Here is a 72,089-nt window from a genome sequence, read left to right on the forward strand (position 1 = left end):
AACTTAACCTTACTTACGCTAAGGAGAACACACACACCCATGCCCGAGGGAGGACTCGAACCTCCGACGGGGGTGCTGCGCGAACCGTGACAATACGCTCGAGACCGCACGGATACCCGCGCGGCGGTCTACGGATTCATGGGGTTCTCTCCACACCCGTACTCGTCCATCCTCTCGATACAGTTTGAAACGAGACTCGTCCGACCAGGCAATATGTTTCCAGTCATCAACAGTCAAACGTCGTTGCTGACGGGCCTAGGCGAGGTGGAAGGCTTTGTATCGTGCTGTCATCAAGGGTACACGAGTAGGCCTTCGGCCCTGAAAGCCCATATTGATGATGCTTCGTTGAATGATTCGCACGTTGACATTTGTTGATGGCCCGGAACTGAAATGAGCAGAAATTGGCGGAAGCATTGCACTTCTGTCGTGCTGAACGATTCTCTTCAGCCGTCGTTGGTTCTTGCAGATACTTTTCCGGCCGCAGCGATGTCGGAGATTTGGTGTTTTATTGGATTCCTGATATTCACGATACACTCGTGGAATGATCTTACGAGACAATCCCCAATTTGTCGCTAGCTCGGAGATGTTGTGTCCCATAGCTCAAGCGCTGACTGTAACATCATCTTCAAAATCTTGTTAGCTTGCCACTGTAGAAGCAGTAAGTGATCGAATAACTGCACCCGACACTTGTTGTCTGATATAGGCGTTGCTGACAGTAGCACCGTGTTGTGCCTGTTTATGTACCTCTGTATTCTAATACGCGTGCCTATACCAGTTTCTTTGGCGCTTCATTGTAGTATGGTGTACTGGTGTGTTAAAGAATGCTGCCAAGAGCAACTGGTGCTGGATCCGGAGATCGCGTACTAGCAGTAAGGACAACTTCGGGCAAGTTTCGGAGTGCCTATGTTGAACAGTTTTCGACGTTCAGGAAGATAAGGGGCTGCCTTCGCAAGTAGTGGTTGGTGTAGTGCTGCTAGTACTCAGGGTAAAATATAGAATTGCATTTTAATCTATTTTATCGGTTGATGATACTGTGGATATAAATCTTAAGAGGACATGACTGCAAGGGAAGCGGCCACGTTATTTTATTACAACTACTATTACTCTTGTTTACGTTTTATAGTGGCCACTTTTGGAGATTCTTGGATCATTATTCTGATGATAAGGACTTGCTCTTTGAAACGTGTAAATATTGCTGATGTTTATATCGCAAATAGGTGGTAGAGCCGACATTTTAACAAAGAAGATGAGGGGTCAGAATGGGAAGCTCCCATCTGATGGAACATTCGTGGTTTTTCCTATTGGTAGAATCTATTCTGGCAAAATTCCTAATGTAATGGAATTTATCTAGTGGATTCCTGCAAATTGGATTTGCAGTTGTAATGTGATCCGTTTACCGAAGCTGTTTGCTATATAACATTATTGAATCACTTCAGTATTTTGTATGTTCACATGAATGCTCTCATGCCTGACCACCCCTCCTACCCACTCTCCCTTTTCTCTCTCTCTCTCTCTTCTCTCTCTCTCTATCTCTGTGTGTGTGTGTGTGTGTGTGTGTGTGTGTGTGTGTCTGAGTGTGTGTGTTTGTATGTAAGTGCGTGTTTGTTTGGGTTTGTAATAAGTTTGCAAAGTATTCAAAAGAGACACATTTAAAAGCTTGTATCCTTCGGTATGAGGATTAGCTACCCTCTGTAATGAAAAGCTGAGTGGATGGGTCAATGACGAATTTGGACGGTTATCATAGGACGTCCGCCCTGAACGCACGCTACGAATAGTAACGTACAAAATGAGAGCAACGAAAGTAAGTTGGTAGAGCCCTTGTTTTCAAAAGGCGAAGTCCCTGTGTTAGAGTTCCAGTCTGTTTTTAATGTGACAGGAAGTTTCATAACAGCTTACACTCAAATTCCTATTTTCTTTCTGGCAGCTGACTCTAACTTCTAATCTTATGAACGAAAATGTAAGAGAGTTTATATTGGTGAAATTATAATACTTCCACTATTTCAGGGAAATTTTATTTCTTTCTGGTTACAGTGCTGTAATGGCTCTGTAGCTGTTTTTAAATTAATCTGCAATTAGCGTATAAAGTTTAGATTTAGTAAATCATCACATCATTAAAATTTACACCATTAAGAGTCGTACCTTGTACGCTGTTAATAGATAACACTTCATTATTGTCCTTTCTGAATCATTACATTGCATGCAGTATTACTTTTCAAGAAAATGCTATTCATTGTTTGCCCATACATAATACTGACGTTAATGCCATTTGTATGATGTATCAGATTATGTTGGATGTCAACAATTTCCCACAAGAACCACAGACAATTTAAAAGAACGTCGTAAGTTCGCAACTGCCAGTTTTGTCAAATAATGAATATACCGTTTCTAGCATGGGTCATGATATGCAGTGTAACTAATTTCGAAAACGTTCTGAATAATGACCACTTGACTGCACTTCTAAGTACTTTATGTAATGACCCGTTTCGTAGCCATATCGTCAGGTTTCATCTGTTAAATAATAAAATGCGTTCGTCACAGTTGCGGTCAAATTATAGTTACAATCAATAGTGTGAAATAGAGCAAATTACATACAGGACAAATCATGAGATTAAACATGCAACATGGACGGGACCAAACATATCTCCCTGCCTATGAATAAATCACGCAGTTAAAAACCGTCAGATAAGCAGAAAGCATGAGTGCGCGCTTCCACAAGGGTGTCTAAATTTTTGTAGCTTTCTGAACCATGAAGAAATAGCTGTCCAAAGTAAGACGATGTGAGACCAATAATGTGGTGGAACACCCAGTCAAAAATTAAAAGCAACTACTATGAATCCGGAACGGGTGACAGCAGGCTGAATATAACCGGTTAACCACAAGAGGGGGGTCACAGTCCGTCAAAACTGCCTAGAAATTAACAAGAAATCTGTGAAGTATCGAGGAAAACACACTTAGTACTAAAAACGTTGAAAAGACGGTAACTGATGGGGCACTTTGTATGACAGTTGATACAGATAAAAAGAAAGAACCACACTTGAGGAACCGGTGACTGATGCTTTCCATATAACTGTGATTTGCTAATAGAATAATTTATCCATGGAATTTCGTCAAAGTCGCAACTTTTATGTCATGATGTAAGTAATTAGCTGATAATCACTGTTCATTGTAACTATAAACTGATCACAATTTTGGCGAAAGATTTTTCCAATTTAACAAATCTGACGCGATGATGTGTCAAAAAGGCTAAGAAACTGGCCGTTAAATAAATTGTTTAAAGATCATCCAAGCTGTTGTTATTCAAGATGTCTACTTATTGCTGCGTTTGTCCTTGTAATTTCGAAAAGTCAAGAATGCTATCTTAGCTACTAGCTGTAGACCCTATGCTAGGTATAACTTCTCATGGTGCGAAAATTTACTACAACTGAAATATGTGTCTTATTTTCATAATCCCCTAAAAACTGCTACAGTGCCGAATTTACAGTAATACGTGATTGTGGGAAACAAGCTCAGCCACGTTTATTTAATGTTACTGATGTCAGCACTTTTGATCAACAGCCCGTCGCCGGACGACAATTAAGACATTCTCGACGGGACCTTCGAATAATACCGAGAGTAGTATTAGTCAAATATTGAGCAGAGGTCTAATGAGTAAACGACAGAAATCAGGCAGATATAAAGATTAAACCACGCTCCATTGGCCTCACGTGGATTGTAATTTAATTTTGTAAGTTATTTGAGCTGAATGTGAAAATAATAAGAATCGGAAGCAACTATTGATGTTAGTTACATCGGGAACTTATGCGGTATGAGCGGCGACGAGTTAAAATGTATACCACATCGGCATTTGAACATGGGCTCTCTTGTTTACGAGGCATCTGCATTAATCACTGTGTTATCCAGACACCGAGCACCTCGCAATTGCGAGGAATATCTGGCTGACCCGCAGTCTCACTTAACGCCACCTGTCCGCAATCCCCCTCCAAGTGTTCCATACTTGCTGCTATAAGATACCCACAGGAGATCGAACGTAAATATACATCCGCACAGACGGTGGTGAATTCATTGCCCATCGAAGCGAATCAATTATATGAATGCGTAGTGTCTGGTCTTTCGGTCTGAGGATTGTTGGACTGTGGATAGTTGGCGCAAGGCGGGAATGTGGGTCAGCCAGAAGGCATATTGGGATACCCTAGCAATTGCAGTAAACACTGTGTCCGGATGGCACAGTGATTAATGCAGCTGAGTAGTAAGCAGGAGATGCCGGGTTCGAATCTCGGTCCGAAAGACATTTTCACTTGTCGCCGCAGACACCGCATAATATCACGATGCAACTGACATCAACAGTTCCCTCCATTTCCTTACCTTTCTTTCCCTTCACCTTCAATTAACATAATAAGTATCACATTGTGGATTCCGAGTGGTGTCTGTTCTCTGGGACTTGTCCGAAAGCACAGACACTACGCATTCATATAATTCATTTTATGCCGTCACTAAATGTCACCGACAGCAGCAAGTTCAAAGGCCCCGCACCTAGAGCCGTGACGGTGCCATCGCTGCAATGCGACAACGCTGACAGCGGGCGCCACACAACAGCGGCACCATCGATGGCTAGCGTGCTTGTGTCTCGATCTGGTTTCCTCTCGCAATGATTGTGTTCGAAGTCTAGCTTCTTCCAGTAGATGTTGCCTTAGTAAATCCGCTGTTAGTAATAAGTCGAAATAATTTTGATAACGTTCAAAGCATCAGGACATTTTGTTGTATTTTACAAATAGGTTCGATACTGATTGCGTGGGGTAATCTTGTTAGTAAATAGTTACTGCATTTTTGGCCAGATAGTGTGTCTCATTATTTAGAGCATTCTTTCACAAAAGAATTCTCACGATTAAACATTTCATTTTCAGTCTGTTTGATTTTAAATTTTTTTTTATTAATTCTATTTAATATACTGGTCTGCCCAGTGTAATTCAGTTTTTCCTCTTGTTTTAACATTATATAGGTATTCGTAGGGTTTGTAACCCGGTCTGAAAATTTTTGTTTTTATTGTAACGCCTTCGAATATGGCCCGATTCAGAGGTTACCAGTCTGTTGTAAAATAAAGTTTCAGTTTGGAAACAGCGCCATTTCTTAAATTGCGTAAATTCTTTATCAAATGGTTTTCGATAGCTTATTAAATGAAATTTTTGCAGAGTATGGATCTCCTGTTGTAACAGCACAATTAAAAATACACACATCAAAACAAGTTTTTCATCTCCCCGGTTTCCAGAACCCCTGAAGATAGACGTTGACTGTGGACATTGTGTCACAGACACAGTCCCTTTGATTGTTCAGAGATGTCACTAAACCCGCCCAAACATGTAAACAACCATTCATGACCAGCGCCTATTAGGCGGAGGGAATTCGACAACCGATCAGTTCCAATCGTTCCACCAGGACGGAGGTATTCGACTCGTATTGTCTGTAGTTCAACCATGCCTAGACGGTCAATACAGGATTTCGATCGCATCCGAATTGTTACTTTGTGCCTGAAGGGCTCTCAACAATGGAAGTGTCCCGGCGTAACCAAAGTGCTGTTGTTCGGACATCGAGGAGATACAGAAAGACTGAACTGTTGATAACATGCCTCGTTTAGGCCGCCCACGAGCTACTACTGCAGTGGATAACCGCTACCTATGGATTATGACTCACAGGAACCCTGATAGCAACGCCACCATGTTGAATAATGCTTTTCGTACAGCCACAGGACGTAGTGTTACAACTAAAACTGTGCGCAATAGGCTGCATCTTGCACAACTTCAATCCCGGCGTCCATGGTGGGGTCCATCGTTACAGCCACGACACCTGCTCCCCGGTACAGATCGGCCCAACAACTAGACAAATGCACCGCTCAGGATTGGCATCATGGTCTCTTCCCCGATGAGTGTCGCATATGCTTTCAACCAGAAAATCGTTGGAGATGTGTTTGGAGGCAACCTGGTCGGGCTGACTCCTTACACACACTATCCAGCGAGTACAGCGAGGTGGAAGTTACCTGCTTTTTAGGATGTCATTACGTGGGGCCGGTGTATGCCGCTGGTGGACATTGAAGGCGCCCTATCTGCCGTACGATACGTGAATGCCCTCCTCCGACCGATAGTGCATATTGCCGAGGTTTTCGTCTTCATGTACGCCAATTCGCGAAGCCATCGTGCACATCTTGTGAATGACTTCCTTGACGATAACAACATCGCTCGACTAGAGTGGCCAGCATGTTCTCAGGACACGAACCCCATCGAACATGTCTGGGATAGATTGAAAAGGACTGTTTCTGGAAGACATGACCAACCAATTAGTCTGAGGGATCTACGCCGAATCTCCGTTGAGGAGTGAGACAATCTGGACCAACAGTGCCTTGATGAACATGTGGATAGTATGCCACGACGAATACAGGTATGCATCGATGCAGGTGGACGAGCTACTGGATCAGCACCTCTGAAGGTCTCGCTGTATGGTGGTACAACATGCAATGTGTGGTTTTCATGAACAGTAAAAAGCGAGGAAATGATGTTTATGTGGATCTCTGTTTCAGTTTTCTGTAGAGGTTTCGGAGCTCTCGGAACCGAGGTGATGCAAAACTTTTTAATGTGTGTAAATGAGCTAAAAGTATACCCAGAATGTTTTAAGATTTTAAAAGTAAAACAAAGTTAAAATTAACTAACAGTGAGGTATTATTGGTGTAACACGGAGAAAACGTATAGCAACGCTACATTTCGCCCAAAAATTACTGGGTCTAGTGAGAACTGACGTCACACATGTCTTGTTAATGCATATTGGTATTAGTGGTTTGTAAGGTGTGCACAACCTAAACTGTGACAAAGTTGTAGAAACTATTATGTTATGGTCGCCATGGCGGTATTTCCGGTAAATATCTTAGCTTTGATTGTCTTGGCGTTGTTTTGCACCACGGTCTCCACGTGGATCTTTCCGAGATTACGAGAATTAAAGTGGTAGCCAGAAAGAGTATCCCGGTAGACGTGGGGCTCTCGACCACAAATCCTGAACACGACGGCAGAGAATACATACCAGGTGTATTAGAAATTTACGAACGCAAGCGTAATGAAAGGTAATGGCATGGTACAATTAGTTACACACTACCAACGTGCAGGCATACTGCTACCAGATATTTATCGTGAAGGAGCTGCAAACAAGGAGAGAACAAACTCACCGGGAGAATCATCCTTTGCACTGTCACATTCCAGAAATCTCAAGGCTGAAGTCCAGAAGAAGTTTTCTGGAGTCCACGTCAGTCTTGCAAGCAATTGCAACTACTGCAAGGAACCAACTGTGGATCCCCGACTTGAGATTGATAAAGTGAAATTGGGCTCTCTCCCTCTCGCCTGGACGTGAGCAGAACTGGATTGATGGAGGTGTGTCTTCGTTCTGGAGCTAGGAGATCTGGGATAATCTCCAGCGGTGACATTTTCTCATGGATACCAACGACTGTGGCCGCATAGAAGCACAGATCACGGACAAACTTACTGGATTGTCAACTGCATCCTCCATCTTGCACAGAATAACATCTGCTTGCGATTCTAAGGGCAGCTGAGGTTGCAGGATGTTGGTCAACATTACGTAGATGGATAACTGTTTCATTTGCTTTTAAGGGTAATTACTATGTAATGCATTTGTTTCTGACTAGATTTAAAAAGTCGTGATCTTCGTAGCGATGCATATCGATGACGGCTGAATGAAGTTGAGTTATACAAACACTGTATTTGTTGATGAACGTCGAGATAAATTGAATGTCACATCCTTTTATCTCTAATTTTAGTTTATTCCCATGAGTTAAAATTTACGATATTTCTGTTTTATACCTTTTAAAATTTCACACTTCCGATGATCTAACTTTTAATACTTTGAGTAACTTAATTTTATTTTATTTTCGACACATACTTCTACTTTTATAATATTGCTATTTGACACCTTTTATAATTTACACGTCCACTGTTCTACAGTCTTAACGATTCAACGATGATTTTTGAGCAGATTTACTCTTTAAAATTCCAGTGTACGACTGTTTTTTATACACTTTGCACAGTGTTTTCCCGAATGTGAATTGTTCTACATTCTCAATATTTTAACAGTTATTTTACTTAATTTTATTTTTTATAATTTTGACGTGACACTACCTTTTTAACACAAGTTACTACAATGTTTTACCGAACGTAAATCCGTAATACTCACAACATCCATCCTATTCCTCTTCCCGGCCTGCTTTCCCCTCTCCCGATCTCCCACGCTCCACTTTTTTTCACATCCCATCACACCTCTTTTGCTCTCTACCCTCCCTTCATCCGTTAGCTAATGATGTATAGTCCCGATATAGACACGATGAGTTGTTCACTCAAACATGCAGGTAAATTCAACAGTTACGACTGTTACTATTAATGATAAGAAAAAAGTAAATCTTCGAGTTCGTATTCAGTGCATTTCGAATTACACCTCCATACATGAAGTATTATAATTAAAAACGTAAACGCATTTAGCTGAAAGTACACAATGAAATTAACTCTTCAATTATTTTGTTTAAACACTGACCTACTGAATTTTTCCTGATAAAGACTACACAAACTTAAGCTATTCATTTATTACCCACAATATACAAGCCCAACGCAGTCTGACTGCTATACATTGACAACAAGACTTCCAGTCATTGACACAAAAGAATGGCCCTGAGCTGCAAGAAATCCTAATAAGAACACAAATCCAAAAAGTATCAAATTAAAGGAATATGAAACTACCTCCAAATCTGTAATTGCCTAAACTCATTTCAATCACGAATCCCAACAGTGAAAACTCCATTCTTTTTCATAAGTCACTTACCTCCCAGAAAATCTTCATAACACGAACTACAGCAACTACCGCAAGTACGGTGCTAACTCCATTCTTTTTCCATAAGTCACTTACTTTACAGAAAATCTGCATAACAAACTACAGCAACTTCCGCAAGTAGCAAGTACAGCCAGCTACATAAAAAGATTTTTACTACTGGAGACTAACTACTAACAGGCATATGGTTAGCGAAAGAAATATTTTGTTTGAAGAGCAAACTATGGGTTTAGAAAATTTTACCTTATTCATGTGACACCCAGTCCCAAAAATTATATAATTGTCAACTGTACCACTGCCCAAACATTATCAACCAAATATACACCATCATTCATTTCGTTCTTTACTTTCTTATAAACACATCGTTTCATCTCGCTTTACAATGCATGTCCTAGTAACAAGAGTCTCCACAAAGAATATAATGTTCACGCACTTCCCTATCCAGTTGCTAACTGCTAGTCCTTCCACCCACATAATCTCTTGCCCAGGACGCAGAGCGCTGTCAGCGCTGTTAACACAGACTATAGCGCTGACAATATACACTCATGCTCATAAATTAAGAATAATTGCAGAATGTGGTGCAAACTGGCGCTAATAGCATAGGCACATAGGGAACACACACGACACAGATCTTCAAGTCCATGGTATTGGTGATAAGTTGAGAAAATCGTCCCGAAACACATGTGCTACAAAACGCCACAGTTTCCTGCGCATGTACCCCGACATCACTATGCGATATGATCACCATGCACACGTACACAGGCCACACAACGGGTTGGCATAGTCTGGATTAGGTGGTCGAGCAGCTGCTGGGGTACAGCCCCCCATTGTTGCACCAGTGCCTGTCGGAGCTCCTGAAGTGTCGTAGGTGTTTGAAGACGTCGACCGACGGCATCCCAGACGTGCTGGATGGGGTTTAGGTCTGGAGAACAGGCAGGCCACTCCATTCGCCTGATATCTTCGGTTTCAAGGTACTCCTCCAAGGTGGCAGCTCGGTGGGGCCGTGCGTTATCATCCATCAGGAGGAATGTGGGACCCACTGCACCCCTGAAAAGGCGGGTGCACTGGCGCAAAATGACGTCCCAATACATCTGACCTGTTACAGTTCCTCTGTTATTGACATGCAGAGGTGTACATGCACCAATCATAATCTCACCCCACACCATCAAACCACAACCTCCATACAGCTCCCTCTGAAGGACATTTAGGGGTTAGTATCTGGTTCATGGTTCACGCCAGATGAAAATCCAGCGAGAATCACTATTAAGACTATGCCTGGACTCTTCTGTGAACATAACCTGGGACCTCTGTTCCAATGACCATGTACTGTGTTCTTGACACCAGGCTTTACGGGCTCTCCTGTGACCGGGGGTCAGCGAAATGCACCTTGCAGGTCTCCGGGCGAATAAAACATGTCTGTTGAGTCGTCTGTAGACTGTGCGTCAGGAGACAACTGTTCTAGTGGATGCGGTAAGGTCCCGAGCAAGGCTACCTGCAGTACTCCGTGGCCATCTGGGGGCACTGATGGTGAGATATCGGACTTCTTGTGGTGTTTTGAACTGTGGCACCTAGACAGGTTTCCTGTCTGCTCGAATCGTTGCCATAATCGTGAGACCACACTTTGTGGCACACGGAGGGTCCATGCTACGACCTGCAGTGTTTGACCAGCCTCCAGTCGCCCTAATATTCTACCCCTCATAACGTCATCAATATGTGTTTTTGAGCCATTTTCAACACATAGTAACCATTAGCTCATTTGAAGACGTTTGCACACTTACTCGCTGGACCGTACTCTGACATGCACCAACTCGCCTCTGTGTATGTGGACTTCTACCAGCGCCACCGTGTGACGACCACAGGTCAAATGCACCGCATGGTCATACCCCGAGGTGATTTGAACCCGGAAACCACCCACCATAGCGTTGTTCAACAATGTATCAGCATTATCCTTAGTTTATAAGCATGAGTGTACAAACAGGCTACTTGCAACTATACTGGAAGCAAAAAGTTTCAGTAAACATAGGACCGCAAACGAACTGTTACCGAGATAACTACGAATCTGTGTTTACCAGTGACTTCTGTGTAAACACCGATGCCATCCGTGGTGTCGTCGTCGCCTACATTTCCAAGTCGTAGAGTTGTAAAGAGAACGGATACAACAATACTGTACACAGTCTGAGTGCCACACATGTAAGATGTTTGCAGAGCTTCGGCTGTGTTGTAGGAGTTTTGTGATAGCATGCAATACCATAGTAACGTGGAGTATGCCGATACGCATTTCATGTAGCGTAGGGCTGACGGCAAGACGTGGGCCACTGCAGGCTTATACCAAGAAGCATACCCTGCTCCTGGCACCCCGAGCATCGAATGTTTTCAAAGGTGCTAACAAGTCCCCGAGAAAATGGGAATTTTTCACGTGCTGCAACAGTGGGTAGGCCGGGGCCATTTACTGTACACCTGGGCTTGAAGAAGTGGTGCTGGAAACAGTCGAACACTTTGCAGAAATTTTGAAAGGAAACTTGCCACACACATTCACGGAGAATAATGCATCGGAATACAGAGCAGTTGTACCACATCCAATGAGTTCAGTGTTTTAGTGAGGCCGGGTTTAGTCCTAGATAACATTCTATTGGTGGATGAAACAACAAGCTGTACGCAACCATACGTTTGACAAAAGAGTTTATTTACAGACGAAGTAGGGTTCACTAGTGAGAGTGTGTTTAATGGTCACATTTCTCACGTTAGACCCATTCAGACTCCAACCCACGTGCTGTGCCTGAACTTCGACAGCAGCGTCGTTTCTCATTGAATGTGTGGTTAGCAGTACTAGGTGATCGTCTTTCTGAGGCATACATGTTACTAAACAAACTGTTTGGACGAAATTACCTTCGGGTTCAGCAGTATCGTTTTTCAGGATCCAGTGAGGATGTGGAACATGTGTGCTGGAGCTGTGCTGAGACTATATCTAAAGCGCCTATGTGGCCAAAGATGGATTGGGCGAGAAGGACCTCTACCATGGCCTCGAAGACAACCTGACCTGTATCCAATGGAGTTCTGTGTTTACGGCTACCTGAAAGGTGTAGTGTACGCCACTCCAGTTATCCCGGTCTATGAATTGGAGCAGAGACTTGTCAGTGCTTCTCAAGAATTTGGAAATGATCCAGGCGTGTTTGATAGGATTTTAAACTCTTTGCGACAACTTCTGTTGGCTTGCATCCGGGTACAAGCACAATGCTTTGAACACATACTTTAATTACGACTACAATCATTTAACAGTTGTCATGTTCATTCTAAACATCTACTTTTCTACCAAAGTAGCTCTAATAACTTTTCTTAAAGTTGCAGGGTATTGTCACCTTTCCCAAACTTCAATGACGTTTACAGAGAATCATGTCAGAGTTGGCTGGTAAACACAAAGTAGCACTCATCTTGCAAATGGTTCGTATTCGGGTACATGTTTACTAAGACTTCTTTGCTTCTAGTGTCGTATACTTTCCACTAAATTAATTTTCACCTCCATTTATGATACCCCTGTAAAACACACTCATTTGAGGCTATTTGAACAAGGGCGATAATAAACTCGTTGTTGTGGGTCCTGTGTCCACGCGCGCAAGCACACACACACGCACACACTATAACTGTTTTGTTTTATTGTTGTTTCTGTGTGTATGTAAACTGGTTTCCTGTTCTGTAACTTTCGATAGTGCCTGTGCTGTAATGTAAACCCAAGGAAAGAAGGTGATGTACTTACATAAGCTGTATCTGATAAAAATAGTCGCCAAATGGATATGAAACTGTATAACTGTATTAACCTTTACCGAAAATAGTAAAACCTAAAACTGCATACCAGGAGTAAGAATCTGTTCTGTGAAATTCTGTATTGTGCTGTGCAGTGAACAGTGATACAGTGCATTTCGTCACAGTCAATAAGTCGCAATTTCCGAGTAAAAATTCGACATAAAATTACAAACCAAACTTCGAAAGAATAACCATCCAAAATGCTTCTGAGAAAATGCACCATAAATCTGTGTAAGAGAACTGGCAAAATAAAATTCTGAACACACACAATTGTAGCACAGCATTGTAAGATGCAAATTGTCTGCATAAAATGAGAGATCAGAACCAAATTTTCCTGATTAGGCCAAGAAATTAATTTTGAAATGCAATCCTTAAATGTCTCCCCCCACCCCCACCCCCACCCCCACCCCCTGAACCATAGACTTTGCCGTTGGTGGGGAGTCTTGCGTGCCTCAGCGATACAAATAGCCGTACAGTAGGTGCAACCACAGCAGAGGGGTATCTGTTGAGAGGCCAGACAAACGTGTAGTTCCTGAAGAGGGGCATCAGCCTTTTCAGTAGTGGCAGGGGTTACAGTCTGGATGATTGACTGATCTGGCCTTGTAACACTAACCAAAACGGTCTTCCTGTGCTGGTACTGCAACAGCTGAAAGCAAGGGGAAACTACAGCCGTAATTTTTCCCGAGGGCATGCCGCTTTACTGTATGGTTAAATGATGATGGCGTCCTCTTGGGTAAAATATTCCGGAGGTAAAGTAGTCCCCCATTCGGATCTCCGGGCGGGGACTACTCAGGAGGACGTCGTTATCAGGAGAAAGAAAACCGGCGTTCTATGGATCGGAGCGTGGAAGGTCAGATCCCTTAATCGGGCAGATAGATTTGAAAACTTGAATAGGGAAGTGGACAGGTTAAAGTTAATATAGTGGGAATTGGTGAAGTTCGGTGGCAGGAGGAACAAAACTTTTGGTCAGTTGAATACAGGGTTACAAAAACAAAATCAAATCGGGGTAATGCCGGAGTAGGTTTAATGATGAATAAAAAAATAGGAGTGCGGGTAAGCTACTACAAACAGCATAGTGAACGCATTATTGTGGCCGAGATAGACACGAAGCCCACGCCTACTGCAGTAGTACAAGTTTATATGCCATCTAGCTCTGCAGATGACGAAGAAATTGAAGAGATGTATGAAGGGACAAAAGAAATTATTCTCATAGTGAAGGGAGACGAAAATTTAATAGTCACGTGTGACTGGAATTCGATAGTAGGAATAGGAAGAGATGGAAAGGTAGTAGATGAATAGGGATTGGGTGTAAGAAATGAAAGAGGAAACCACCTGGTATAATTTTGCACAGAGCATTACTTAATAATAGCTAACACTTGGTTCAAGAATCATAAAAGAAGGTAGTATACATGGAAGAAGCCTGGAGATACTGACAGGTTTCAGATAGATTATATGACGGCAAGACAAAGATATAGCAACCACGTTTTAAATTGTAAGACATTTACAAGGGGCAGATGTGGACTCTGACCACAATCTATTGCTTATGAACTGTTGATTAAAACTGAATAAACTGCAAAGAGGTGGGAATTTGAGGAGATGGGACCTGGATAAACTGATTAAACCAGTGGTTGTACAGAGTTTCAGGAAGAGCATAAGGGAACATTTTACAAGAATGGGGGAAAGAAATACAGTAGAAGAAGAATGGGTAGCTTTGAGGGATGAAGTAGTGAAGGCAGCAGAGGATCAAGTAGGTAAAAAGACAAGGGCTTTTAGAAATACTTGGGTGACAGATGAAATATTGAATTTAATTGATGAAAGGAGACAATATAAAAATGCGGTAAATGAAACAAACTAAAAGGAATACAAACGTCTCAAAAATGTGATCGACAGGAAGTGCAATATGGCTAATGAGGCATGGCTAGAGGACAAAGGTAAGGATGTAGATGGTTATCTCACTAGGGGTAAGATTGGTACTGCCTACAGAAAAATTAAACAGACCTTTGGAGAAAAGAGAACCACTTGTATGAACACCAAGAACTCAGATGGAAACCCAGTTCCAACCAAAGAAGGGAAAGCAAAAAGGTGGAAGGAGTATTTAGAGGGACTATACAAGGGAGAGGTACTTTAGGGCAATATTATGGAAATGGAGGAGGATGTAGATGATGATGAAATGGGAGATATGATACTGCGTGAAGAGTCTGACGGAGCACTGAAAGTCCTACGTCGAAACAAGGCCCTGGGAGTAGACAACATTCCATTAGAACTACTGACAGCCTTCGGAGAGCCACTCCTGACAAAACTCTACCATCTGGTGAGCAAGAGCAAAATGTATGAGACAGGCGAAATACCCTCAGACTTCGAGAAGAATATAATAATTCCAATCCCAAAGAAAACAGGTGTTGACAGATGTGAAAATTACCGAACTGTCAGTTTAATAAGTCACGGCTGCAGAACACTAACTCGAATTCTTTACAGACGAATGGAGAAACTGGTAGAAGCCGACCTCGGGGAAGATCAGTTTGAATTCCGTAGAAATATTGGAACACGTGAGGCAATACTGACCCTACGACTAATCTTAGAAGCTAGAATAAGAGAAGGCAAACCTACGTTTCTAGCATTTGTAGACTTAGAGAAACCTTTTGACAATGTTGACTGGAATACTCTCTTTCAAATTCTGAAGGTGGCAGGGGTAAAATACAGGGAGTTAAAGGCTATTTACAATTTGTACAGAAACCAGATGGCAGTTATAATAGTCGAGGGACATGAAAGGGAAGCAGTGGTTGGGAAGGGGGTGAGACAAGGATGTAGCCTCTCCCCGTTGTTATTCAATCTGTATATTGACCAAGCAATAGTGGAATCAAAAGAAAAATTCAAAGTAGATATTAAAATCTATAGACAAGAAATAAAAACTTTAAGGTTCGCCGATGACAATGTAATTCTGTCAGAGACAGCAAAGGACTTGGAAGAGAATTGAACGGAATGGACAGTGTCTTGAAAGGAGGATATAAGATGAACATCAACAAAATCAAAACGAGGATAATGGAATGTAGTCGAATTAGGTCGGTTGATGCTGAGGGAATTGGATTAGGAAATGAGACACTTAAAGTAGTAAAGGAGTTTCGCTATTTGGGGAGCAAAATAACTGATGATGGCCGAAGTAGAGAGGATATAAAATGTAGACTGGCAATGGCAAGGAAAGCGTTTCTGAAGTAGAGAAATTTGTTACCATCGAGTATAGATTTAAATGTCAGGAAGTCGTTTCTGAGAGTATTTGTATGGAGTGTAGCCATGTATGAATATGAAACACGAACGACAAATAGTTCGGACAAGAAGAGAACTGAAGCTTTCAAAACGTGGTGCTACAGAGGAATGCTGAAGATTAGATGGGTAGATCACATAACTAATGAGGAGGTATTGAATAGGATATGGGAGAAGAGGTGTTTGTGACACATATTGACTAGAAGAAGGGATCGGGTGGTAGGACATGTTCTGAGGGATCAAGGGATCACCAATTTAGTATTCGAGGGCAGCGTGGAGGGTGATAATCATAGAGGGAGACCAAGAGATGAATACACTAAGCAGATTCAGAAGGATGTAGGCTGCATTACGTGTGGGAGATGAAGCAGCTTGTACAGGATAGAGTAGCATGGAGAGTTGCATCAAACCAGTCTCGGGACTGAAGACCATAGCAACAACAATAACAACAACAACAACATCCTTATATGCGATTGATCTTACTGTGTCCTGAATGTAAAGTTAAACTGGCCCTAAAAATTTTTCATGACTTACCTAGAGGCACCGGAAACTTGGTACTGCTCGAAAGAGATGAATATTAGAATACAGCACCGCAACAAACCATCTAAAGGAAAATCTTGCCAAGTTCAATGCAAGGGAAAGCCTCTGTGCTAAGTACATCATGCTTCACCTTGAGTAACTGTGTTCCGCTCTGTGTAATGAGGCGACACACGCTTACAAAATGGTTCTGAGCACTATGGGACGTAACATCGGAGGTCATTAGTCCCCTAGAGCTTAGAACTACTTTAACCTAACTAACCTAAGGACATCACACACATCCATGCCCGAGGCAGGATTCGAACATGTGACCGTAGCGGTCGCGCGATTCCAAATTGAAGCGCCTAGAAACTCTCGGCCACTCCGGCCGATACATACGCTCACACAACAAGATTATCGACATGAGACGGCGTGAGAAATTAAACTGGCTAAATGACTGAAAGAAGACTAGCACGCCAAAACTATATTGTTAAATTCTGATTTATTAAAAATTACAACCACCCTCACAAAAATCACTTCTCCTAAAATATCAAGCTGCCATGGCACCGCTTAGCAGAATGGTAAAGAAGTGGTGAACGTGTAACTCAGAGTTCAAGTTAAGTGAGCAGATAACTTTGCTTAATCACAAACCAATAAAGAAAATTTGTGCTAAAATATGCTTTTTGGAAACTCACGATAAATTACGTATGAGGAAGCAATGCTGTGAAAACATTATCTGTGTAGGGCGACATGATTTTGCCACCATTCATTTAATATTCCGTGCTTTATTTCCGATTTTTATTTTGATCAATCAGATTATTGATCATTTCATTGGCTGAAACTGGCTAGCACATCCTAGTAACAGTTTTGCAATAGTGCATGGCTGGGAGTTAACTAGGGCTGACCACTTGCAGAAAGTGGGATATAGGCCACGTGTTCGTCAGAAGCCATTATCGGCTAAGAGGGGCTGAGAAGAGACATGTGATCTACAGGGGTAGACATTTAATGCCCGGAGGGAGACAGGCGGGAGAGGAGGCGGCGGTTTACAATTCTGGAGGTCGCGGATCCCGCTAGTAGTGCAGGCGCGAGCTTGTACTCTGGTGGAATGAAAAAAAAAAATTCAGTGTAATGTACCTGGAGAAAGAGTGTCAAGGGCTAAACAAGGCGGGAACACATCCTTTAGTGTAAAGGAACTCGCGGAGTCCCAAATGAAAGTTGCGAGGAGGGTTACAAGGAATTTTCTCATGGGAAGTGCCTGTGCAAACTTTCAGCCACAAACTACAGACAAGTATTTGATTGGAGGGGTGCTAAGGATGTAGGATGGAAAATGGAAACTTCCAGCAAACCTTCTCAAAGAAGAATGATCTCTAGATGATTGGTTAGCAGATCCATATACCATGTAGTGGGAAGTAATGGCCGCTGACATTTGTAGCCTGAGCACAAACGCAAACGCTATGTGTCCAGGAGGGGGCTGAGTATGGTTTGTAGAGGAACTTCCCTTCAAGGATCGATCGACGACACTTCCCTGTAGGAATCGACAGAGACTTCAATGGCTGGAGCCACAGCGGAGAATTTGACAGATTATGAGAAGTGTTGGTTGCAAAAGAATGAATACGTGAATTCATGTCTCTGTCAAAAGAGTTATTATTCTGTTTACCCAAGAGACGACTTCGTAGCTGTGTCGGAGTCTGACACACAGTTTAGTTTGGTTCAGTTTAGTTATGTCATGTCCCATAGATCACTTTTACGATTATTTTATAGATATGAAGTGAAACAAGTCAGATTGCATTATATATATATATATATATATATATATATATATATATATATATATACACATATATATATATATAAACTTAAATAGTGCTAATATTAATATTACTGAAATTTTTAGTTCTACACATGCAACTACATTTAGAGGTACAATTTTTTTCCACCTGTTGTGAAACAGAAACTCGTCCATGGAAGAAGGAGTTGTCCAAAAGAAATGATTTTAAGTTAGATTTAAAACTTGATCTGCTACTTGCCAGACACTTTATGTTGTTGGGCGAATGATCAAAGATCTTTGTTGCTGAATAATGTTCTCCTTTTGACCAACTGCCAGCTTTAATAACGGATAGGAAAGGCCATTCTTTCCTCTAGTGTTATATGTATGAACATCACTATTCTTGGCGAATTGAGATGGATTATTTATAACGAATTTCATTAGTGAATATATGTACTCTGATGGTGCAGTTAAAATATCCAACTCGTTGAATAGGTGCCTACATGACGTCCTTGGGTGAATAGCACTAATTATTCTCACTGCTCTCTTGTGCAAGCAATACTTTATGCCTAAGTGGTGAGTTACCCCAGAAAACTATACTGTAAGAGATTATTGAGTGGAAATATGCGAAGTACGTTAGGAGGCTGATCTGTTTATTACCAAGTCTAGCGAATATATAGAGAGTGAAAGAAGCTGAACCTAATTGTTTGAGAAGCTCAGTAATATGCTTCTTCCATTGGGTGGTCATCAATGTGAACACCCAAGAATGTGGAGAAATCTACCCTGTTAACTGAGCTCTGTTGATATGCTACATCAATGACTATTTTCGGTGTACAGAATTGGATATAGCGAGTTTTTTCAAAACTAAGGGAGAGTCCATTTTCTGAGAACCACTTAATAATTCTTTGAAAGACATCCTTAACAATATCTTCAGCTGCTTATTCTGGAATGAGATTTATTATAACACTCGTGCCATCTGCAAAAAGTAGTACTTCTGGTTGCTGGACGTTAAGTGAGAGGTCATTCACATTTATAAGGAACAGCACAGGACCCGTAATTGAACCTTGTGGGACTCCTCTTGTGATCACTCCCCATTCACTGGAATTTACCACTATCCCAAAATTATTTGTGTTATTCAGCACAAGTTCTTGCTTTCTGTTTGTTAAGTATGATTCAAACCAGCTGTGTGTATAGCCTTCAATTCCATATACCTGAGTTTTTCTGTGACAAAATCCACACAGTCAAATGCCTTGGAAAGATCACAAAAAATACCATCTGGCGATGATTTGTTATTTAGGGCTCGTACTATTTGATGTGTAAATGTGTAGATAGCATTCTCTGTCCAGTAACCCTTCCTGAAACCGAACTGTGACATGCTGAGTAAATTATTTTGACTTAAATGTGAGACTACACTTGAATACATAACTGTTTCGAATATTTTATAAAATGAAGTCAGCAATGAGATTGGTCTATAATTATTTAAGCCACTCTTGTTCCCTTTCTTATGAAGAGGTTTGACAATAGCATATTTCAATGTCTGGATAAATTCCCAGTGCCAGTATTACATATATCACTATGGACTCCACTTATTAAATAAGAACACACTTCAAAATTATATTAGAGACTCCATGAACACCACATGAGCTCTTGCTTTTCAGTATATTTATAATTCTCTTAATTTCAGTGGGGTATGTTGATGCTATTCCTAAAGGCCTGAAGAGCTGCTGAATGACATTTTAAAAATATTTTTTTGCTTCTTCAACTAAACCCTTTAACCCTATTGTAGCTGCTACATGCAGAAAGTGACTGATGAAAATACTTGCAACTTGTGAATTGTCACTCCCATCATCTTTTAGCTTTATTGATATGGATGTCGTGCACTGTCAATCTGCCCCGTCTCCCATTTGACAATATTCCATACAGTTTTAATCTTACTATCCGCATTATTAAATTCTGTCAGGACACATAAGATTCAGGACTTCTTAATGACTGTCCTTAAAATATTACAGTATGTTTTGTGGTAACAAATAACTCCGGATCTTTACTTATTCTGTCATGTCCGTATATGTCCCTCTTCTTTTTACACCATATCTCAATTCCCTTGGCAATCCATGGCTTAATTGACTTTGCAATGGCTTTTTTGGATAAAGTTTCAGGAAAGCAAATCTCAAATATTGAGACAAATTTACGGTGGTACAAACTGAAGTTGGCATCAGCAGCATTTCCTGTGTACACTTCATCCCTTTATAGCTCTTGCAGGCTGCTCTCAAAACTCTGTACACTGTTCGCTTCAACAAGCCTCCATGCCTTGTATGAACCTGCCCAAAGCCTGTAAGGTACAATATGTGTTGTTTCCATTAACTGTGCATCATGATCAGATAGCCCATTAACAACTGGGTACTCATAAATTGTTTCTGCTGAGCACTGTCTAAGAAAATGTTATCGATAAGTTACCTCCTATCCTGCTGCACACGAGTTGGAAAATTTACAACAGATTCTAGATTGAAACAACCAAACAAAGATTCTAGCCAATTTTTCCAATCCGAACCTTTAAAAAAATTTGCATTAAAATCACTACAAACCACTAACTGCTTCATTTTGTCTGACAGGTAGCTCAATAATGCCTCTAGATTTTTCATGAATAGCTGAAAGTTACCTTGAGGGGATGTGTAGTTGTTACAATTACTATAGAAATATATTGCAGTAGCAACTCACAAGCACACGCTTCAAGTATCTGATCTACACAAAAACTATTTGTTTCAATGTTTTTGGCTTTGTGTCCAGTTTCCATATAAGTAGCAACTCCTCCTTTGCCCATGTTGACTCTACGTGAATAAGATGCTTATCTGTAATCCCTTAAATTTAACTTCTCCATCCCTGCGGTAACATGATGTTCGGAGAGAGACAAAACATCTACACTGTCAGAATTTACCCCATTTTCTGGGTATACAAAAAGCTCATCTATCGTATTTTTCAGTCCTCTAATGTTCTGTTGAAATAAACAAGTTTTATTTCTTTGGATACTGCTGCAGACATTTTGGCACTGCTGTGTTTTAATCTCTTTCAATACTCTCTGCCTGTATCCTGACTCTAACCTAAAAAATGTGTCACTCTGACTCCAGTAATTTAGTGTGGTATGCATGTCCCCCCCCCCCCCTTACATTTTCTGCAAGAAGATCAACTAATCGATCCTTCTCCCTCCTATTCAGGTGCAGGCCATGACTAGTGTGACCCCACCTCCCAATTGCATCAACAGGCACAGCAGATATGAGATTTAGTTTCCGCCAACAGTAACCCTCCCAACCCCCACCCCCACCCCCCAGCTATCTGTTAACACGGTTGACAGCCGTATCAACCAAGGGCTGGTCAAACATCCACAAACCCCACATGGGTGTGAGCTGTTGCTGCTCCTATTACATCCAGGTCACAACTAATACTAAGGTCCGAATTGGTAGCCAGGCTGTTTCCTGCTCCTCCTGCCATAAGAAAATGGTCCTCACCATCAAAATCCTTGCACAAGGCCCCTAAGTTTTCTGTAACCTAGCTAAGCTTAGCACTAGGCTTCACAATGAATGTCACCTGGTACTCGACTCCTAGCCTGTCCTGCAGCAACTGGCCTACACCTCTCATGACTGCTACCTAACAGCAGGACTTTTTTCTTTCTGCTTCACTTTATTCCGTTGCACCCTACGTTGCTCAAAAACATTTAAGTGCTGCATTATGGCCAATACGTGAGTGGCATTTTTGTTCCTCGCTACTGAGAAAAGGAAATCCTAATTTGCGTTCTTTCCTGTAATGTGGTAATTTTAAGATCTTGGAGATTGTGGCTTCATGTAGCTTCCATTGTGTATGCAGAGAATTGCAGACACGCCACATACATTATCTCAAAAGTGTCTAACTCCCCAACGAGCAGATCATCTGTGCAGTACATCTACATCTACAACTGCATCTAAATGGTTACTCTGCAGTTCACACTTAAGTGCCTGGCAGAGGGTCCATCGAACCATTTTCATACTATTTATATACCATTCCACTCTCGAAAGGCACGTGGGAAAAAGGAACACGTAAATCTTTCCGTTCGAGTTTTGATTCCTCTTATTATGATGATCATTTCTCCCTACGCAGGTGGGTGTCGACAAAATATTTTGCCGGCCGGTGTGGCCGAGCGGTTCTAGGTGCTTTAGTCTGGAACCGCGCGAACGCTACGGTTGAAGGTTCGAATCCTGCCTCGGGCATGGATGTGTGTGATGTCCTTAGGTTAGTTAGGTTTAAGGAGTTCTAAGTTCTAATGGACTGATGCCATCAGATGTTAAGTCCCATAGTGCTCAGAGCCATTTGAACCATTTTGAACCAAAATATTTTCGCATTCGGAAGAGAAAGTTGGTGATTGAAATTTCGTAAATAGATCCCGCCGCAAAGAAAACCGCCTCCTTTCACCCCAAGTCACGTATCATATCAGTGACACTCTCACCCGTATTGCGCTATAATACGAAACGAGTTGCCCTTCTCTGCAGTTTTTCGATATCCTCCATCAATCCTACCTGGTAAGGACCCCACACTGCGTAGCCATATTCCAGCAGAGGACAGACAAATGTAATGTAGACTGTCTCTTTAGTGGCTTCGTCGCATCTTCTAAGTGTTCTGCCAACAAAGCGCAGTCATTGTTTCGTCTTCCCTATAATATTATCTATGTGGTCTTTCCAATTTAAGTTGCTCGTAATTGTAATTCGTAGTTATTTAGTCGAATTGTCAGCCTTTAGATTTGTGCGATTTATCGCATACCCAAAATTTATTGGATTTCCTTTAGTAGCCATGTGGATTACCTCGCACTTTTCTTTGTTTCATCTACATCTACATCTAAATTTATACTCCGCAAGCCACCCAACGGTGTGTGGCGGAGGGCACTTTACGTGCCACTGTCATTACCTCCCTTTCCTGTTCCAGTCGCGTATGGTTAGCGGGAAGAATGACTGTCTGAAAGCCTCCGTGCGCGCTCTAATCTCTCTAATTTTACATTCGTGATCTCCTCGGGAGGTATAAGTAGGGGGAAGCAATATATTCGATACCTCATCCAGAAACGCACCCTCTCGAAACCTGGCGAGCAAGCTACACCGCGATGCAGAGCGCCTCTCTTGCAGAGTCTGCCACTTGAGTTTATTAAACATCTCCGTAACGCTATCACGGTTACCAAATAACCCTGTGACGAAACGCGCCGCTCTTCTTTGGATCTTCTCTATCTCCTCCGTCAAACCGATCTGGTGCGGATCCCACACTGATGAGCAATACTCAAGTATAGGTCGAACGAGTGTTTTGTAAGCCACCTCCTTTGTTGATGGACTACATTTTCTAAGCACTCTCCCAATGAATCTCAACCTGGTACCCGCCTTACCAACAATTAATTTTATATGATCATTCCACTTCAAATCGTTCCGCACGCATACTCCCAGATATTTTACAGAAGTAACTGCTACCGTTGTTTGTTCCGCTATCATATAATCATACAATAAGGGATCCTTCTTTCTATATATTCGCAATACATTACATTTGTCTATGTTAAGGGTCAGTTGCCACTCCCTGCACCAAGTGCCTATCCGCTGCAGATCTTCCTGCATTTCGCTACAATTTTCTAATGCTGCAACTTCTCTGTATACTGCAGCATCATCCGCGAAAAGCCGCATGGAACTTCCGACACTATCTACCAGGTCATTTATATATATTGTGAAAAGCAATGGTCCCATAACACTCCCCTGTGGCACGCCTGAGGTTACTTTAACGTCTGTAGACGTCTCTCCATTGATAACAACATGCTGTGTTCTGTTTGCTAAAAACTCTTCAATCCAACCACACAGCTGGTCTGATATTCCGTAGGCTCTTACTTTGTTTATCAGGCGATAGTGCGGAACCGTATCGAACGCCTTCCGGAAGTCAAGAAAAATAGCATCTACCTGGGAGCCTGTATCTAATATTTTCTGGGTCTCATGAACAAATAAAGCGAGTTGGGTCTCACACGATCGCTGTTTCCGGAATCCATGTTGATTCCTACATAGTAGATTCTGGGTTTCCAAAAACGACATGATATTCGAGCAAAAAACATGTTCAAAAATTCTACAACAGATCGACGTCAGAGATATAGGTCTATAGTTTTGCGCATCTGCTCGACGGCCCTTCTTGAAGACTGGGACTATCTGTGCTCTTTTCCAATCATTTGGAACCCTCCTTTCCTCTAGAGACTTGCGGTACACGGCTGTTAGAAGAGGGGCAAGTTCTTTCCCGTACTCTGTGTAGAATCGAATTGGTATCCCGTGAGGTCCAGTGGAAAGTCCACTGGACCTGACGGGATACCAATTCGATTCTACACAGAGTACGCCGATTGGCACTTTTCGCACCATACAGAAATTCAAGTGCTGTCTGTACTTCTACAGGTGATATATGTACTCCTGCTCTGCTGATAGGGAAAAACTCAGAGTAAATTTGTTGTATTCCATTTGCTTGTCCAGTGTGTTTCCCTGAAAGTGTCAGCCAGGGTGTAGGTCTCCTGTTTCTTATCGGTAATCAGTGTCAGCCACATTTGTCTCCATCTAATAATGGGGACCGTGTTCTAAAGGACGTCGACATGTGTTCTGCCAATCTCAAAATTAGATGTAGGGTAGAGACCGACGTAGTGTAGTTTATATTTATACAATTTTGCCTCTAAACGTTTTTTTGAGATTAAATAATCTTATGGCATCAAGTTGCGGCTCATTCTAGTATCAATCCGATAGGAATGGTTGGTTTGATTTCTAAACTGAAATAAGACCACAATACTTCGTTTTATGGAAATCCGCAGGTATAGGTTATCAACGACAAGCTCATTTTAATCATTTGCAGGTGTGAGAATTCCAATGTAGAGACAATGTTAGTCAACAACATACACACTCCGTGTATGCTAACCGTACCAAGAGTCCATACACCTTGTAAGTAGGCTGTTTAGGTTTTTATGTTAGTAACGCCACGTTGCACTCTGTATGAAATTCTCTGTGGCTGAAACTTCCTGGCAGATTAAAACTGTGTGCCCGACCGAGACTCGAACTCAGGACCTTTGCCTTTCGCGGGCAAGTGCTCTACCAACTGAGCTACCGAAGCACGACTCACGCCCGGTACTCACAGCTTTACTTCTGCCAGTACCTCGTCTCCTACCTTCCAAACTTTACAGAAGCTCTCCTGCGAACCTTGCAGAACTAGCACTCCTGAAAGAAAGGATATTGCGGAGACATGGCTTAGCCACAGCCTGGGGGATGTTTCCAGAATGATAATTCTCTGTGGCTGGTTAGCATTGTTGGAATATTCGATATTGTAGTGTTGGGCAGTTGGATGTGAACAGCGCGTTGCGTTACGCAGTTGGACGTGACCCACCAGCAGTGCTGGATGTGGGGAGAGTGCCGGAACAATTTTATGAGCGGACGATCTGGACGTGTGTCCGCCAGAAACAGTAAATTTGTAATACTGGATATCATGAATTTATTGACTTTTGAACATTATTAAGGGAAATTAAATACATTGTTTGTTCTCTATCAAAATCTTTCATTTGCTGACCATGCCTATCAGTAGTTAGTGACTTAAGTAGTTAGAATCTTTTATTTAGCTGGCAGTAGTGGCACTCGCTGTATTGCAGTAGTTCGAGTGACGAAGATTTTTGTGAGGTAAGTGATTCGTGAAAGATATAGGTTATTATTAGTCAGGGCCATTCTTTTGTAGCGATTTTTGAAAGTCAGATTGCGTTGCGCTAAAAATATTATGTGTCAGTTTAGTGTTGATCAGAATAAGTAAAGAGAGAAATGTCTGAGTACGTTCAGTTCTTCTCGGCTGTTTGAAAATCAAATAATGTAAGGGGTTTACCAGCACAGTAATTCATTAATTTTCCAAAGGGGATGTTTCAACATGATTATCGTCACACTTTTCAAATTAATCATTATATTTTTTATTTATGTTTTAAGTAACATCGTCCACAGTTGCATTTCTGTGTTCTGCTAGTTATTTCCATGCCGCCCAGCAGCGTGAGCAACACTTGACTGTCTCACTAGCTTGCACACTGGCAATGACACCGCTACTGACAAACAAACATTACGTTGCGTGCACAGCCCACACATACTCACACGCATACAAACTCCTACACAGAATCTCATTACTTCACGCCCACATTTCCCGTATATCATGTACGATGTTCACTGGCGGCTCCCTTGTTGCCGGACCCCTCAGGACGGCGCACGCAGCGGTAAGCTCACGCCTCGCCTCCAGTGCGTCTGAGTTTACGCCCGCCGTCGCGTCGTGGTCCTCTCTCGCCCGCTGCCGCCCACGGTCCTAACGCGTCGCCATTTACCGCAAGCCGCCGCGGGCGCGTCGCGTAGATGAGGTCACGCCACTGTGCTTCCATCTGACGTCATCACGCCGTGTCCCAGGGCGTTCATTAGCCTCCGGCTTATCAGCCTCGCCCAGCTACTCGACCCCGCGTCCTTGACCCCAAAGCTTCTTTTTCATTACGTCAGGTAGTGAAAATTTCATTTCGCTAACCTCCTATGACGCCTCTGTTGCTACGCACTTTAAACATCACAAGTTGATCACCTCTGCTCGACTTCTGCACTTAATGTTAGTCACACTGTCACTTGATCTGAAAGCGGCAAGGGTCCGTTTTACCACAATTTGTCCACATAGCACCGTTCTACGTCCTGTCTAGAGATTAACTTCAGCAACAGAAACATAATATTACTATATTTCTTGTTCGAGAGATACTCAGAATATTCTACAAGACTATTGTACAATATTCTTGATTACATGCTATATACCAGTAAACCCCAGATTACTTAACCTGTCGAAACTTCATGTATAAACAGTTTCAAACATCTGATTACTTTACAAAGGAATTAATATTTTACTTATTTGATGTTCAGCATGAAAGCGAGAAGAATCTTAAGAAAGGCTTGAAATTATGGTTAAAGTCTTTCGGATGGCGTCAAGTGCTCTCACTATTGAAACGCTAGATGAATTCAGGCTGGGCAATCTACGCTCCATTTTAAGCAAATGCAAGTTTTCCAGGAGTCTCAACGTTCATGATGTCACATCTTCTGAACCATTTGTCGTACAGTGATATAATTTTGCAGTGACATTCAATGATATACGCAGATACTATATGCAGAGTGTGTTGCCCGTAGAGATGTAAGTAAAGGAGTAATAAGGTAGTAAAGAAGTAATGAAATAGCAAACAAGTAATGTAGTAGTGAAGATGTAATAAATTAAAGCGTTCAACATAAAATGTATTCGCAGTTGCGTATATGGATCACCTCATGTCGTATAATGGAATGACAACAATATCAATTTGAGCTGGAATAGACTCGAACACGCATTTCCCACTTATCGCCAGCGGTTGCTTTCCATTTTTTTTTTTTTTACTTCATTTCGTTTGTCATTGTTCCAGGCGTTTTGTCTAGTAGGACGTCACATGACACCTCTTCAGTTTTATCGAAGAAAACTTCAATCTTTAAGAAAAAAAAAAAAAATACGGAGGCCAATCAGCTCTCTGACCGAACACGCTGAACTGCCATACCGGCCATCTTACGGTATTTTAGCACGCTTTACGGTCAAATCCAAACTTCCATATGTATTTAACCATGTATGTACACCTGAGCTCGTACATCCGTCATGTACTTCCTCGTACAGGGGAAACGTTTTAATTGAAAGTCAAGTGCTCAGTGTCCTACGGATAAATGCGATATTGCTGTGCCTGTGTTGTTCAGGGCAACGATACTGTGCATGCTTGTCCTAAGGAACATTTAATCGTACTTCTGAAAAATGCACGCACAGCAGTACCACACAAAACTTCATACGTGATTATGAAGTTTCTCTGCGAACCATCTTAAGCAAAAGCTACTCTTACACGCATCTAAATGTTTATGATCTTACATCTCCTGAACTGCGTGTTGTACAATCATATAATTTCGGAGGTACGTCCAATGTTATATATGGATACTATATGGGAAGAATGTGCTGTATAGTGTCGGTAGTAAATAAGTAATCAATTAAAACCTCTTTGCTGATGCTCAGGTTTGGCTGCATTATTAGCAAAAATATAGTGAGAGATAAATATTTTGTCTTTCACCATTTTGTGTATGGTGGTTGGGAGGGGGGGGGGGAAGGGGAGAGGTGCGGGGGAGTGGGTATCAGCGAAAAAATGTTTCGTAATGTTTCAAGAGATGTGTATAATTTTCTGATTGTCGATGAGCGCTCTCATTTTCAAATAATGCGTGAATAAAGTCTCTATATTTGCACGCAGTCAGTTACGATGCCTCAAGACAAACATAAAGTTTCTAATAGCGACACTTACCTCATTGTGTTAACATTAGAACTAAAGATGATACCTCTTAATGAGTGGGTTATCATAGCATTTTAAATTTTTAAATCCCCTCAGTAATTAAGCGAAATAATGGAAAAGAAGTGTTTGTTTCGAAACCGTTAGATGGGAATCCTGTAACTGGTAAAGGAGTACGGTATATCGATTTACTGTTACATAAGTGCGTCGTGAAGCTATGAAGAATGAAACGTACACGCCGCGGTTCAAAAACCGTGTTACAAAGCTGCTAAGAAAGCCAAACTTCCCAGACAAACTTAAAATTAAGAAAACGAGAACTAGCGTAATAAGAGTTATGTGTTAAGCATTCAATGAATTCGAAAGAAAATTCCATCTACCAAGTTGAAAGAAAATCCGAAGAAGTAGTTTTTTACGATAAATGAGTAAACGAAATGAAGAAATTGTGACGTCTCCAGGCAAGGCATTTGTAAAATCTGTGTAATATATGCAAATACATTTATCTGTGTTCTTATATTTCATTTCTGTATGGAAAGTTATCGATTATGTCGATTCTGTATAAAAGGAATAATCAATTTGCTTTTTTATGTTTCTATAATGTTACGTAGCCTATGTCAATTTTTCAAATAACGTCTGTGGTCTGCGAGTGTGGAAACCGACGCAGACAGTGATAATTAAAAATATAACACAGATATATATTAACATATTACATTGCTTATAAACACTGCAGGCTTTGACATTGCAATCTGTGTCTTCTCGTAGCCGTAAATGTTGTAAGAGCCTGTGACGCTCTCTTGAACGCTTAGTTCGCTTTCATTTGTTTTTTCATCGAGAGAGACGCCATTGGTCACAGATGTATCAAAAAGGTGAGTACTTTCAATTATATGTTAATTATGAACATTGAAAGTGTTAACAAGTAATAATTTGTACCTGGCTTGCCCAGTATTTCATCCCACATTTTAGGCCCTTTTCAGCAAACGTAGCATTTTTAGCGTCGCAGTGCTGCGCCACGATTCCGGGAACCGCTGCCGCGGCAAATTCAAACGATTATTGAATAAAAGCAGCTTTCTCGCAACTAAGCGGGCAGGTAATTGTACATTAAAATGATTTCTTTCAGCTTCCCGGAGACCGCAGTGGAGAACTGCATGTCTTATTGGGTCATTTTCAGATGGACATGGACAAATATTACAATATCAGGGACGTAAACAATTCACGTAAATCAGAGAGTTAAAACTTTACTTGTGTGAGATGAAAGACTGCCGTGTTGAAATACGGTCTGGCTCATAATATTAAAATCATTTTCATTTATAGTTTCATGCTCTCGTGTTAGCCGTGGCAATCAATAGTGTTCAAATATAAAAAAATCCACTGCAGCTTTTATGTTTGGCAAACATTGCATACTGTAACTTCTTTGCATGTAATAACAGAAGTTTTCAGTGCATTTCAAAGACTAAAGTAGAGGAAGACATTTTTAATTTCGTAATCAGCTGCAGTAATTGTACAGTGTTTCATTTCTAACAAGACAGATCAGAGTTACAAGAACATAGTTTTGCAAATTAAAGATCATACATTCACAGCCGGAAATCTTGTAGTGTTGTGCGTATCCCCACATAATAGATCAGAGTGCCAAAGTTAAAATTTCAACTACGAAACCAGTAGTGAGAACTGCATTTTATCTTTTCTGTTTGCAATGATAATCAACATATGATTTCTTTAAAGTGCTATGCCATATAAACTGTATTATAGCCAAAGATTATAAAACTTCAATCCATGATTTTATCATTACCAAGATATGAATAACAATCTTTTACATTCAGTCAAATTGCATATAAAAATTAAAATGCACGGGGATACGTAACAAAGTGGCTCCTAGAAACGTGGGGGACGAATGTGCAGTGGCCACGAAAATGTAGTACCATTTTTGTGTTTTTTCTTTCAGAATATGTGTTTATGTGTGTTTGTTTGTAAATATACATATCTATTTTGTAACAAATGCCATGTATTAATGCACGTAAAATTCTTTCTTGAAAACCACAGCACTGCGAGCAAACCGAACGAGTAGAAAACGATTCTACAGAGATATTGTATCAACAATAACTTAGTCCTGGGCCACCCGAACCCAGAACCATTAAAATAAACGGAAGACTGCTGTGTAATTTTTCTGTCAGTAGTGTATTAATTTCGGTTAACTCATCTCATGTCACTAGTCGTGTGTGTGAGTAGTATGAGGGTAGTTGTTTATGACAGGACATGGTTTGAGTGTAGACAGAATTTTTCATTGTGTCGGGTATTGTCTACAAGTTCATATATTTTGTGTGCGAGTAAGTTGATAGATACTGTATCCAAATCCATAAACCATAAACATGGTCAAACTGCGTAGTCAGTGCGCAGAAAACACGGATACTGATGAACTGCGATCAACCAGTGTAGTAAACGTAGAAGCGAGTGCTTTGGACAGCAGAAGCAATGTGTTTGAGGAATTACCGTGTGAAACTGGGGAGGGGGAGGGGGGGAGGCGGGGGCACAGGAAGTGGTGCCACCGTCCACCAGTGCCCAACCAGACGTAGAAAAAGAAGTAGTACAACCACCAGCAGAGCAGGAACCAGATATTGGTAATCTGCCTGGTGGATATTAGATTCAGGCCATGTTAGAGCGCATGCTGAATTATTAGACGAGGTTCGTTCAACATCAGGTTGAGGGAGACCGCCAACAAGCGGAAAAGGACCAGCAGTTGGAAGCCTTTTTCTGTCATTAATCAGAACAAGATGAAAAAATTGAAAGTTTACTTGCACAGCAAGCAGAGCGTGACCAGCAAGTAGTACAGTTCTTACAATCCGTTCAAAAGGAGATTGCAAACATGGAGCAAACATATGAGTAAATACCTAAGGCTGTATGGGAGTTGACTGCGCAAATAAATAATCTGCAGGTAGAGAACACTACCATTGTAGATGAAATTGGCATTTCAGCTAACCGAATCGAAAATTATAACTATATTCTACACAGCTTGTCGAACAAAAACTGAACGAACAAGCGACTAAAATTGAGACTGAGTTTAACTCTTGGTCAGAATCGAAAGACAGTGAAATGGAGAAAAAGACTGATTCAAAAGTGAAAGCAGCTTTTGACGATAAGGACTCTGAATGTTTTAGCACTGTAATAAACAGCCAGGTACAGAGTGATGTTCAGTCTATGAAACAAATACTACATGATGATATTCCGCATTTGCAGATGATCGTAGCTAAGCGAATATCACACTTAGAGAAAGGTTTAGCTGGTAGCAGCAGACGTGTAGAAAATGAAAGTGTGCGGCCACTAACCAATGTTTCTGGTAACGCACAGACATATGAGCGACGTAATAGTGAGGAATCTTCGTTCGATAATACGAGAAGCTCCAGCTTAATGTCGGAGCAGGCAGCATATGCACCAGGCGCAAATGCATACAACTCAAAAATAATATCTGAAGAAAGTCTAATTAAAAATAGACAATTCCAGACTATCACTATTAAACGGAAGTCCGTACATCCGGTAGTATTTATCAAAAGTTTCAGAAACGTCTTGGCAAGCTCATGGAATGAAGCGCTGAAAATACATTATGTCATATCCTATATTCAGGGTGATGCAGCATTATGGGCAACTGAAGTAGCGGACAGCTGCACGACATATGCGCAATTTGAGAAGACATGTTTAGCAAAATATTGGTCTCCCTGCCTCCAAGAGAGGCTTAGGAAAGAGATGTATAATTCTGAACCTTTTCAGTTCGTCTTGGAAACGTAAGACGATATTTTGAAAAATAATTCAACAAGACGCGTTATTAGGACGGCCCTATCTCGTCGAGAGACATTATTAGGCTACTTAACTCTCATCTACCTACCCACATTAAGGAAAAGCTAAAACACGTTCCCGAAAATGACATGGAACATTTCCTGTCAGTACTAGATTCGATCGATCTAATCCAGGAAGACGTGAAGTCAGCGTGTGAACACGCGAGAAACAATGGCTCAAGATGCAACAACGATAGAAATAGTAACGCACTGAACCAAAACCATAGAAATGGTGGAGCGGTGGCAAACGGCATGAATTACCGCCGAGTAGTAGCAACAAAAGAAATCAAAATGGTTATGGTCGGCCATCAAATAATATAAAAACGTAGCACTGACGAGCGATATGACTCCAGACCAGCCGGGGTTGACTGCTGGAATGAATTGCGAGGCCAATAGCATGCAAATTACAAAGAAAATGTCTGTAACTGGAATCAGAATCCCCGACCGAACCAAGACTGGCAAAATAATAAGAGGTGTGATAACAACACACCACCGCAGCAAAACGCGCCTATCGCGAAGCCGTGGTGGCCTGCAAATCAGAATGTGCATATTACAGAAGTGACGGGCCACAACCGTCCCAGCGCCTCGCACGAAAATAGTTCAACAAACTAGACTCGGCCTCGATATGCTCTCCGTCGATGGCAGTGGGTTGGAGTGAGAGCACCACAGTGCTGCGTTACAATGACGGAACTATTATGGAGCGTGATCTCGTGACAGAACCGCACAAATGTGCAAAGAATAATAATGAAGGCATACAAGCATTAATAGAAGGAAAACTCTATGATATTACAGTAAATATAATCATTGACACAGGTTCCTCGGTCAGTGTGATGAATGTAGAACTGTTAAAGCACTTGCGAATGAACAAAGTATACCGACTTTCCCAGTGAACAACTGCAAGGTGTCTTGAACCATAAGAGCACAGAGCCAGTTAATTAAGCACCAGGTCCAGGTAGAAATTTGTATAAAGGGGGGGGGGGAGGGGGAAACCATAGTGAGCTCTCTCCTCGTTGTTAAGGGGTTAAGGATGGCCTTCATACTGGGAGTAGATTTTCTCCATGAGAGGGACGCAGTGATCGACCTCTACGCAGGAAAGCTAAGCATAATTAATAACGTCAGAAGAGTCGAATTGTCAATGATGCGATTGAAAGAGGTACTAGTGCCATGTTGTAACAGGATAAATATCAGGTGTAGGAATCTGTGTGTACTGCACTTTGATAATAATTCACCAACAACGGATCTTTGCTATCCCAACAAGGAAAGGAATGATTTTGAAGTGAATGTAGATGCATTCCAGAATAAAGTCCTGGAATCTGAAAGTCTAAGCCCAAGGCAAAAAACACAGCTAACGCAGGTGTTGTCAGAATATAGAGTGATATTTTCAGAATGACCAGGAGTAAAGAGGTTGCAACTATAATAAAGAGGTGACGACCCACAAAACTTAACTGCCGAGCGTCTTACTCCATCCCACGGTCGAGAAGGGAGATAGTGGCGAAAGAGATCCGAAAGATGTTAATATGGGATATCGTAGAACCCACTCTTTCACCGTATAGCATCCCTCTTGTAGCAGTGGCGAAAGCCAATGGAAAACTTCGTCTGGTATTAGATGCACGAAATTATTGGTTCAAATGGCTCTGAGCACTATGTGACTTAACTTCTAAGGTCATCAGTCCCCTAGAACGTAGAATTAATTAAACCTAAGTAACCTAAGGACAGCACACACATCCATGCCCGAGGCAGGATTCGAACCTGCGACCGTAGTGGTCTCGCGGTTCCAGACTGCAGCGCCTAAAACCGCACGGCCACTTCGGCCGGCTACTAGGACCAGAACTATTACAAAGTATTACATTGGATCTTGATGACTTGGTAACTGCAACTGCTGCCTGGGACGAGCATTTGGAATTAATGCACAGAGTAAAATATTTTCAAAATTTCGCGGCGCTGTCAGAAACTGTAAAATTTTAAATTTAATATTAATAATTAACAGCCTTAGTTGCACCGTTTACCTAAAATTTACCTAGATTTCAGTCGGGATAACACAACCTTCTTCAGAATAAGAATAACTACCGTTTGTCCATAGTAGACATCGTCAAGCTAAAACTACAAATCCATAAATTATCGTCAGACTGTAAAAAATTCTCTGCCTCGGCCCCACTTCGCGACCGCGACGCGGCAGCCACGAGTACTGTACCGGAACTGACCGCAGCGTCATGAGGCCCGTCTAGGCGCCACAATGCTCTGCAACTGCGCACAAAATGTATGGTAGTTACTTGTTGGGACAAGACGCGAACTTAACTCCTGACCTTGAATTTACTAGTAAAGTGAAATAAAAGGTATAGCTGAGGAAAAGGGCGTATATGTTACCTGTGCAGAAGGTACTGAGATCGACTGTCTTAACATTTATGAAGTATTCGTTGGTCATGATACGTCATTCAATCTGTATACTGAGCAAGCGGTGAAGGAAACAAAAGAAAAATTTGGAGTAGGTATTAATATCCATAGAGAAGAAATAAAATCTTTGAAGTTCACCGATGACATTGTAATTCTGTCAGAGACAGCAAAGGACTCGGAAGAGCAGTTGAACGGAATGGATAGTGTCTTGAAAGGAGGATATAAGATGAACATCAACAAAAGCAAAACGAGGATAATGGAATGTAGTCGAATTAAGTCGGGTGATGCTGAGGGAATTAGATTAGGAAATGAGACATTTAAAGTAGTAAAGGAGTTTTGTTACTTGGGGATCAAAATAACTGATAATGGTCGAAGTAGAGAGGATATAAAATGTAGACTGGCAATGGCAAGGAAAGCGTTTCTGAAGAAGAGAAATTTGTTAACATCGAGTATAGATTTAAGTGTCAGGAAGTCGTTTCTGAAAGTATTTGTATGGAGTGTAGCCATGTATGGAAGTGAAACATGGACGATAAATAGTTTGGATAAGAAGAGAATAGAAGCTTTTGAAATGTGGTGCTACAGAAGAATGCTGAAGATTAGATAGGTAAATCACATAACTAATGAGGAGGTATTGAATAGGATTGGGGAGAAGAGAAGTCTGTGGCACAACTTGACTAGAAGAAGGGATCAGTTGGTAGGACATGTTCTGAGGCATCAAGGGATCACCAATTTAGTATTGGAGGGCAGAGTGGAAGGTAAAAATCGTAGAAGGAGACCAAGAGATGAATAAACTAAGCAGATTCAGAAGGATGTAGGTTGCAGTAGTTACTGGGAGACGAAGCATCTTGAACAGGATAGAGCAGCATGGAGAGCTGCATCAAACCAGTCTCAGGACTGAAGACCGCAACAACAACAACAGATATGAGGAAGACATCATGTGCATAAAGGATATGGCCTGTCTAGGAAAATTTTGTGCTTAAGCACGAAGTTTAATCACCTAAAACGAACTTAGGAGTGGGAAGGACAATACAAAGCCAACATCGTCATTATTACGACTAGGTCTAGAAATTTTTAAGACGTAATTGTTAAGCACTTGCTTAGCTATGCTTGCAACGCATGAACATGCTATAGACTTAGCACACAAATGGTCATGATTGAAGCTATGAAGAAGTCTATATATAATCTGTAACATCCGGCAATAAGGGCCACATAAAACAGATGGTCATTATTCAAGACTATTATATTTAACCTTAAATGGTGTATAATCAAGTCAAAAACTAATGCACATGCCTGATTGAGCTTCTTGACGAAGTTATGGTTATGAGTTGCAGAAAACACTAAAGTAGGGGATAATGTGGCGACAATGGGGTACTCAATTTGCCTTCATGCAGATGATTCACACACATACTGTAAAAACTATGTGGACCACTGGCATCATAATTCGGCCCTGGTGACCACTGCCATTGAAATTAGGGAATGACAGCGGAATTATGTTTAAAGCTAAAGTGTGACTTGGCGAACATCGCTATAGTCAACACCATTAAATCTGTTGACCGACAGAGGTCAATCATGCTCAAAGCTGAAGTGTGACTTGGCGAACGTCGCTCCGGTCAACACACTTAAAATAATTGACCGACATAGGTCAATATGTACATAAAGAACTAGTCCAAAGTATGGGAGGATGACGGGGAAATGGTTCAATTCTTATGTGATTTGGCGAGCAACGCTCCAGGGACACCTTTAAACGTCATTGAATAAGATCTATTAAAACTGATCGGGCTAGTCTGAACCAAAACTTCGTATCCAGTAGATTGTGGCAAGGTGACGTTAACCTCTCGTGATGCGTATATGGATATGACTGAAATTAATTAAGTGAATGAAAAGTTGTGTATGACTAGGTGATGGCATCACTGCTATCATATACACATAGTATTGACCACAATCGGTGATGTTGTTGTTGTTGTGGTCTTCAGTCCTGAGACTGGTTTGATGCAGCTCTCCATGCTACTCTATCCTGTGCAAGCTTCTTCATCTCCCGGTACCTACTGCAACCTACATCCTTCTGAATCTGCTTAGTGTATTGATCTCTTGGTCTCCCCCTATGATTTTTACCCTCCACGCTGCCCTCCAATACTAAATTGGTGATCCCTTGATGCCTCAGAACATGTCCTACCAACCGATCCCTTCTTCTGGTCAAGTTGTGCCACAAACTTCTCTTCTCCCCAATCCTATTCAATACTTCCTCATTAGTTATGTGATCTACCCATCTAATCTTCAGCATTCTTCTGTAGCACCACATTTCGAAAGCTTCTATTCTCTTCTTGTCCAAACTATTTATCGTCCATGTTTCGCTTCCATACATGGCTACACTCCATACGAATACTTTCAGAAATGACTTCCTGACACTTAAATCTATACTCGATGTTAACAAATTTCTCTTCTTCAGAAACGCTTTCCTTGCCATTGCCAGTCTACATTTTATATCCTCTCTACTTCGTCCATCATCAGTTATTTTGCTCCCCAAATAGCAAAACTCCTTTACTACTTTAAGTGTCTCATATCCTAATCTAATACCCTCAGCTTCACCCGATTTAACTCGACTACATTCCATTATCCTCGTTTTGCTTTTGTTGATGTTCATCTTATATCCTCCCTTCAAGACACCATCCATTCCGTTCAACTGCTCTTCCAAGTCCTTTGCTGTCACTGACAGAATTACAATGTCATCGGCGAACCTCAAAGTTTTTATTTCTTCTCCATGGATTTTAATACCTACTCCAAATTTTTCTTTTGTTTCCTTTACTGCTTGCTCAATATAGAGATTGAATAACATCGGGGAGAGGCTACAACCCTGTCTCACTCCCTTCCCAACCACTGCTTCCCTTTCATGTCCCTCAACTCTTATAACTGCCATCTGGTTTCTGTACAAGTTGTAAATAGCCTTTCGCTCCCTGTATTTTACCCCTGCCACTTTTAGAATTTGAAAGAGAGTATTCCAGTCAACATTGTCAAAAGCTTTCTCTAAGTCTACAAATGCTAGAAACGTAGGTTTGCCTTTCCTTAATCTTTCTTCTAAGATAAGTCGTAAGGTCAGTATTGCCTCACGTGTTCCAGTATTTCTACGGAATCCAAACTGATCTTCCCCTAGGTCGGCTTCTACTAGTTTTTCCATTCGTCTGTAAAGAATTCGTGTTAGTACTTTGCAGCTGTGGCTTATTAAACTGATTGTTCGGTAATTTTCACATCTGTCAACACCTGCTTTCTTTGGGATTGGAATTATTATATTCTTCTTGAAGTCTGAGGGTATTTCGCCTGTTCCATACATCTTGCTCACCAGATGGTAGAGTTTTGTCAGGACTGGCTCTCCCAAGGCCGTGAGTAGTTCCAATGGAATGTTGTCTGCTCCGGGGGCCTTGTTTCGACGTAGGACTTTCAGTGCTCTGTCAAACTCTTCACGCAGTATCATATCTCCCATTTCATCTTCATCTACATCCTCTTCCATTTCCATAATATTGTCCTCAAGTGCATCGCCCTTGTATAGACCCTCTATATACTCCTTCCACCTTTCTGCTTTCCCTTCTTTGCTTAGAACTGGGTTTCCATCTGAGCTCTTGATGTTCATACATGTGGTTCTCTTATCTCCAAATGTCTCTTTAATTTTCCTGTAGGCAGTATCTATCTTACCCCTAGTGAGATAAGCCTCTACATCCTTACATTTGTCCTCTAGCCATACCTGCTTAGCCATTTTGCACTTCCTGTCGATCTCATTTTTGAGACGTTTGTATTCCTTTTTGCCTGCTTCATTTACTGCATTTTTATGCTTTCTCCTTTCATCAATTAAATTCAATATTTCTTCTGTTACCCAAGGATTTCTACTAACCCTCTTCTTTTTACCTACTTGATCGTCTGCTGCCTTCACTACTTCATCCCTCAGAGCTACCCATTCTTCTTCTACTGTATTTCTTTCCCCCATTCCTTTCAATTGTTCCCTTATGCTCTCTCTGAAACTCTGTACAACCTCTGGTTCTTTCAGTTTATCCAGGTCCCATCTCCTTAAATTCCCACCTTTTTGCAGTTTCTTCAGTTTTAATCTACAGGTCATAACCAATAGATTGTGGTCAGAGTCCACATCTGCCCCTGGAAATGTTTTACAATTTAAAACCTGGTTCCTAAATCTCTGTCTTACCATTATATAATCTATCTGATACCTTTTAGTATCTCCAGGGTTCTTCCATGTATACAACCTTCTATCATGATTCTTAAACCAAGTGTTAGCTATGATTAAGTTGTGCTCTGTGCAAAATTCTATCAGGCGGCTTCCTCTTTCATTTCTTAGCCCCAATCCATATTCACCTACTACGTTTCCTTCTCTCCCTTTTCCTACACTCGAATTCCAGTCACCCATGACTATTAAATTTTCGTCTCCCTTCACTATCTGAATAATTTCTTTTATTTCATCATACATTTCTTCAATTTCTTCGTCATCTGCAGAGCTAGTTGGCATATAAACTTGCACTATTGTAGTAGGTGTGGACTTCGTATCTATCTTGGCCACAATAATGCGTTCACTATGCTGTTTGTAGTAGCTTACCCGCATTCCTATTTTCCTATTCATTATTAAACCTACTCCTGCATTACCCCTATTTGACTTTGTGTTTATAACCCTGTAGTCACCTGACCAGAAGTCTTGTTCCTCCTGCCACCGAACTTCACTAATTCCCACTATATCTAACTTTAACCTACCCATTTCCCTTTTTAAATTTTCTAACCTACCTGCCCGATTAAGGGATCTGACATTCCACGCTCCGATCCGTAGAACGCCAGTTTTCTTTCTCCTGATAACGACATCCTCTTGAGTAGTCCCCGCCCGGAGATCCGAATGGGGGACTATTTTACCTCCGGAATATTTTACCCAAGAGGACGCCATCATCATTTAATCATACAGTAAAGCTGCATGCCCTCGGGAAGAATTACGGCCGTAGTTTCCCCTTGCTTTCAGCCGTTCGCAGTTCCAGCACAGCAAGGCCGTTTTGGTTATTGTTACAAGGCCAGATCAGTCAATCATCCAGACTGTTGCCCTTGCAACTACTGAAAAGGCTGCTGCCCCTCTTCAGGAACCACACGTTTGTCTGGCCTCTCAACAGATACCCCTCCGTTATGGTTGTACCTACGGTACGGCTATCTGGATCGCTGAGGCACGCAAGCCTCCCCACCAACGGCAAGGTCCATGGTTCATGGGGGGGGGACAATCGGTGATACTGAAGGATTATGTGGAAGACCTATATTCTGTAAAGGGGTAATGAGTTTGTGATCGTCATTCCGGTTAATTCACTTACATGCTATTGAACGACGAAGTTATTTCCACTAATTAAATCAAGTGTTTAAACCGTTCTTAACTCTATAACATGCATACCGAATATCGGTTGACCATCTGTCTGCATGTTCAAGGTGTTCAGTACGCCAGATATTAACCATTTACGCTGCTACCCTATATAATAATGTAATTTGATTAGGTAACTGAATATTCCTATATAACTAATAGACACCTTCACAGATGGGTCCAAAATATTTTTTACGGTGTCAAACTAATATACCTAGCTATTCAACATACGGGAGTACATACATGTATTGGCAATGGTAAAGCATTACCCGCATTAACATTACGGTGCATGAAATAATAGTTCTGAACTTTCGAAGAAGTTGGTCATTAAGAAGGTTATTTTTGTCATGTAGTTAATGTTTAAAAATTTGCATTTCCTGTAAAATGTCTATGCTTGCACCTTTTACTTCACTATGCACGAGCTGAGTATTAGGTGTGGGGGGTGGGGGGGGGGGGGGGAGGTGGAGGTTCATTGCATTAGCCCACTGCACAAAATGTTCGGCAAATGTCGAACCGCTTGTGCAATCTCCAGTTTTGGTCGGAAATTGTTCCTTGTTCCTTGTTAGGCTCATTTTACATTTGTGAACGCTTTTTCTAGGCCGACAAATCCTATGCACGTGCCTCGAGTTTGCTTTAGTCTACCTTTCATTATCAGCCACAACGACAGAATTGCCTCTCTAGTGCCTTTACCTTTCCTAAAGCGAAACTGATCGTCATCTATCACATAACCAATTTTATTTTCCATTCTTCTGTATAGTATTCTTGTCGGCCAATTGGATGCATGAGCTGTTAAGCTGATTGTGCGATAATTCTCCAATTGTCAGCTCTTGCAGTATTCGGAATTGTGTGGATGATATTTTTCTGAAAGTCAGACCGTATGTCGCCAGATCCATACTTTCTACACACCAACATGAATAGTTGTTTTGTTGCCACATCCTCCAATGAATTTAGAAATTCTGATGGGGTGTTATTTATTCCTTCTGCCTCATTTGATCTAAAGGCATCCAAACCTCTCTTACGTTCTGCTCCTTATCCTCGATCCCCTACCTCTTCTAAATCGATTCCTTCTTTTTTTTCTATCACAGCTGACAACTCATCTCCGCTCATGGAGGCATTCAATGTGTTCTTCATATCTATCCGATCTCTCCTTTGCATTTAACCTGGAATTTTCGTTGCATTCTTAATGATGTCAACCTTGTTTTTAATTTCACCGAAGGTTGTTTTGACTATCGTATATGCGGAGACAGTCTCTACTACAATTATTTTTTTTTTCAATTTCTTCACCGTTTTCATGCTGCCATTTCGTCTTAGCTTCTCTTCACTTCCTATTTAATTCATATTTCAGCGACTCGTATTTCTATAGTCCTGGATTCCCCCGTTCATTTTGTATTTTTTTTCTTTCATCGATCAATTCAAGTACTTCTTCTATTACGAATGGTGTCCTCTCAGCTACCTTCGCAGTTACCTTCTAGCGGAAATTTATTACTGAATTTACTTAGCTTTTCTCCTCTCTCATTCCTTGTCCCAAGCCCAGATTCTCCTGTAACCTTTTCTTCTGCTCTTTCCCCCACAACTGCATCCGAGTCGCCCATGGCAATCAGAATTTCATCTTGCTTTATGTACTATATTACTCTTTCAGTATCCTCATATACTTTCTCTAACTCTTCATCTTCAGCGTGCGACGTCGGCATGCATACCTAAACGATCGTTGTCAATGTTCGTTTGCTGTCGATTCTGACAAGAACAACACTATCACTAAATTGTTAACAGTAGCACACTCTCTGCCCTATCATCCTATTCATAATATATCCTACTCCCTATGCCACTCTCTACTGATGTTGATATTACCCTATGATGTGAGTACCAGCTGTGAAAAATTACATTGTATGCTAATTGTTTATCTGTCTATTGCACCACTCTACGTCTAGCTAGAAGCAGATACAAAGAAAATGGTTCTGTGTATACTGGAGTGACAGAAGTCACGTAATATCTCTGAAATGTCTGAGCTAGCAGGACAGAGCGGATTAGGTTGTGGAAAGGGGCCAAAATAAATTGCTGTCAATCTCCCTCAACATACAAACCTTATTCACCCACACACAATACACATTATTAAAACAAGGTTGCAGAGCGCACAAAACTTTAATCGACCTCCTTTCATTAGCCTTAAATCGGCTGAAGGCCACACTCAAAATCCAAGACACAAGACCTGAGCAAGATATACAAAGACAAGGTTTTCAGGAGGTTTCACCCAAGAACCTTTTCTAAATCTTCAATCTAAACAGGCTGAAGGACTTGGCAATTTAATTTTATAGAACTGTGCTGGAGGTCACATATTAAGCAATAAGAGGAGTTTCAATCAAAAAGCAGAAGGCCTTATCTTAAAACACTGAATGCAAAATTCGGCTGAAGGCCCATACAAAAGCATCACAATCTTATGCCTCAAGGGATAGACAAGAACATTAATTTAACACATATTAAAACTCCGCTGAAGGCCGCACATCAGCAAATAATTTAACGGCTTAAGCCCGAGAAAGTTGAGTTCCAATTTTAAAAGGCAGAAGACCGTATCTTAAAACATTTCATATAAAATCGGGCTGAAGGCCACTATTAGGAATAACAATCTCATCCCTTAAGGGCAAGACAAGAACATTAATTTAAGAGATATTAATACTCGGCTGAAGGCCACTTATCAACAAAATATGTTTAACAGCTTAAGACCTAGGAAATGAATTTCAGTTTAAAAGGCTGAAGGCCGTATCTGAAAACATTTCGTGCAAAAGGGCAAGACAAGACATTGATTTAAGAGATATTAAAACTCGGCTGAAAGCCGCACATCAACCAAATAACTAAAACCCAAACAGGGAAATTACTATGTAACACACAAAGAACGGCGCTCAGAAGTTTCCAAGGGTCGGCCTGGGATTGTAACACAAACGCCCGTTTAGGTAAGACAGGCAGACTGTACAACCACTTCTTAATCTGAAGGCAAGCCAACTGACAGACAGCCGACCAACCAATGAACAAGATCAGTTCCACTCCACGCACCAGCAAAACGGCCGCAAGATTTCAATACAACGACACACAGAATATTGGCGCCCACAACGACCAACCACACCTCAGCTGTTGAACTACTCGTCGCACTGGACAACAACAAATGGTTCAAATGGCTCTGAGCACTATGGGACTTAACATCTTAGGTCATCAGTCCCCTAGAACTGAGAGCTACTTAAACCTAACAAACCTAAGGACATCACACACATCCACGCCCGAGGCAGGATTCGAACCTGCGACCGTAGCGGTCACGCGGTTCCGGACTGCAGCGCCTAGAACCACTCGGCCACCGAGGCCGGCGGACAACAACTACACGACGAGGAAAATACACTGCCTATTCAAATGTGTGTGAATTCCTATGGGACCAAACTGCTGAGGTCATCGGTCCCTAGACTTAGGCACTACTTAAACTAACTTACGCTAAGGACAACACACACACCAATACCCGAGGGAGGACTCGAACCTCCGGCGGGAGTGGCTGCCCGCTTCGTGACGTGGCGCCTCAAACCGCGCGGCCACTCGGCGCGGCAGTACGCTGCCTACAATTACGTCAACGACCGGGGTAGGTGACCGTAAGTCAACGGCCACAAGGCAGAGGATAATGCTGGTCAATTTCAATAACAGGGAATAAATTGAGTTAAACTCGACTTGAAAACACACATATTGTTGCTCGCAGGAATGTCCCAAAAGCAACAACCAGGGTCAAACGAAGAAATAGAAACAGTTGAGGCTAGATAGTAGTTTAAATGAGGAGTCAACTCTAATGTCCAAGATAGGCGGGCGACGAACTTCGTAGCACTCGCAAGCAGCACCTCATACTCCAACCACGCGTGCATGCTGCCAGCGGATCCGGCCCGACTCGGCCCGATGGGGACTTACTTGCTGCTCCACGCCAACCGACCGACTGCCCAGGCCCGGAAACGGTGAAAGGGCCAAACATAAGTCGGCCAATGAGACGACCAACTGAACGACCAACCAACGGTCGTCCCGCTCCAACCGCCCTTCGTCGGACAGTTCACGTTGTCGTCAGCGGTCGGCGAGCACTGGCTGTCAGTGCCTCACGGCGCTGCTGCGTCCCGACCGCACTGTTGGTCCGTCTCCAACCTCTCCAGGTCCGATCTCCCACTCACTGCCAGACATACGACGACCGGAAATACTATCGGTCGCCCCAGAGATTGTACGACAGTGCACTTATTGATACGCACTGCTGCTGGCGCTCACGGACAAGTAAGGCAGGAAGTTAGTGACGCCAGTAAATGGAATAAGAAAACGAGGGGCAGTGCCGTAATAGAAGATGACAAAGAATGAATGGCATGAACAAGAGCTTTGCACGGAGCAGCTTCCTAATCTCGTGTGGAACATCGTTTTGCCTGGCATAGTGCAGCAACTCGGCATGCACTCAAGAAATCGTTTGAAGTCTCCAGCAGAAATGCTGAGCCATGCTGCCTCCTTAATTGCGAAAGTGTTACCACTGCAGGATTTTGTGCAACAATTGAACTCTCGATTACGTACCATAAATGCTCGATGGTATTCGAGTCGAGCGACATGGGTGGCCAAATCTTTTGCTCCAACTACCCAGAATATTCTTCATGCCGATCGCGAACAAATTTGGCAAGGTGACATGAGACGAAGTCATCTTTAAAAATTCCGTCGTTGTTTTGCAACATGAAGACCATGAATGGTTGCAAATGGTCTCCAAGTAGCCAAATATAACCATTCTGAGCCCATGATGGATTATTTGGAACCATTTCACGTAAACACAGCCCACACCACTACGGAGCCACCACCGCCTTGCACAGTGCCTTCTTGACAACTTGGGACCATAATTGTATGGTGTCTGCACCACACTTGAACCCTACCATTGGCTCTTACCAACTGAAATCTGGACTCATCCGACCAGGCCATGGTTTTCAATTTTTGCAGGGTCCAATTGTATGAGCACGAGGCCAGCAAAGATTCTGCAGCCGATGTCGTGCTTTCGGCAAAGGAAGTCACGACCATCGTCCGCCAGTTATCGATCGATTTCGCCGCACTGTCCTAACGGATACGTTCGCTGTTCGTCCCACATTGATTTCTGCTGTTATTTCAAGCTTGTTGCTTGTCTGTTAGCACTGAAAACACTACAAAACTTCGTTGCCCTCTGTCGTTAAGTGACGGCGCGGACCAGTTGTGAGAGATAACGTCTCAAATTTGGTATTCACGGCACATTCTTCCCACTGTGAACTTCGGAATATTGAATTCCCTATCAATTTCCAAACTGGAATGTCCCATATACCTAGCTTCAACTACCATTTCGCGTTCAAAGTCTGTTAATTCCTGTCGTGCTCCCATAATCACACCGGAAAGCGTTGCATATGAGTCACCTGAGTACAAATGACAGCTCCACCAATACATACATTTTTGTACCTTGCTTACGCTACCGTACAGTCATTTTTATATGTACGTATCGCTATCCTACGACATTTTTCACTTCAGTTTATAACTACTGTGCAATCCTTGAGATGTGAAATTGTACTGTTAGAATTAGAAGTCGAATGTAATGTCTGTACAGTTGAAACACTCGGGCAGTCAACGCTAAGGTCGTCGGTAACTGGACACAAGGCATACGACTTCTGCCTCACACGACTGGCACCATGGGTGCCGTCAGATACGACGCAGTGAGCTGAGAGGGGTGGTTTAAAGGCACCAAGTTGAAAGTGGAGGCCATCATAGTGATGTGAGCTGGCGTGATATCACTCCAGGAGTGGCGGCATGAGCGACGGCGTGCTGGAGTACAGTGTTCTGGGCTGCCGCACGTGCCGAGCTGCCTGACAACAGACAATTCAGCTGAGACCGTACCAGGTAGCAGCGTGACCTTACGAATAAGCGGTTTTCCACCCAGTCAAAAACTCTTACAGCCCGAGGGAGCACAGATCGTGGGCAATAGCACATGCAGCTGCATGCGTCGATTAGCCACACGAAGTGTTAGCTATGAAAGCTGTCCACTTCTTCTACACAATGCAAAGGAAACCATACGCTACAATTGAGTCTAATCGTCGGACCAGCTATTCTTCTCTGTGTGGGAAGCACCAATCTTTTCATGGTTTGGGTGAAAAACCTTCTTATCTGCTATGGAACTCGTTGATCATCTCTTTTACGCTTTCGTGCTTACTTAAAGAACCTGTAACGAAAAGCGCTGCTGTTCTTTGGATCTTCTATTTTTTTTTCTGTTTGTCCTATCTGGTAAGGATGCCATACTGACGAACAGTGCTCAATTATTCGTGAAAAGAGTCTTTCGTTAGCTAATTGAATTTTTATTATTTCCTGAGGATTATTCCAGTGAATCTTAGTCTGGCGTCTCCTTCAGCCGCGATTAATTTTATGTGATCGTCCCACTTCAGATCGTTCAGCAAACATACTCCTAGATATTTTATGGGAGCAGTACCTTCCAGCAACTGTTCTGCAATCCTGTAACCGAAATATTTAGGGTCTTTCTGTCTATGTATTCGCAATGCGTCACATTTGTTTGTGTTGAGGGTCAATACCACTCCTACACTAAGCGAGGATTCTTCGCATGTGTTTCTACATTTCGCTACAAATTTCTAGCTTTGTGACGTCTTTTTATACAGCAGTATTTTCCAGGGAAAACCTCGTTGAACTTCCGACATTATCTGTTAGGTCACTGTGAAGAGTAATTACCGTGTAACATGCCCTGAGGTACGTCCAAAGCTACTTTACCTCTGGTGATTTCTTCCTGTTGAGAATGACGTCCTATTCTCTGTTTAATACAAACTGTTCAGTTCAGTAACAGCACTGGTCTGATATTCTGTACGTTCGTATTTTGTTCATTAGGTGGCAGTGTGTAACTGTACCGAATGCCCTACGATAGTCAAGGGAGACAGCGCCTGCCTGGGCACCTCATCCACGTCTTCCTGGGTCTCGTGGACGAATGGAGGGAGCTGTTTCTCACGATCGCTGTTTTAGGAACCCACGTTGATAATTATGAAATTTTCGGTGTCCAGAACTACACTGGTGTCCAAAATTAAAGCAACAAATCACTATTTCAGAGCTCTGTGTCTAATTGATGATACAAAAAACGCCAACTGACAACAGATGTCCGTGCGATCGTGTCCTGCACGGAAGGTGGCATTCCGGTCAACGGACAACCACGCCAGCGATGACGTCAGGACGTCTATCAAAGGGGTAGTGTTTGCCAGGTAGTCCCTCACTCACAACTGTTTTGTACACAGTCACAGACGGTGCAGTATGGCACGCAGAAGAAGCACCACTGTGCCGTGGACGGCCATAGGAAGAATGAAAGCTGGACGGTCGCAAACTGGTGTGGCCCGATGCCTTAATGTGAATCGTTCTGTTGTTTCTCGAATGTGGCGATAGTTTATAGAGACCGGAACTGTTTCCAAAAGACCTGGGTAGGATTTACCGCTTATGATACAAGAAAGAGATGACCGTTATTTAGTTGTAAGGGAGCGACGGTACCATCTTTGTAGTGCACGGCAGCTGACGTCTGATCCCGCAGCATCCACTGTACGTGTTGCATCGAGGTAAACGGTGTACGAAAGACTTCGGGAGAATGGCCTCTATTGTCGGAGATGCGCTGTACGTGTACATCTGACGTCTCTTCACAGAAGGGAACGTCATGAGTCGTCGGCATGCCACTGGACGGTCGAACAGTGAACCGATGTTCTTTTCACATGTGGGTCCCGATTTCGTCTGGAGAGTGATTTTCGGTGGATTCGCATCTGGAGGGAATTTGGCACTCGATTTCGGGACCCAAACATTGCGGAAAGAGACCAATATCGAGGAGCAAGCATAATGCGGCGGGCAGGGATTACGTCAACCAAACGAACACTTCTTCACGAAACGGTACAGGTGAACCGGCAAGATTTAACTGCTATCAGGTATCGAGAAGAGGTCTTAGGACCTCATATGCGGCTGTTGCAATGTGCTGTCGGCTCAAAATTCGTACTGGTGTACGACAATGTTCGACCTCATAGGGCACATGTGGGTGATGTTTTCTTGGAAACAGAAGATATTGCACCCTTGGTGTTACCTGATGGCTCTCCCGACTTGAATCCCATAGAGCATGTCTGGGATACACGGGGAGACGGGTTGCATGACATCAGCTTCCAACAACCACTCTCCAAGACTTGAGAGCAGCTCTGCAGGAGGAATGGGCCTTATTGCCTCAACATGAGATTAATAACACCATTCACAGTTTCCCCCGTCGTTATCAGTGGTGGTCACACCCCCTAATGAGCACATTACCAGTTGTCAGAATGTGTGTGCAAATCCGTTAAGTTGAAAAAATAACGAAGATTATTTTTTAGTCTATCGTTACCCACGTTGCAGTTGTTTACGTTCTGTTTTCTTTACATTGTTTCTACTTTACTATCAGTTGTGTTTTGTGGCAAAATAAACACAACCTTGTTAAATTTCCGTTTCTTACTTTACTTTTAGACACTAGTGTAGTATTCTGTATGTTGCCCCCGTTATAGATGAGGTACAGTTTCCTAGAATTCTCTCAGTTAAACGCGGTCAACCATTCGCCTTCCGTACAACCGACAGTACCAGCTCGTTCCATTTCATGTGGCTTTGCAACGTTCTGCCCAGATATTTACTCCATGTGACCGTGTGAAGCAGCACAACCATAATACTCCATTCTAATAATAATACGGTATTCTAACACTGTAGGGCAGTTTCACCTACTCGTCTGCCTTAGCTTTCATTTCCCCACATTTAAACCAAGCTGCTAGTCATCATGTGACACTTACATCGATTAGAAGCAGGTTTATATTATGTAACTGTGTAGCTACAATTATGAAGTGTGACATAAAATTTGAAGTACTGTAATGTATATATGGAAACAGATAAATGATTGTTAAAATAATGAAATTTTATAATATATGTTTATTTATAAATAAAACGGTTATAGGAAACCGGTTCATGCTTAGGGCACTTGTACTTTAAACTGAAAAAGATGTAGGGAAGTCCCTTCGCAACGGAAGTAGCATGGTGCGATGTAAAAGGCTCCTTCGTGTGAACTGTACGCAGTCAGTGACTAGCCGTTGCACGGTACACATCGACGGTGCCAAGAGAGGCAATGGGAAGCCACTCTGGAAGGAATTTTGCCTTGGACGTGGCTTCGGCTGTTGCTTCGTACTCTTGGCAATAAGGAATGGCTCTAACACATTAAAAATCCGCAGCCAAGAACAAATTTTATATGCTCCACCAACTTCATGCATACACATATGTATCAGATAATGGACCAGTTAATTTGTGTGAGTGATTTTAATAATAATGCAAGTGCTATAAGTCTGTGTTTGGAACCATATCTTCTATCCTGAACGTGAACCTAAGCAGGGTCCTCTCCTATGTGTTCAAAAAACAGTATCCTGTTTCCAATGAACTAGTGGTTTATTTATGTTTGTCAAATGTGAAGGATTAGCGAGAGTAGAAGTTAGTTAGAATGTTGCTAAAGTGCTCTAAGTTTATTGCAAAGTATCGTTTTGCAAAAGTTCAGTGCAAGACTGTGTAAATGCTACTGTCTAAAATACCTGCTTCACAGGCGATGGAAAAGGCACATAAGTTAAACTTATTTGAAACATAATTTAGCCTTGACTACTATCTTGAACGATTTTTTTAAAGTTAATCGAGCTCTGTGTTGAACAATTTGCCCTGAAAAGTAAAAATATAAACTGTTCCAAGTGAAGCTAAGAATTAACTTTAGTTGAATTAAATTTTGTTACTAAAGTAATCATAGGGTGTGATTAGTGATACAATACCATTTATTGATCCCCACCATATTCTTCTCAAATTAGAGAGATAATAGCAATATTATTGCTACTAAAGATATCTGATATATTTCTTTAACAGAGAGTATAAACAGCGTAACCGTGATATTATTTTTTTTTTTTTTGTGGTTGTTACATGTTAGTTAAGTCAGAAGACCCTCCTGGCCAATTTTAGTTCTACATTTCTTGCAGTAACTTTTCAGTACTGATCCACGTAGTTATAATGAGTGTAACTATTACTAGTATGAGTTTGGTACATCTTTGCTTTGTATGATTACTAGTTTGTCTACTATTAGTAACTGCTGCCACCCACAGCTCAAAGTGCCCTGTGTCCATCTGTATCCAGTGTGCTATTCAAAGGGAATTCTTAATGACAGTCATTTCAATAACTAATATGAAACTATCTTTAAGCATATATTTCCAAATTAATGTGCCTAATTGGGCTGGGGACCGTTCATTTATTTTTCATTCGTATATGAATTTTACTACTTTAACTAACCCCAAAGTTAAAGCCTGTTTAGTTTTTATCTGTTAATTGCAATGTATTCGAAATTATAGTCCGATAGCTTTATCCATTAGATACACACGCGTTCAAAATTCTAAACCGTTTCAGAGGGTAACATTAGTTTGTGCCACGACAGGCAGGTTAAAAACACATGGCAGGCTATTGTTATAATCACACCAAATAGAAATTATGTCCAAGTCGTCCTGTATATTCCTACAACCATTCAAAGACGCAACCACCCCGTACGCAACAAAAAAGAGCTAATTTATGTATAGAGAGGAAGATCGATCCTGTTATATTTCCTAGGGACATTCCTTCTATGAAAAAGTCTTCGAGACACACACCAATCTTTAAAAAACTCTTTCGTAGCCTCTAGCCTTCAGCAATGGGGTGCAGTGTGGTACTGTGTTGTAGTCTGAACTGATTTCAGCTAAACATAATGGTCCGTTATTCACATCAGGAGCACGCCGAGACTGTTCTCGTCCACTCTCCAACACGTGGAAGCGTCGTTCGAGAGGCCACACAGACTGATCGGACCACATAACCTGATATACAGTACCACCACCAAACCCACAAAATATTTAATATTCACTCATTCTGACACCAGGACCTACGAGGTATGAACGGTTATGGTAATTGAAGCGAGCGTCAGGTGAGATCTGAACAACAGGAAGAGCGACGATTATTCCGGATTTTACTGAAATTGGTGACTGGCCTCCTCTAGATCTAGCGAGCCCCTTTGCTGGCTATATTGTCACTGAACAACTGTGTTGTAAAGTTCCTGCGGAAGATTTAGTATCCACATAGAGGATTCAGGACTTTGTGGATAAGACGGCCACGCTGCGTCAGTCCACAGTTGATAGAGGCTCTGGGGTTCCGTTCAAGTTAGTAGGGCACTCATTGGTCAAACCTGTACCTTAATGGTTCATTTCAACTGCTTACAAATTTGTATACCTGGGTGCCTTGCTCGTCACATCCCTCGTGGGACACCAAATGCTAGAGTACGGAGACTGCTAATAGAAGGAGTCAAATTACACAGTCCGACAGATAATCAAAATATCCACGGGTGTACTGCCGGTCTACAGTGTCCAACGGGCACAATATTTCGGCGATCATACATGTCGCGGCGACCGGTGTGGCCGAGCGGTTCTAGGCGCTTCAGTCTGGAACCACGCGACCGCTACGGTCGCAGGTTCGAATCCTGCTTCGGGCATGGATGTGTGTGATGTGCTTAGGTTAGTTAGGTTTAAGTAGTTCTAAGTTCTAGGGGACCGATGACCTCAGATGTTAAGTCCCATAGCGCTCAGAACCATTTGAACCATACATGTCGCTATCATCAGGTGATCTGACGGACTGAGCTCCTGCTAACGTGCCGGTACGGAGATCCGTACGCTATGGCTTCTCTGGGGGAACTGAGATCGGTCGCGGCGGAGGACGATTTAAATACCCTCCGCCCGCGGCGCACTCCCTCCGCCGTCCGCGCCCGGCGCCACAGTCGCGCGGTGGAACAGATTGCGACGGCTTCTGAGATGACGTCGGTGTGATGGCTCTGTCCGCCGTGGTCGTCACAACTATACGTTTGCTCGATTTACTCTTGATTAACCCAATCGCTGGTTCCCAAGCCTTGCTAAGATTATAGCCAGAGTCACGGTTTACGAGGTCGTCATTGGTGCGAATTTCAATGGTCTCTCTAACAACGCTGTCCCAGTATCTCGACGTCTGTACCAGAATCCTCGTGCGTTCATACTCCATAGCGTGATTTTCCGACAAAATGTTCAGCGACCGCCGAATTGCTCGGATACATCAGTCGAGTGTGCCTCTGGTGTTCATGGCATCGATCCTCGACGGTACGCATCGTCTGACCAATATACGACTTGCCACATTGACACGAAATCTGGTACACGCCGGCCTTCCTCAAACCAGGTCATCTTTGGCGCTCCCCACCAGTGCACGAGTTTTATTCGTAGGACAAAACACAGTTCCGACCCGGTGTTTCATCAAAATGCGGGCGATTTTCCCCGAGAGTGTGCCTATATATGGTATAAACGCAGTGCCTACCTCCTCCCTCGTGATTTTTTTTCCATCTCCACAGGTTGTGCTGTAGTGGTTGGGCGGAGAGCCTTGGAAGATTAATACTTTCTGCCCCCAATCTGGCAGCTTCACTACATTTCTGATAGCTAAGGGCTATAATTTAATATCAAGCCGTAACGCAAAGACTCAGTTCTTTAGATAACTTATCCTTGCCTGGAGATCTCCTTAGAGATGTTTTCAGTATTAAAAGTTTCATGCGAATAGGTGTCCAAGTGAATGAGAAATGACATGAGTAGAGTTAAGTTCTCTGTTAATCGCACTAGAGTATGTTGACACAGTCTAAAAAAGCATAGAGATATTTTTCAATTCATTATAGGACCCCTGTGCTTCAGGTACACATTGACGATAACGGGGAGATTTTTTGGTTACGTTTATTTTTCCAACTCATTCTGAATACCGAACATCCAGAGCGCACATCGCAATCACGTAAGTGTTTAGCAACGTTCTGGAACGCGTGTTTTAATTTATTAAAATCTTTGTCCGTACGCCAACGGGGATTTACATTAGCATAATTAGGGATTTAATTCGCCATGAGAGTTGTTAAGCTCCAAATACAAATAGTAGAAAAAAGGACAGGAAACCCTTTTGTATCTAAAAATAGCCATCACGCTAAATTATGCATCCGCTCATCAGATGGAGGACATGTGGAACGGCTCAATGTGAAGAGAGCTACAGATCAATAAAACCAAGTGGTCACTCCGACGTACGTTTGGCAAGTGGATTAGCACCTAATATACCAGCGTACACTAGTGAATGTGATGGAAAGCAAATAAAAATTTCAATTACACCGTGTACAAACTCTGTGGACAGAGCTGTGTGAGGATACAGAACAAGAAAGGTCTAATGAACTTATATCCGGAAATGAATGGTTTCCATGCTACAGACCATTTACTCTATCATACGAGTATATTGTTACAGAGAGTGCAGTCTAACACGCTCTGTACCATGCAGCCAAGTTACAGTATGCATGCTTCCCTCCTAGAGACATGCGTCATGCCCTAGCGCCCTCTCCTGCCTTAGTAATTATTAATGTTGTGCCCGTTTCACTTCTCTTGATGATTCGCCTTGTAGTGGATATGATACAACGCTGTACATAATGGTTCCGTATTCGAATCGAGAGCTTGCCGACATGGTGTTTACTTAGGAAAAGGCTAACGGCAACGCACGGCGGGCAGCAAGGTTTTATCACGAGGCCTGTCCCCGCCAACAACAACCACAGCATTCAGTGTTTGCAACAGTGTTTCGCCGTTTGTCTGCGAAATGATCGTTTCAGGATGCAGGATTCATGAAGGACATATCCGAAATGTTCAGACACCAGACTCGGAGGAAAATGTGATCAACACTGTGAAAGCCGACCGCCTTGTCTATGCCAGGCAGTTGGCCCCCCAGTACAGGGCAAGCCAGACGACCGTATTTAACATTCTCCATAACAACTACTACTACCCTCATCATTTATGGAGTGTGCAGGGCTTACTAGTGACAGACTTTCCACATCGGGAGCAGTTTTGTCACTGGTTTGTTCACCAGGCAGCCATGATCCTGAGATTTGTGTCATCCATCCTATTCACAGATAAGACCACCTTTACACGGAGTGGTATGTTCAACTTTCATAAATGTCGTCTGTGGGGTAGTATGCAAAACACCCGGAGCATAGTGACAGTGAATCATCAGAATCGGTGCAAGCGGAATGTGTGGCCTGGATAATTCGCGACCGTAATTTGGGGCCAGCCTTCCTTACACGTCACCTAACAGGCAGGAACGATAGTTGTTTCTTGCGTGCGACATTGCCTCCCTTACTGGAACAAGTGCCATTCATGATTCGAAGGGTTTTGTGGCTGCTAGATGATGGTGCTCGGGTCCTCTCCGCCGTTAACGTTCGGACTCGTATCAACCAAGTCTTCTCTGTTCGATGGATCGGCAAGGGGGTCGAGCTGCATGCGCATTCAGCGAATCTCAAACCGTGAGATTTCTGGTTACGGGGCCATCTCAAAAGTAACGTGTATGCAGAGCCCACTGCAGACGTGGAAACACTGGAGTATCGTATTCATGCTGCCTTTGACATTGCTCGGATGCAGCCTGGACGATGTTAACGTGTGAGACAGAATATGTTACTGAGCGTACACACATGCGGTGAGCAACAAGCAAACCGTTTTCAGCACATACTGTAACTGTGGCTGCATGGCGCATCGCGCATTATACCACAGCCTCTGTAACAATGCAGGATTGAATAAATAGTCTTTAGCACGGAAACCATGCATTTCCGGACATAAGTCCATTCGACCACTTTTGTTCCGTACACTCTCATCAATCAGTCCCTAGCCTGTACACGGCGGAAAAAATCACCCTGCATTTTAATATAGTCTCTTTCAGCTGCTATAAACTTTATCATAGGAGCTTCACGTTTCTTTTCCTGTTATACAATAAAAAGACTTGGTTACAAAGTTTCAACCTACACCGTTTCGTAAAAATCTCTTACCCTCAGCGATATTATACGATGGAGGATCGGAAAGTAACGCACAGTAACTATTTTTCTTCCATAGTATTGCTGCTGGAATGACGAAATTTCATGAAGATTAAGTTCAAAATTTGCTTTACAGAGTGTAATTTGTTCTTACGTACAGCTCTATCAAGAGAAGGCTGCATTACGAAACAAACATGGCACGCATATTACTGTCGTCAACTTGTGAAGAACAGTGACGTGTAGTTCGATGTTGGTGATTTAAAGGGCATAAACCGAATGAAATTCACGAGGATATGTATGGCGACGACTGTACGGACCGTAAAAATATATCCAAGTGGTGTGTATTCTTCCAAGAGCGCCGTATGAGCCTTAGTGATACGCAATGCTCCGGGCGATCGGTAACACCTGCAACTCTGCAGAATGTCGGAGCCACTGAAGCAGCAATTTTGAACGAACGGCGTGTGCAACCACGACCTTACCTCAGCATTCCAACATTTCCAATGGTGGGGTGTTCGAGACTGCTCATAACCCGTTGATATTTCGTAAAGTTGGCGTTTGCTGTGTGCCTAAGAACCTGACAGACAACTACAAGGGCTAGCGAATGATGACAAACTTGGATCACTTAACGATTTAAGCCGCAGAAAGGCATGACTTTCTGAAACGAATCGTCACTGGTGATGGCTCGTGGGCTATCATTACACTCCCGAAATCCAAGCAGGCCTGAATCGGGTGGGAACATGCTAGATTCCCAGTACGAAAAAACTTCAAGGTGACCCCGGGGGACTGATGACTTCACAAGTTAAGTCCCATGGTGCTCAGAGCCAATTGAACCATTTGACTCACTCCGCTAGGAAAGTGTTTGTGACAGTGTTCTGGCATATTTATGGAGTATTAATGGTAGACTTTGCTGAACAGGGGACGATTGTGAATGCTGAAGCCAACATTAAGACTTTGGTTAAGTTACGTCGTGCCCTTCGTGACAAGTGCCACAACATTAATGCCAACGGTATCAAACTTCTTCGTGACAATGCGGTTCCTGTTCGTGAGAAAATCGCCAAATTAAAGTTGGGTGAGCTCCAGCGTCCACCATAAAGTCCAGACCTTGCAACGTCGGACTTTCACCTGTTTGGTCCCATAAAGAAATTCCTGGCCGGCCAATGCTTTGCGACAGATGCGGAAGTGAAATCAGCCGTCCGCAGATGGTTATACTCAAACCAAACGGATTTCTACGAACATGGCATACTGAAACTGATTCCACGATGGCAGAAATATGTTGAGAACTACTATGTGCAAAAGTAGGTAAAAGATATAAGTTCACTAGTGATCTTTTTGTTTTGTTATCTACTTAACTTTTTGGTAATAAGATTATTGCGTGCTACTTTCCGATCTTCCCTTGTAAAATCTGTGAATCGTAATCTGTCGGCCAGTTACTGAGATCGCCACACAATGGGCCAAGTCCCTTCAAAACCTGGAGAGAAGAGAGAAAAGAAAGTAGTGCCTTTGGACTTTAGCCCCGCTAAATCTTGTATTATTGCACTGATGCATACTTCTTGAAAGATGCGATGTCATTTCAGTTACAAGTCGATGTGACTAGTTGCGTGACAGTTGACGGTAATTAGTGAATCAGACCACGACACTTTTTTCAGATATCCTTTGTGTGGCCTGTTTAATATATGACAGCGATTCTGCCTAGTTGTCAGGACAGAATAACATGAGTCGCACTCCAGAAGGTGTATTCACGACCTTTTAACCGGTGTAAAGACGCATGGTGACCTTCAACTGAACTACTAACGACATCATCCGAAATCATTAACTACAAAATTTCCTCTGCGTGGCTCCACATTTGTAAATTGCTGTCCTACTACCTTAGTAGTGTAGTTAACGTTTTCAATTATATTTGTGCCTACATGTTTGCACGTTTTTGGTGGACTGTCATTTCTCTACTGTGCGGCAGTGCCCACGGTATACATGTGAGCCACATTTCTGCAGTTATCTCATAAACTATTATGTGCAAATAAAACGTCATTAGGTTTTCAGTAGAATTCTTTGGTGCTATTCGCAGTTGTGATGACAATCTATTTTTCACAGACTGCCAAATAATTTTTTCGTGGAATGCCGCTGAAACATTTAATTTTTTAAATAGAAAATCCTAGAACTAAAATATATCTATCAAGAATTCTCAATAAAATTTATATTTCTCGAAAGTCGGGTGTCAGATTCACGAGACTCACTATATTGTGCAAGTATGCTCGATGCCGACATTAGCCCACATGGTTTTGATCACGGTTATGCCATAAACGAAACTAATCGGTTGCCGATCGGTCGGCTATCTGAAGATACGCTGAAAGCTCTGAATAAGGATGCGCGGCGTAACCAAGAAAATTTTACATGGAAATATTACCGTTCAATATGGAGTAGCACACCGAGGCATGCCCATGACATTCACTCACTCCTATTATATGCCCGAATATATGTGGAGCAGTTGTGGACCAAAAGCCAAACTGTAAGACTGAAGTGAAGGCATGTGATCACAATTGTAAAGACACAATGACAAATGGACACATCCACAGGGCACTAGTCGTTGGTCAACACATACGGAGGAGACATAACTTGTCAGGCGAGAGAACGCCTTCTAGGAATAACTTCCTAAGATGATGTGTTGTCATTCTTCCGTGTGAACTGTGATCGGTACGAAACAGATAAGGAATATGTTGCAAAATGTTTTGACTGGCCAGAAGAACATGAGCTGGCCGATCGGTTACATGGCCACTCGTAGTGGGCTCTGTAGGATGCTAGGGGAGACTTGATCCTAGTGGGAAACTTTACTTGGTGACTGCCGAGAGTTAACTTCCTGGTGAGAGTGGGTAGTAGAGACGTTAACTGGACACACCAGAGTAGGAATTGGTGAGACTGGCCTACTGAGCGTCACTGCCACTGAAGCCAGACAGCTGTGGCCGAAGCCTTAAGTTCAAAAATGGTTCAAATGGCTCTGAGCACTATGGGACTTAACATCTGTGGTCATCAGTCCCCTAGAACTCAGAACTACTTAAACCTAACTAACCTAAGGACATCACACACATCCGTGCCCGAGGCAGGATTCGAACTTGCGACCGTAGCAGTCGCGCGGTTCCGGACTGAGCGCCTAGAACCGCTAGACCGACGCGGCCGGCAAGCCTTAAGTGCCTCTGGACAAGTTGAAAGCTTAAAGTGTCAGTTCCCTTTTGTAATGACGAACAATGCACATATGTTAGTGCCTTATTTCTGGTTTATTCTTTAATTGAAATAGAGAACTGTGCGAGAGTGACCATGTATATATGACAGTTCTCGAACAGAAATTTCATTTTTTAAATCTCTAATCTCCGAGGGCTGTTATTTAGGTGGTGAGCATTCAACTCCTTTTAAAGCAGTTATAGGGGGAAGCTGCTATATGACTGCTCGTCTGCTGTATGCTGGTTCTTTATATATTTTAAATTTGTATTGAACCTGTGTGACCATCTCCCCGCGTTACCTTACAGAATTGTACCCGACTTTGCGTCCTGGCTGCTAATATTCCAGGCCCATAAGAAAAGGTGTCCATATTGTGTCCCTTATTTGATTAATTTGATAAACAAATTAATTACTTTTTAAATATGCGCAACGGAAACTGGTGCCAGTTTCTCTAAGATAACACGTTCTTGGGTGGTTGAGCTCAAAGCCCGTCCTATAGCAGCTGAGAGCCTATCTAAATTCACATTTCAGATTATTTTTGTCTTTCATTAACTTTAGAAAATCGGATTGAATAAGATACATCCTACCCATTTCATGTGTCAGGTGACTGGGGGACTATTTGTTAACTGAAATTCTGACTCTCATTTAATAGATTTATTTTTTACTTTGATGAAAACTTAAGAAGCCGACACATTACAATTTTTCTTTAGCTACAAAACTTCAGCGTTACCTCTCATGGGTAGGACAATGACAAAACGAAAACGCAACACGAATAATTTCATATATGACACATAATTTCATAATAACACAAAAAATATATGACACATAATTTCATAATAACACAAAAAATACATAAGTGGGCCACACCGTCTTTAGCGGGAAAATCGTCATTCATTCTTTAAGACTCACTTATCGTCATGCATGAATTACATCACTAGAAATTTAAGGTAGGCCACTGATGAAGGTAGATAACCTCTATCAGAGAAAAGATTCTGGGCAAAAATGATGTACTATTGGCGCCAAAATGAAGTGCGAACTGAACTCACAAAGAAAGTACCAAAAATAATTAAATTTCGCGACAGAAATTCCTCGATACGCACTCTGCACTCATTGAGCTAAAAGTGAAGCTTATAACTCGGGAAATAACTACATGAACTGATGGTTCCTGTTGCATGCTCACTACCACAAAGCAAAATTTCACAGACATATTTCTGAGAAAACTGTTGCAAATAAATTAAAACCGTAACCTGTACCGATGAAGGTATGTTGAATGTGTGCTTTGAGCATACCCTGTTGTGAAATTTTAGCCATATCACCTCATTTCTATCTCACCAAATCTACGAGCTGCTGTGCTCCCGCGTCCGGTCCGTCTCATGGCTAGCCCCACAGTGCTCTCCATGCGCCAAAATCCGCCCAACGTTCCTATTCATACGCGGTGGTGGGGAGACTCACCCACCCCCGCACCAACACTGTAACCTACCTTCGTGCCTGTTTTCATCTTTGCTTGCTGCTCTGACCTACCTGCCGTTATTCTTGTAATGTTGGCAATGACTGCTATTCCCTTAAACTGTTCCCTTTGGTCCATTCTCCCTCTACATTTGACTTCCATTCATACCCATGCACACTTTGTGAAATGATGAAAAGAAAAAAACAACTGCGTCTAATATTCCTTTCACCCAGCGAAGTATTGAAGCAGCTAGCAATCAAAGAAAAACTTATATCTCGATATAGAAAACATAATTAATTCCTACTGTAACCTGAGGCAAAACGATAGTACCGCCCCAAAGCCATGTTGAGAAACTGTACTATCACAAAACCGGAGTGCACAGTTTATATACAAAAACGAATGCGTACGAGGCTGCAACGACTGAAAACTTCTTACAAGAGAATGAAATCGGAAGGTGGCAGAGGATTACAAGGTAATAATACTCAGAGAATCTGTCATAGATAAAATTCAAAATTATTTTGGCAAGGCCATCTCGTGAAATTTTAGTTGTGTAGAAGTAATGAGAAGAGCTGCATGGGCAGTTTTGTTTGACCTCTCCTCAACAGGCGATAAACCTATGACCTCTAGGATGTGATTCATAGCGGAAATACAAAAGAGCACAATAGAATGGTTAAAAATCTATTCACAAGCAGCCTTACCTTCTGTCATAGTGAAGATCTTGAAAGAAACTTTCAAACATTTGTCAGAAGCAATACAATTTAGGCACTACCAACGTGACCGCACTCAGAATCTCAACAAGTCCATCAACAGCATAATCTGTGCCAAAATTCCCAAGACAGTGTTTCTATAAGTTAGCAGACTGATTTAGGTGTCCTTGATCCAGTGGTAACGTTCGATGAAGGAATTGTTGCAATGGGTGAAGTTCTGAAATGAGAACGACAAAAATTTGGGTGTTACACAGTAAAACAAATGTAAACTTAGAGAGGCCACCAGAGAGAGCTGTTAGAGACTCTGAAGCAAGACAAGATGAGATGGAAAAGGCACCATATAACCCATTATATGGAGCAGAGGTGTACTGACAAGTTAAGTGGCTGTTGATCCTAAGTCGAATTTTTTTATTCCTCAAATGTACTATCCCTCAGTTCCTGTTTCCTAAAATTTGTTCAAAATTACAGGATATTTGATCATGGGGAGTTTCTAATTTTGTAACAATTAGATCCTTACATACACAGAAAATTGTAGGTAGTTTTTGTTTCTATGTCCCATTTTTACAAAAAACTTTAAACTAATTAATACTTTTAGAAATCCCTCTGTTGAAATGTTTGGAAATGTGTGACCTACAAGTCATAATGCTTTTCTAATTTTTGTTCCACATAGTTCCTGAGAAAATTTGCTACTTATATTAATAAATTTTACATGTTTTTTGATAGGTATTTTTCGAATTGTTCGCAGCTCCTTAAGACACACTCACCACCTGCCACATCCATGCGCTGTCAAGAGATATTGCCAGCGGACTGCAGCATGCTTTCGTCCATTCTGCAGCAGCTCGATGATCTCCCGGAAATTACGTGCGTTCCAGCACTTCCATTAAAGTCCGCTGTCTCTTGGCAAATTAAAACTGTGGTAATGACCCTGAAAGTATTTTGTTATTGACAATTGGTAGAGGAATGGCGGTTATTATAGTCTTGCAGGAAGTATAGGCCCCCTATTATCTCTCGCGTTTGCGTTAGGCAGCATAGGCCAGCAGGGCTTGGTATGGATTAAAGACGTCACTCCGCCATTCGCTAGACCTTGAGGGGTGCAGCTGTGTCATAAACACATTTATTTTTCATTGTGGAAGGTAGTAAATATATAATTATCAGCATCGATTTATACTGTTGCAGGTAAGAAGTAATACTGTGAAACCAGCGAAGGCAGCGGACGGAACGGACAGGCCTCACCAAGAAGCGACCTCTGCACCCACCAGCCCGCAAGGAGCCCCTACCACCACCACCAACGGCCGCGACCTCCCCCCCTCCCCAACCAAGCGAAACGACACCCCTTTCGGAGGCGCGCGATGGCGCTGCCGATTCAGATGAGGCAGAGGAGCCTGCGGTCCAGATGCTATAAAGAACCGGAAGCACACGAACTCCCCAATCCCCTCCCCCCATTCGGTGACAGCTGCAATACTCAGATCGCGTGCGGAGCTGCAGGATTGCGTACGGTACTGCATCGAGCCATAGGGACCTGCTTGCGGGCTACGTCTCGAGGGTATGCAAAGCATTCAAACTTTAGCATACCGAAGACGCAGGAACGGCGGACTGCCTTTTTGTACAAATACAGTTCGCCACTGAGGTAGATTATCTGTGGTCAAGGAGACGCCTGGAAGCAAAAATTGTGGTGCTATTTCGCCGTTCGGGAATGTCGAGCATTAGTGGTTCCTTGGAGTCACGGCGGTCTACCGCTGTCGACAATAAGCGCGTGTTGTTGTTGCTGCGGCCCGCGCCGCCGGCCGTTTCGAGCATCCCAGCTACCACAGAGCCAGGCTCTGCTCCACCCAATATTAAGAAAATTGTGGACCAGGAGCTGCAAGCCAGTCGCGAAACCATCGAGAAGGTTCCCGCTGCCGCCGTTCAAACCTCCGCGTCCACTAGCGTATCAGAGCCAGCAACGCGATCCGGAAATCTAACTGTGCCAAAGAAGGTTGTACTGGCACTCCTCTGGCAGCAACCAGCAATTTCAGAGATTAAAAACATCGTCATACATCGTCAGTACTTGCTAGTCAACGCCTCCTCCTCTCCTGCTTCCCAACGCTTAGCATCAACCCCACAATTACATAAAATTCCTGAATAAAGGAAAACAGAGATCCCATTAGCCGATAGAAATCCTCCTCAAGCCCTCCATCTCTACCGAACCCTCTGCCCAATCCAAATACCTAAAATCTGTCCCATACAAATCCACGTTTTCCACAGAGCGGCATGCCATGAAGGAACCACTACCCCAACCACTCTCTCACCCTCTGAGGAACCTGTGGTTTCTGAGCCACCGTCAGCAACTGTTGTCACACTGGGAAGGGGGCAGGGGGCGACCAGTAAACCATCGCCCTGGAAGGGAACTGCGAAACTGGGCAGGATTCGGATCGATTTGTGTTGGCGAGAAAAACCTTTCGCCAACCAACGCTTTCGCCTGCCAAGAGAGTAGAACCCATCCCAAACACGTTTCAGGCGGTTGTTGACAACCCAAAGGCAACAAAAAAAAAAACAGCGACACAAACACAGAAACACGACACACACCATCTCCCTAGAACAGTCGCGGAATTTCCTCGAAATTACGAGGTATTTTTAGTTGATAAAGGCGGCAATTGGGGGACATAATTTCAAGTCAAAACCTTCTGGTGAGGACTAGACAAAAATAATAATACACACACTGGAAGATTACAACACGATCAAAACACTTTTAACCAACAAAATCATACCCCACGAAACGTTCCCCTACAACAATAACACATAGCAAAAACATAGTCATCAGGGACCTCCCAAGACGATTATCACCACAGGCTATTAAAACAGACCTGACTGCCCAGGGATTCGTCATTACGTCCATTAAGCAGATGGGCAAAGCAGAAAGCCAGTGCCCATTATTCCAGGTCTCACTCCTGGATATCCCACAAACCAAAAGGGAGATCAAAGTCATTCTGGCTGTCCCTGACACCAGCAAGCTGTTGCATCACAAAAAGATGATGGTGCAGATCGTCGGATGCCAGGGGCTAAACCACGTCGTTGCTCACTGGACCATGCCGCTAGTGCGCCGAGGCCCATGACAAAAGGTCCTGTACACTCCTACCCATGGACCCATAAATAAGGCACTCTGTGAGGCAAAAACCACACAGCGGGTTACCAAGGATGTGAGATCAATAAGAGACAGACACACACAGCAGGAAAAAGAGTGCAGAGGCCCGCACACAAAAACAAAAAACCACCACTGCCTCTGGACACACAAACACAAAAAAAAACAAGGCAACACACACAACTTGGGAAAAACCAAGACCCAACACTCCAAGAGCAACATGCGCTGAAATGGTTTTTCCTCAAAGAAGCTACAAAAGTGTAGCTCTGTCACTGCAAGATCAACTACAAACAGAAGAACAACACCAGGTAAGACAAAACAACAATCACCAGGTCCCCAACAGAGAAAGCTCTAGGGAACCTGTAACACAAGCTGCAACAGAAAGTGCAGACCGCTTCCCAGCAACTCCCCAACCTCCTCACTCGGGTCAGGTGTTAGGCGTGATGGTCCAGACCATGAACCTTGCCATGGGGATGATGAAGGAGTTCAGGGAGGCATAGAGGCTAAACACTCAGTTCCTCCTTGCCCTTCTGGCAGCAGTCTCTCCCCTCTGTGATGTCACCAGTAGTATCAAAACCCCGTCATGGATAGACACCCAAATATCCGTGGTATTGCAATGTGGGCCTTTAATGCAAACAGAATTGTTAATCAAATGGTCGAATTCAGAGAATTCGACACATGCATGATGGCGGAAACCCACTTCAAGGTAGGAATGAAAGTGACGTTCCCAACTGCAGTAGTTACTGTGTAGATAGGCCAACCCAAGGCGGATGAGTGGCCATATACATCAAAAGAGGGATCGAATCATCAGGTTTACATACCAGCTACCGATGAAATCGAAGCAGTGAAAGCAGAAGTAACCACTACCTAGCAGACCACTAAAAGTTGTTGCAATCTATCGATACGCAAATGACGAGGGACAATACCGGCACTAGGGCGAATTGACGACAAATTCCTAATCTGAGGCGACTTCAGTGCCAAGCACCCAGACTGGAACCCTCGAGTTACCTCCAGATCAGGGGCCAAATTGCAGCAACTGGTGCAAGAACCGCTTTGAAACATTGAGTCCAGTCACGGCCACACACATCGATAAAAATTGAGGTAGGCCCTACATATTAGCTCTAAATAGATGGATCACAGGGTTCGTGGCTGCGAGGACGGTCTGACCACATTCCTGTCAACTTTGACGTCGACGTGGGAGGCTGGGTAGCTCTCCCTTATTACTAGGTGCAATACAAACGCACAAACTGGGAGCGATAGCAAGAAACTGTCGCCTCACATATCACTCGCGCACCGCCACATAGTGCCGAAACAGCGGAAAAAGCGCTAGAAGACCTAACAGGTACCATCTTACAGGCAGTGGATGAGGGCATCTCCCACAAGGAGACAGGCTGCCCCCGCAGATACAACTTCTGGAACACTTGTTAACTGAAATTCGACGCAAAAATAGAGTAGGAAAGGAGTGGAACATCACCAGAGATCACTATGCCAGGAGACTGCACAATTGTCTACAAAGAGAGCTGAAGGCAGCGCTCTTTGAGTACAAAAACCAGCAATGACAAAACCGCCTCTCAGCCCTCAAAATAGACGATCAAACACTCTGGCAAGCTACCAGACAATTCACCAAAAGACGTGCTAGCAAGCCACCCCTGCACAACGAGTGGGCGATGGTCTACAGCCATGCTGCAAAGGTCAACGCCCTCGCCGATGCTTTCGAGGAGCATTTCCAGGCGGCAGAACCACACGATCATGGTCATGAAGGTGTAGTTGCTCGTCAACTGGATCCCTTCCTCAATGCTGAGGAAGACTCAGAAGACAAACTCCCACTCTTCGCCCCTGAAGAAGTGGCAAAATAATTAGGCCGCTACCCACATAAAAGGAACCAGGAGATCACAGCATCACCGACCATTTAGTTATAAAACCTCCCACCCTCGGCCATCACACACCTCGCCAACGTCTTCCCGTGACTTCCCAGTTTGCTAGAAACATGCAGAGCCGGCCGGGGTGGGCGAGCGGTTCTAGGCGCTACAGTCTGGAACCACGCGACCGCTACGGTCGCAGGTTCGAATCCTGCCTCGGGCATGGATGTGTGTGATGTCCTTAGGTTTACGTAGTTCCAAGTTCTAGGGGATTGATGACCTCAGAAGTTAAGTCCCATAGTGCTCAGAGTCATTTGAACCAGAAACACGCGGATGTCTCTGTTGGTCCATTATGGCCAGGGGTCATCGGCTGGTACGTATTTATCGATTCAAAATACTTCACCAACAGTTATATATTTTGGGTTACTTTATTTTATATATCAAATGCTACCAGTTTCGGCAATTCAATATTGCCATGTTCGGGCCCCACACGCCTTTTTTGTATTAAGAAGCTTATTGTATGGTGCCACAAAACTAGAACCGTTATGCAGCTGATTCATATGAAATGGTGACACCAACTGTTGGTGTCACCCTTTCATATGAATCAGTTGCATGACGGTTCCGATTTACTGTTCGGGTTTTATGGCACCAAACGGTAAGCTTGTTGATGTAGCCTGAAGATGGCAATACTGAATTTCCGAAGGTGGTAACATTTGATATATACAATAAAAAACCCGAAATATACAGCTCTTGGTAAAGTTTTTTGAATTGAGAAACACGCAGAAGTGGTCGCGATACAAAAACCACAGAAAGACCCTCTATTCCCACAGCATTGCAGCCCGATTAACCTCTTGCCAACTCTCAGCAAGATCGATGAGAGCCTCTTACTAATACCCATATAGGAACATATTACCAGAAGGCAACGTCTACCAGATTTCCAATTCAGGTTCCGGCAGAACCACTCTGCACCACGACAAACTATTAGAGTGGTTGAAGTAGCCACAGAGAGCATCAACTACAGAGGTCAATGCTACTAGACGTAGCCAAGGCCTTCATCTCAATATGGCATAGTTGGTTACTGTACAAGTTGTACACATAAAAGTTCCCTGGGAGGACAGTAGCAAATTAAAAGCTACCTCATGGATAGAAGATTCCCTGCTAAAGTAGAAACAGCAAAAGGCGTATCCGTGCTGGGGTGCCACAGGGATCGGTTCTGGGACCCACATTGTACACTGCGGGCACCCCGAAGCCGAAGTCCCCCCTGGGTTACACCACACAATATGCAGACGACACAGCCTTCTACTCACGTACTGCGAACAAGGACCTGGTCATCTATAGACCACAGAGGGCTTTAGATGACACAGAATGTTGGGCCTGTAGCTGACACCTCAACATCAACTCAGAGAAGAGGCAGCCCTTATCATCCAGAGGCTCAGAAGGTGTGGACATCCTCAACATGCACCGCCTTCACCTTCACCTAAATGGAACCCAACTCTCCTGGCACAGAACCGCCAAGTACCTTGGCATAACCATGGACGCTCATCTTACATGGAAGCCCTGTATAGACCAGGCCTACTGGAAGGTCTGTGCCACAATATCAATATTATGCCCAGTCAGCTCCCTTCCATGATCTGTAGAAGTAAATACGAGGGTTATTCCAAAAGTAAGGTCCGATCGGTCGCGAAATGGAAACGACTATGAAAATCCGATAAAGCTTTGCACAGATGTGTTGGGTAGTGTCTCTAGTATAACCCCAGTTAGCATCACGTCGCTCTTCTCATTTCTGAGCTCGCAGTGAGTGCGTAAAGATGTCTAGAAAATAGTGTCTGCCGCCAAGTACGAGGGCCTGGTGAGAAATTTCGCCTGAAGCTATGCAGCCAACATTACATAACTGTCGTGCTGTTTCGTCTTCACGACAATTCTCAGCTGCATTCTGCAGGGGCAATGAAGATGCTCCTGCATCGTTTTCAAATGGAAATGTTAGATTACCCACAATACAGTCCGCAATTGTCTCCCCCTGAGTTTCATCTCTGGTCACATGAACCGCTGTCTTTGAAGACAACATTTTGACACAGACAACGAGGTGTAGGCCAGCGTGGAGAATTGGCGGAAAGCACTGGCGGCTGCCTTCTATGATGAGGCTATTGAAAAGTTGGTACAACGCTATGACAAAAGTCTAAGTCAGAACGGCGACTACGTAGAGAAGTAGCTGAAAGGTGTAGCTAATTGTTACAAGTAAAACATTTCTGATGTTCACTGTGGTTTCAATTTGGCAATCAATCGGACCTTACTTTTGGATTAACCCTCGTATCTACCAGCCATGTATAAGCCAGTAATGAAGTTCACATGCACTGTCTAGGAATATGCAGCGAAGCAGCATCTGGACAAAAACCAGAGGCTGCAGAACCACAGCCTCAGGAGGGCCCTGCATCTGCCATTTGGGTTTCCAACAGATGATATACATGCAACTGCTGAAATTCCCTTCCTTAAAGAGCAGTACGAAGATCTGGCAGGGGCCTTCTATGAGAGCTCTTCTAGACCTTGAAATGGGCTCATCCATTCCCTAGGTTCGTATGACATGTTCCGTAACAAGTACAAATGCCCGATGACGATCTTCGATGACTAAGTCGAAGGGAAACTCTCTATCTCCAGTTACCAGTGCTGTTCTTTCCTCCTTCAATCAAACGCAGATATCCAGAAATCATACAAAACAATGAAACATGGAAGCAAACAAATGGAGTAAAGGTCCAAAGGCTACAAACTCTTCAGCACACTTCTCCAAAGATGGAAAAGTAACAGATAAGACTGAGAGACGAACTCCCCTGAATGGAACTCTCGCTACACCAACGCAAGTGGGCGCCAACTCTCCCACGTTGTTTATCGAAACGGTGCTGTCTGCCTGGGGCCATCTGAACCCTCCCCCACCCCCACCCTCAAGCACTTCCGCGCCCAAGACCGACCAGATGTGATTGGTTTCCGCACTACTGAAGGGCATCGGACAATTCACGTAACCCGAGACTTTGAACGCCCTATAATCTTACTATATTCCGGTCATGCATGAAACGGACGTTAATGGAGCCTCGCATCCAGATCAGCGCCCAATTACAGAACTTGGACGGAAATACTACAGTCTATAAGATGTGGCTAAACTCGAAATAATTGGGGCTGAAGCAGCCCTACTTTTCCTCAACCAATGGATACTATGAGCAGCAGACTCAGCCAACCCAAGACGATAGCGACGACCATGAGACTTCTCGAGGCAATTACCGCCACACATTGTGGCAGCTATCATAGAGGAGAATCGACTGTTCCGTGAATACCAATTCACTCGCCAACGCGACACAAAATGCCGCGTCAATCGCATACGACGGGACATTAAGGCAGCAGTCGAAGAATATAGGATTACGGAATGGGCAGACTTACTGTCCACACTCAACCCAAACGATGGCAGTATCTGGAGAATCGTGAAGAACCTCAACGGCACCGACAGTGCGTACTAACGCTACAAGTCGGCAACGAATACTTCAGTGACCCCGATGCGAAAGCCAGAGTGCTGGCCGACACATTGACCGTAATCTTAAGGCCAATGGCAGACGTCGTTGACGTAGCACACAGCCATCGGACACACGAGCAACTACCGATCTTCCTTGCACCTATGAATGAAGAAGATGTAATCGAGCTGAATACAGAGAAAGAAGTTTTAGTGCAACTTCGTTCCCTGAACACCAGGAAAGCAGTAGGCAGCGACTGAATAAAAAACCACCTGCTGAAGAATTTCCCACCATGAGCTGACCAGCATTTAGATGACGTGTTCAACGAGATACTCCAAACAGGCAGCTATCCAGCAGCGTGGAAGCACTCTGTAGTTGTGGCCGTCCCAAAGACCGGCAAAGACCCACGCCCAGTTAGCAGCTACCAACCCATCAGCCTGATGCCATCCCTCTTAATAATTTTTCAGAGGATGTACAGGAGGCTGTATGCAAGAAGGCTGATGGAACATGTCACCCAGGAGGGTGTTATTCCATACGAATACTTTGGTTTTTCGGTATGGTGATTCTCCCCTCACCAGATTCTGAGACTGGTAGAGCCGGAAATGAGAGCACTGGAAGGAAGAGAATACTTTGGGGCAGCGTTCCTAGAAATGTCCAGAGCGTTCAGTTGCGTTTTGCACTCTGGATATCACCATCACACGCAGTCCTCCTCAGATCCTACCTAGAGGAGCGATCGTTCCTCGTCAGGGCAGACGATGGTGCCTCCACAGACCGACAGATACGTGCTGCAGTGACACAGGGGTAGCTGCTCGTACCCTTGCTGCACTCATTGTACACTGCCGACGTACTGCGGGTGGTGCGCGTCAAATTGTCTCTCTACGCGGACGGCACAGATTGAACGCGCAACGATGCAACGCCGTCTCCATCACGGGTGCGACGCTCTGGATTCGTGGTCAACGAAATGGCGGATGAAACTCATCGCAGCAAAGGGCCAGGCATTGATCATTAACCGAAAAATGCTGCCGCCAAATCTACTGCCTGTCGAAATCCTAGGAGCACCTATCCCATGGAGGAAGACGGTGAAGTAAATAGGTGCTACTCTAGATCACTCTCCTGGGCGCCTCATATCCGAGATGTCAGAAACAGAGCCGTAGGGCGCCTTCAAGCTCTTTACTCGCTGCTTATCAAGCAGTCGACACTGCCATCGCAACACAGACTCACGCAATACCTAGCACTGGTACAGTCAGTGTTATAATACGCAGCTGTCGTGTAGGGAAACGCCGCAGATTCGCTCATCGCTGCGCTGAAAGGTATACAAAATCGAGCTCTGAAGGCCATCCTACTTCTTCCAAGGGAATATCTACACGCCTGCTGCATAAGTACACAGGCTACCTGCTCCTGAAAGGCAGATTGAGGATCACTGCGAAATCCGGGTCTATCCCTTTACGGGCTCATCCGTGGCCTGGGCCACTGACCACACTGCAGGCCAACGACACATTGGCCTGACCTGGAGGGAGAATAATTTTCTCGCAGCAGACACAGGACATCATCAGGACCATTCGTATATGTAAGGTTCTTTCCATTTCTTCCCATAGGAACAGCAATTTTATGCTTACACTGCTCAACGTGCTGAGCTAGGAAAGCTTGCCAATGGAGAGACAGCGAAAGCGGCAGCAAATCTGACATTTCACCTTAATAAGGCAAGTAGGAAGCTTGTTGAAACGTTGCCACTGAAGAACACCTGGTTCTTGCATTGTTTAATTCATAAATTTCGGGCGTATTATAGTATTTGAGAGTTGTAGCATCGCGTTTTAGTACCTGAATAGTGTAAATTCGCGTAGTCGTTTGTCTACTGTTTTGTTTTGAACGGCCAGTGTCGGTTGGTCGCAGTCAGTGTGCTCCCTGCCGCCGTTGGATAAGCAGCTGCAGCAGCAAGTGGTATACTCCTAGCTCACTCATTTGTTACATAGTTTAATTCTTAATTTCTTTGCGTGTTTTTGGTACTTGCATTGTTTAATTCATAAATTTCGGGCGTATTATAGTATTTGAGAGTTGTAGCATCGCGTTTTAGTACCTCAATAGTGTAAATTCGCGTAGTCTCCTTCCGCCGCCGAGCAGTGTCAGCAGTGCGCAAGTAGCAGCATTACTGAATTTACTAGGCAATCTTGTATTTTAATAACCGTTTAAATTTTGTCGATTTGTTTGCGCTTTCTGTAGATTAGTTCAGACGTTCTTTGCAAAACAGTTTTTAGCATGGATAGGGACTGCAACTGCTGTGTTCGGATGCAGGCTGAGTTGGCATCCCTTCGCTCCCAGCTTCAGGCAGTGTTGGCTTCGGTCACACAGCTTGAGGCTGTTGCCAATGGGCATCACTGTGGGGGTCCGGATGGGGGTTTGTCGGGGACGGCCAGCTCGTCCCACGCATCCCCTGATCGGACTACGACTGTGGTTGCCCGGGATACTGCCCGCATTGAGGCTGATCCCTCACCTGTGGTAGAGTGGGAGGTCGTTTCAAGGTGTGGCAGGGGGCGAAAGACATTCCGGAGGGCTGAACGGAAAGCCTCTCCAGTTTGTCTGACGAACCGGTTTCAGGCTCTGTCTCAGGCTGATACTGATCTTCGGCCTGACATGGCTGCTTGTCCTGTTCCAGAGGTTGCCCCTCAGTCTGCAAGATCCGGGCAGTCGCAGAGGGTGGGCTTACTGGTAGTTGGGAGCTCCAACGTCAGGCGCGTAATGGGGCCCCTTAGGGAAATGGCAGCAAGAGAGGGGAAGAAAACCAATGTGCACTCCGTGTGCATACCGGGGGGAGTCATTCCAGATGTGGAAAGGGTCCTTCCGGATGCCATGAAGGGTACAGGGTGCACCCATCTGCAGGTGGTCGCTCATGTCGGCACCAATGATGTGTGTCGCTATGGATCGGAGGAAATCCTCTCTGGCTTCCGGCGGCTATCTGATTTGGTGAAGACTGCCAGTCTCGCTAGCGGGATGAAAGCAGAGCTCACCATCTGCAGCATCGTCGACAGGACTGACTGCGGACCTTTGGTACAGAGCCGAGTGGAGGGTCTGAATCAGAGGCTGAGACGGTTCTGCGACCGTGTGGGCTGCAGATTCCTCGACTTGCGCCATAGGGTGGTGGGGTTTCGGGTTCCGCTGGATAGGTCAGGAGTCCACTACACGCAACAAGCGGCTACACGGGTAGCAGGGGTTGTGTGGCGTGGGCTGGGCGGTTTTTTA

Source organism: Schistocerca serialis, chromosome 1 (assembly GCF_023864345.2).
Source record: "Schistocerca serialis cubense isolate TAMUIC-IGC-003099 chromosome 1, iqSchSeri2.2, whole genome shotgun sequence".
NCBI classification, from domain to species: domain Eukaryota; kingdom Metazoa; phylum Arthropoda; class Insecta; order Orthoptera; family Acrididae; genus Schistocerca; species Schistocerca serialis.